At 41.5% G+C, this 72089-nt stretch overlaps 1 protein-coding gene across 1 annotated transcript; it reads right to left on the bottom strand.

The window, feature by feature from the left end:
• Window positions 1–27024: 27024 nt before the first annotated feature.
• LOC126176690 (uncharacterized protein DDB_G0284459) lies at window positions 27025–65518 on the bottom strand. The gene is made up of 6 exons (XM_049923853.1): window positions 65432–65518; window positions 50629–50764; window positions 48536–48673; window positions 41007–41117; window positions 29716–29874; window positions 27025–27483 (listed from the first exon to the last, which is right to left on the bottom strand). Exons 2-6 carry the CDS (start codon window positions 50761–50763, stop codon window positions 27211–27213), a joined length of 816 nt encoding a protein of 271 aa, XP_049779810.1. The 5' UTR covers window position 50764; window positions 65432–65518; the 3' UTR covers window positions 27025–27210.
• Between the last annotated feature and the right edge of the window lie 6571 nt (window positions 65519–72089).

Below are 72089 nucleotides of genomic sequence, written 5' to 3'. Positions count from 1 at the left end.
CAATGTCATTTCAAGGACGAACACATACAAGATAACATAAAAACAATATCTATTCCTTTTTAGTATTGCAAACTCAGAAATTAAGAAGAAACCTGTCCTGGAACTTTGCTGACAAAGGGAGTATTATTACATCACTTTGTAGCTGGGTATTTCTAGCAGCAGTCTTTGTGACACAGGTTCTAGCTGAATGATTGGAGGTGGTGACATTATGAATGCTATTGCTGAAAATACCTAACGGAGAAGTTAAGCACTACCACATGTGTTCTCTTCAGCAATAATTATAGAACGTAGGTTTTACAATGGACAGGCAGTATGTACCCTCTACTGCATGTCAAAAGATGATCAGTGTTCTGTCTATCGTTGAGTTCGGTTCATCATACAGTACGGCAGTATGTGTATGATAATATGATGGGACGAGAGTAGCATACCATTACCGTCCATCAGACACAAGTCAAAGTGTAGCCTGGGTAGGAGATATTGTAAGTATATAGCGTTGTTTACGTTTAGGTGGATAAACCGAGCGTCACATCTACACGCGGAACAAATTCTTCGTCATCTTCTTCTCCTCCTCTTTGTTTTTCTTCTTCCTACATTTATAGCGTGGTTATAAGACTCGCTTCTGTTTTATGATTTGGCAATTACTTATTTTTAATGCTGAGTCTTTAACTCACCAAAGGAATGAACTCTGTTCTGAATATTTCTGCCAGATAAAATGTGTGCCACGGCCCGAGGCTCAAACCCTGCCCTTTGCAGGCACTGTTCTTGTCGACTGAACGAGACTCACCAACCGCACTCAAAGCTTCACTTCTGCCAGTATCTCGCTTCTTCTTTCCAAACTTCACACAAGCTCTCCTCACTACCTACTTGGATTAGAACTCCTGGATGAAAGGATATCGCAGACAAATCGATTAGCTTCATCCTGTGAGTTGGTACGAAGTGTACCGGAGCGTACGCTGTTTTGATACTTCCTGTCAGAAAACACTATTCGCAGGACTAGAATAGTCATTCAATTGCTGTTTATTCTCAATGACAGTTAGCCGTCCTGAACAGTACATTTCTATACAAAACTGCTCGAAAACGTAGGTGACAGTGTTTTACATTGAGAATAGTGCACCCATGTTGCCATGATGCTTTCTGGTCGGCGTTTCAATCTAGTGACCAATTTTAGAAACACGAGACTGTGGACTAGAGACCACGATTAACAGTGTTTGGCATTTCTGCTGGTTTCTGTTGTTGTGGGACATGAGATTGTCTTTTGTGTAGCATTTGTAAATGTATTTATTTTACTGATTTAAGTGTTGTGTAATATGTTAAAGATATTTTGAAGACACAGTTAATTCTTCAGTAACAAAATTTTGTGGTATATGATATTCTACATATTTTTAAAATTAGTTACGTAGTGTGTGGATGGTCAAACCATACTTCGTCGGTCTTCCACCATTTGTCATGAAATGGACGAGGGCTTCTTCAGTGGAACACTTAGTATTTGCAAATGAACTAAGTTTCTTTAATGTCTTAACTATTTTACCAGTTTTCAAGATTGAAATTATGTGTTAGTTTCCTATAGTTTCAATTTCAAGAAGACATTTAACTTGTGATTGGTCTTTGGTAATACATCTACTTAATTTGTTTTCACTTTTTAATTATTGATATTCAGCAAACTAGTAACGTAGTAGGTAGACTGTAGAATACAGTGTTGGTAAGTTTCTATCCATGGCAACACATTTAAATTCCCATAGAATACTAATTTTTGCTGGGTACATCATCACTTATAAGTACGTGAACGGGCGCTGGAACATTGCAAATTGGCTCTGTAGCACCCTATGAAGTGTAGCGTGAATGTCTGCTGTAGTACAAGATATCAGTGAGAAACCTTTAGTGTTTGAAACAAACTATAGAGGCTATGATGCCTGTACATAGCACAGTTATTTTTAGTAAGGTACTCCAGTATTCACAAATCTTTTCTTTTCTTTCAGCCTGTTAAATTAGTTGGGAGTGGTCAGTTAGGTGACGCAACGATCGCCCACCGTAAGCGTGGTATCACTTCCAAATACAACGTACATCATTCGACCCTTCAGTTTATAGTTTTTAACGAAATTCGAACATCATAATTATTTTTGTGTAAAGCTGATATTTTGAATTAACTATAACAACTACACGGTCTGGTGTCACCAAGTTCCGAGGTAAAAGCTACGTTGCGGCACAATAGATAAACTTAACGCCATATCACAGAATTTAGCAGCAAAACATTTATCTTTTCTTGTTGGCTGTACGATAAGTCCCTCCAATTGTCAGAAATTTAACTTTCGAATGTTCAACTGTTAAGCGACGTATTGTCAAATAAAAGCAGGGTACGTCACAGAGTGAATTGCGCGATGTGGCAATTAGACGTTACTACCAGTATGCATAGTAGCTTTGATGATTAATTCGTAATAACAGCATTACGCATAAGAATGGTTTCGAAAGCAGTGATCGCATTTTAGCTCAGCTATGCATCGCTGCACCTGTAGCTACAGAGAATCAGCTCTGCAAATGAGAGGAGTACGAACGTTGCAAACGCCCATTATATCTAACTGGGGCGCAGAGAGTTCGTGACGTGCTAGAGAGGTGAAATGCCACCGCGAAAAAAAGTGGGCGTACAGTGCACTTGTTAGTAGCTAAGAAAAAACATTGCGTTTGGCGTAACGAAGCGGATTTTAGTATGACGTAACATATGTTTCTCAACTCCAATGTATTCCTGTGCCACGTTCCGTTGTGTAATTTATGTGCGTGCTATCTTACGAATGAAGAGGATGCCAGTAGTTAGCCGAAATTATGTAGAAGAAGTTGCACAGTTTCAGAGATTTTGATGATCTCTTGAACAGCGCAGTGCAACACAAGGCGTTAATTCACTTAGTTACAACATAGGATTGCTAAACTGAATAAATCATACGACAGAAAGTCATAAAATTTTAATCATCGCAACAGGAAAATAATTGCGTAATAATTTTCTTATGTTTTTGCAGGTTGTTATCTGCAGTCCTGGTATACATTGATATCTCCTCCCCACAGCACCGTAGCATGGTTCTAGAGCATACAAAACACAATTGCGTAGCTCATTGATAAAGCGGAAATGGGCTACGCCATTTTGTTTTGTATCCTTCTAGTGTCGTGCTATGGTGCTGTGGCGAGGAGATTTCAGTGTGCACCAGGACTGCAGACAACGGCCTTCAAACGGATAAAAAATTATTGCATAAATTCATTTTTTCGATGTTAAAACTAAAATTTTATGACTATCCCTCTTTGACTAGTAAATAACTGTTTCTACGATAATAGTATTTCTAAACTGATCTGAATGCATTTAGTCCAGTGAGATCTTAAGCTTGCTATTTAATTTGAAAAGACTTTGTTCCTATCTGCATATAATACTCTTCAACAGCACAATTGTAAACAGCGTTAAGAATTTAAGCACTGGAAAGAAACAAGTTGGTTATTTTGAGATTTCGTGGAGTAAAGATTACGTAAAATTTAATATTTTAAATACATGCATTAAGCTATTTTTATCCACAAAAGTTATTGTTTTCAAATATGTCAGGAGTAACAACGCTATTTAAATACGTAAAATATTTTTCTTAAAAATTCGTCAGTTAGTACCTAACATAGCAAACTGAGAGTACTGAGCAAGGGAGAGCATGGACCCCCCAGTATTTACACATTATCCGAGTTAACGAAACATTACCGTGAAATTTCTCATAAATACAAATTTACAATATACGAGTTTTTTTCCGTTCATAATACCAAGATTTACATTAGCTGTTCTTGCAATAGCAGAGTATAACAACCTCAACAATTAATCTGTGATTCAGCACAATATTAGTTTTACTGTCGCCTTACTATAAAACGTAAACAGTTTAAAGGATGGCATTTAACATTTCTACCATCACATTGTCAAGTAAATTCTTGTGAACAATGGTGAGGACAAACTTGCTGTTACTTACTTGTGTAAATAATTATTCGCATTTACTCGATTAGAAACAGCTTTCGAAGCCCATTTTTGTTCAAGAATATAGTCAGTAGCTTTATATGACTCGTATATCATTTTCAGATCTCAATAAACCGTCACTGAAAAGCATTTTACAGACGCAAACATCGCTCAAAATACATCTACTGATACATGTTTTCGGCACTTGTCACTGTTTACATGCACACTTACTAACAAAATTGCCATCGGTAAGAACCTGAAATTAGAGACAGAGCCGCTGTTTCTCGGTTTATCATCGAGCTGTCAACTAATAAAGGATTTTGCGGACCATAAGACTCTGCGGTCTGTAAGTCCCACCTCAATTTTGAGCAGTTTTTTAAAAATAACGTTTTTCCACTTTTATTATTTAATTGCAAAGTCAGACTTAAAAAAAATTAGTTCATAAAACCTAACTGAACCTATGAGATCCACGAAAATCGTCGTCTGAACTTCCTTCTTCTTCTTTTTCGTCTTCGTCGACATCATCGTGTTCTTCATATATATGGTACTTTCAATTTATAGCCCGCATCATATGAATACCTAGTTTTTCATAACAAAATTAGATACTAAGAAAAATACTTTATTGTTACCGATAGCACAAATCACTTTCAATTCAAGTTCACTGGCACCGTCGACTGCAGTGACGCATCATAAGCTAGACATTGTGTGGATTTGTGATGGTGGGGCTGGATGGAGACAGTGTTACCAAGCTTGTGAATCCTCGCGACTCACGTTCGTCGCATCAGTGCACTGCTGGTGTCAGTTGAATCCAATGTTGCCAAATATACGTATGTTGCCCGCGACGTTGAACATGTGGTCATTTTTAAGACTGGCGGGAATTTTCAACCAAACACAGGAAATTTTTATATTAATTTCGAGTATAAGACACACCTGAACTATGGAGGCAAATTTTTCGAAAAAAAAGTCCGCCTTATAGTCCGTTAAATGTGGTGAACAAAGCAAAAGTATCGTATTTTACATGCAATAACTCTGTTTCTCATCAACTGTCCCTTATCACTGGGTATGGCCGAGGTGCTTCCCCTAACTATACTTTCTACTCTCCAAGTTGTTTTTTGAAGCTGGCATATAAAGACATCACGGTGGCCAATTTAGGGAATAAAACGAGTGACGAGTGACTCGAAATTCGGCTCGTGCACTTTTCCATGGCAGAGATGACGACCGTCCCGTTGCTAATCCTGCTTTCGTCGTTCTCACCACACACTTCGTGGCTAACATCGAAGTCAGACTCGTTTTCAAATTTGATGAGAGATGGTGAAATAACACTTGGTGGCAGTAAAGCACAGTCCTTTTAACATGGTCTCTAACTATCAGCAAAGCACCCGGTGATGTAATCTTAATTATTTGTTGCTTCGTGTACAACTCGTCCCAAATAGTGTAGGAAGCGTGACTACGTTAATAGCAAAGATTCATCACAGTGGAGTTCATTATTTATAATCTGAGTCTAATTTACTCCCTTAGATGCGAAAAACAGAACGTAATGGATGATGGTACAAGAGCACAAGTATTACACCTCCACAGACCGATAGTGCTGTTGGAGGGCCTGGCGGTTAAACTTACAGCTGCTTGTCGCAGGTTCTCGGCTAATACTCATGTTCCTCTCTAGTGGAACACAAATATCTTCACAATTTTTTCTCCGTTTTTGCTTGCATTACGTTGTCAAACCAAAGCTTCTGCCGTTATTGGAAGTAGCGGAAATTTATCACATTTTTCAACAAGACGCGGTCAACAACCCCAAGAATTATATGGAAACTCATCGTGGTAGCGGAGGTCTGCACACAATACCACAATACCACAATCCCGAAATGATTGTATTCCAAATGCAAATACTGTGTTCTCATTGTTCTCGTCAGAATATCGTAATACATTAAGTTTTAATTTACTTCAATATTTCTCAAAATGCCGTGCTTTATTCCACGTCAAACTGTGGGTTTTAAGCTCTCGGTATCTGCTAAAGCTACTCGACGTAATGTACTCTCAACAACGCGCATCGTGCAGCGGAGAGGGAAAGTAGACGAAAGGGGTTCCTACGTGCAGTGCGTTTCGTCCAACCTTAAATGTTACGCGTCTCCGTCAAACATATGGTTCGCAGGCAAAAGGTCAGTGGCCACCAAATGAATCTCGACGACTGCTTTCTCTGTCAGCGTGTGCTACGACGGCGAAACTCCTGGCAAAGTTACGCGCGGGAGTCGAGGCGAATACGGCAGCGTGGCAATAAAGTGCGGATGTAACAGTGCATAGTTAGCATGTTCGGTTAAATGTGGTATATGAGAGAATACAAGACGCTTATTTGCATTTGTAAACTCCAAATGTCCAACACTTTCATATAATTGTTAGATTTCCAGAAGGCTTTCGACACCGTTCTTCACAAGCGTCTTCTCCAGAGTAAGATTTTCACTCTGCAGCGGAGTGTGCTCTGATATGAAACTTCCTGGCAGATTAAAACTGTGTGCCGGACCGAGACTCGAACTCGGGACTTTTGCCTTCCGCGGGCAAGTGGTATATCATCTGAGCTATCCAAGCACGACTCACGACCCGTTTCATAGGCGTCTTCTAACCAAACTGCGTGCCTATGGAGTATCTCCTCAGTTGTACGACTGGATTCGTGATTTCCTGTCAGATAGGTCACAGTTCGTAGTAATAGACGGAAAGTCATCGAGTAAAACAGAAGTAATATCCGGCGTTCCCCAAGGAAGTGTTATACGGCCTCTATTGTTCGTGATCTATATCAACGACATAGGAGACAATCTCAGTAACCGTCTTAGATTGATTGCAGATGATGCTGTCATTTTTCTTCTTGTAAAGTCATCAGACGATCAAAAACGACTTGCAAAATTATTTAGATAAGATATCTGTATGGTTAGAAAAGTGCAATTGACCCTGAATAACGAAAAGTGTGAAGTTATTCACATGAGTACTAAAAGAAATCAGCTAAATTTCTATTACTGGGTAAGTCACACAAATCTGAAGACTGTAAATTCAACTAAATACTTAGGGATTACAATTACAAATAACCTGAATTGTAACGGCCAAATATATAATATTGTGGGTAGAGCAAACCAAAGACTGCGATTCATTGGCAGAACACTTAGAAGGTGCAACAGGTCTACTAAAGAGACTGCCTACATCACGCTTGTCCGCCCTATTCTGGAGTATTGCTGAGCGGTGGGACTGACGGATGACATCGAAAAAGTACAAAGAATGGCAGCTCGTTTTGTATTATCGCGAAATATGGGAGATAGTGGCACAGCTGTGATACGTGAATTGGAGTGGCAATCATTAGAACAAGGCGTTTTTCGTTGCGACGGAATCTTCCCATGAAATTTCAATCACCAGTTTTCTCCTCCGATTGCGAAAACATTCTGTTCGCACCCACCTACATAGGGAGAAATGATCATCACGATAAAATAAGATAAATCAGGGCTCGCACAGAATAAATTAAGTGCTTGTTTTTCCCGCATGCCGTTCGAGAGTGGAACGGTAAAGACAGCTTGAAGGCGGTCATTGAACCCTCTACCAGGCACTTTATTGTGAATAGCAGAGGAATCACCTAGATGTAGATGTGGACAGATAATATTTAAGTAATTTTTTTTGCTCAGAGACATTACACGATTAGGCAAGCATCTTCAATGAAAGGTGTCCTGCAGAATCTCTCCTAACGAACTCGGCCACACAAATCATGTGGTGTATGCTGAAGCAGTGAAAAGGCTTCAAGTCACATCTCGTTGACAGATTTCCTTATACTTCTCTGTTTTCAAAACTACAGAAAGAAATGATAACATGACTGAAACATCGACTGTAAAAAATTATTTATTTACTAGGATTAAAATTGTCTTCCAGTGCAGTTTCGTCGTGATAGTCTTCTTCGATATCCGATGTGAATATGATTCCTGTACATGGCCTCCTCGCTCTTAAATTTTCACATAAAGGACTCCATACGCTATGGGAATAAACTCGACGGAGCAGCGGGCCATTTATGTGTGAAAACGCGTCTCCCAGGCGGGAATTAAAAGTCACTCAAAATATTATAGTACATTTGAACTCTTCTTTTTTTAGTCCGTGTCTGCGAAAACAAAACAATTTGGGATTGTGGGTTTCCCTGGTGCAAAACACTTTTTGTCTTTTTTTTTAAATTGCACCGTCTTCAGCGAGTTTCTTTATTCTAAAGCATGAAAAACAAACAGTAAAACATACAATAACGCTTTTCTAAATGTTGTGTAACGATGCAAATTTTCATACTTTAGAATAAAGAAACCCACTGAAGATAGTAATAATTCACAAAAGCTAGTTTGGGAATTTAAAAAACAGAGTTCGCATCAAGGTGGAAGCTAACTGTCATACTGAACGTGACAAAGTTTTCATATCGACGACGGCCTTTCAGCCCAGAAGTGTGAACTGAAGTGAAGCCTATAACATGAATCCACAACACACGAAAGTATTCAGCAGTGGCAGTGGGAAACATGGTATCTCTGAAGTTTTCTCAGGATACTTGGAATGTACGAGAACCTAGGCGTACTGTCGCCTCTAAGACAGTCCTTTAATGTGGTAGGACTGCAACGTTCGTCTTACGATCACAATATAAAAAGTGTTTCAGTTACAGTGAAATGCGATGTATCCGTAAGTGAGCCAAGACGCTGCCAGAAACAACTCGACCAGGAGACTTTCCATACGCCACCGCATCATCTCTCTCACTTACGTCCTAGCGTGGTGCCGCTCAGCCCACTCAGCAATCATCGCCGAAGACGACAGCATCGTATCTCTACCGAGCCAGCACTACTAAAATTACATTAGAGCTATGCATAAAAGTTTACCGTCAGTTGTACTCTCTAGTAGGAGACTAGTATATTATTCAGTACCAAGTGATACGCTAATGTTCAGGAACATGAATAAATACTTACTACATACCTATGGAGATACATTGTTACAAAGTTAAGTATTTATCCAAGTTGTAACGACTCGATTTGATGTTTTATATGTCGGAGTGTCAGCTCAAGACCTCCAGGAGTAAATCTAAGAACCCACCATTTTACTGACGAGTGTTATTTCGTTCGGTACAAAGGTAAGTAATTTCAGACTTCTTCAGGGTTACAGCTGTTTAAAATATCCAGTAGAGTGAGTACATGGATCTCCCCAAAGGGAACAACATGCACTCCGGTCACTTTATTAACCCATCTTGGATCCATTGTTCGTGCCATCAGTTCACATTTTTACAGACCGGAAAAGCATCTGGCAGGACTTGAAACTTTCTGGCAGATCAAGACTGTGCGCTGGGTTGGGTTTGAAACCGGGGTCGTTTGGGTTTCACGGACAAGTGTTCTGTCGACTGAGTTATCCAAGAACGTCTGATGACTGAAATGGCTCTGAGCACTATGGGACTTAACATCTGAGGTCATCAATCCCCTAGAACTTAGAACTCCTTAAACCTAACTAACCTAAGGACATCACACATAACCATGCCCGAGGCAGGATTCGAACCTGCGACCGTAGCAGTCACACGGTTCCGGACTGAAGCGCCTAGAACCGCTCGGCCACCGCGGCCGGCTCTGACGACTCGCTCTAACAGCTTCACTTCCGCCAGTTTCCCACTTTCCTTCAGCGTATACTGTGCCACAGAATGAAAATTCGTTCTGGAATCAATGCCCTAGTCTATGGCTCATTCATTTCACCACAGTATTCTTTATTCCAGGAGTCCTAGTCCCGCAAGGTATGCAGAAGAACTTCTGTGAAGTTCTGGAGGGAGGAGATGAGATGATGGGGGAAGTGAAGCTGTGAGTTCTGGTTCTGAGGCGCGTCGGTACAGTACTTTCCCGTGAAAATCGACGGCACCAAACTCGAATCGCGACCACATCCTCAGTTGTAATCTTCCAGGTGGATTGAACTCACCGCACACTCCGATGCAGAATGATAATTCAATATGTGACTTGGATGGGATGTTGTTGGCGTCATGTGTTAATTCGTTAGGTCAAAGTAACAGCAATGAACGAGATGTCTCTTTTTACGGAAGTGTCTGTAGAAAAAAAGTTGGATCTCTTAGCCAAAAGCTACTGGACAACACAATTAAAGCATCACTTTTTCGAAACCATCTATATCCCATTAGGAAGCCCAAGTTTGAAATTAGGCTCAAAGGTGCCTCGTGCCTCCCTCTATAATGGTACAAAAGCGTGGAAGACATATGGAATCGGAGCACGTCTAGCAGTTGTCTGTGGTCTGTGAGCAGGCGCCTATAACTACTTCGCAGACTGTCTCTGTAAAGGCATATTTTTAAAGTTCTTAATAAAGGTGGACGGTTGCAACCGAGGGTGTTGGCGACGAACGGGGGGTTCTTCTAGGGATCCTCTGACGTTTTATACAAGCATATGTCACTAAAATAATATCTTACAAACCTCCTTCCTCGTAAAAGCCTCACAGGAGGGCCGAAAATGCCTAAGCATCCTTTGCTGCTTCGGATCACGTTCACAGTTCGTCGAATGGTTTTGAATGGTCCCTAATGGATATATCCCGTACACGATAGCGAAAATTACATTCGCGCTGCACCCCAAAGAGGTACGATCACATTCAGTGGGACGCAACCCCTCAATCTTGTTAGAGAAGGGTTGAAACGTCTCCGGGTGTCAGAAGTTTCACACATTGTCAAGAATGTCTTCTTGTTGCTCATAGCACTGCCAACTGTCGTTTGCGATCGCGAAATGTGTGGGAATCAAAGAGGCAAGGAAAAGGAAGAATTTCATTGATGCCCTTTACGCCATCCTCTGAGGTCTTTTCGAGTTGATCCTGAGCAGGGGTGTGTCTGAAATGTTTTCCTCGGCCACACATACGAAAATAGCATTGTTTCAATGTAGAGCGTCGTGGTGTTGATATCCACATCAAAGGCTTCAATAAAAGGAGTGAAACATGGGTAAGAGAGAATATTACGACATTCCCATCGTTTGGTACGTCCAGCGTGCCACTGAGCGGAATTTTAGTGAAATTTGGTACCAATGTGCTATGATTGTCCCACCTTACACGTCAGATGAACTTCTGAGTTGTGGCCTTTTCTTTTCGAACTTGTCTACACCTTGCTGTTTCAAGCGCTGTCTTGTCTGTGGGTGACGTAGCAGGGCGCCACGCTTTTGCAACTTTACAATGGGAGCTTACAGTAACCTTTAATCACATTTCAAACTTACATGTCGCAAAGGAAAACAGCTACGGTGTTTCGAAAACGTGATAGTTTAATTTGTTGCTCAGTGTATTTCCCACCTGTTATCGTAAAGTTGTTCTGTTGTAACACATCGAAGTGGTATTTTCTGTATTGTGACGCTTATTGTGAGGTGACAGGTGGCACAGAAACCGGTTCCAAACTGTCGCCAGCCTTCGCAGAGCATTCTGAAGAACAAGCTCTGTACTCCACGACGTTTCATCCATCTTGTTTCCTGCATTTACGATAACTGCTTCAAATGGCTTCAGACTATTTCTGCAGGGTGCTTACAATTAAACTTTCGCCGTTTGAGAGGACCCCCACGAAAAACGAGCGATCGTAGGACAATGAAACTTCGTCGAAACATTTGTAAGGAGGTGCGGAAGAGAAATAACGAATAAACCATTCAAAGAATGAAATTTTAATTTCTACATGAGAGCAACATTTGTTCGTTGTGTAATGTGATTAAGTTCCAGGTTACAACAATTGGTCAATGTGACGACCATCTCCATCCACGACAGCCTGTAATGGCACTACGGGTTGTTCTTCTTTTGCCGAAAATATCTCAGTTGGAGTTTTGGGTACCTTCCTCTTTAAGCATACCTTCAACCACCAACGTGAGCTAGTCTCCGGTTGATAAATTCTACCCTTCTGGTAACGCCACCTACAGAAACCACTCAATCACTCAGGCTCAAATCTGGTGACATTGGTGGCCACGCAGTTTTGAATGATCGGCCAATGAATCGGTTTTCTCCATATGTGCTACAGAGTAACCGAGTGACCTCACAAGCGATGCGTCGATACTCGCGCAGAGCAGCATCGCTGTTGCTATTGTTTTGATAAAACAGCTTCATGAGTAAAGCCATGCCCATCTTTCCCCTACTCATGTTGACTGTCTGCAGTGTAATGGTCACTGAATCTTGTGTCTTATCCCCACGTCGCCAAACAAATAGCAGGGCCCAACGGCAAGTCATGGCACTAGCACTACTAACAACGCAAATCCTGCAGCACACAAAACTACACAACAGACGGAAAATAAGCAAATGGCAGTCGTAAGATCGACAGTGAAATTAAACTTTTCTCTACGTCCAGAGGCACTTTTCAGAGTGGGAAGACAGATAGCGAGTTTTCATGTAATCACTGCTCGAATTACATTCCTGTTCTTTTACTCACGTTGCTTTCAGTGTTTCCTTCCTTGTATACAGTAGCCATCGGGCCTACCTGCACCAGACCCGTCACTGATTACGAATTTTAGATTGAGGCAGATGAATAACAACGGGTATTAAGAAGTCCTCCCAAACACACGAATACCCCTGTTCCATGAAAAAGAGTCGCAATGATCCGGAATCCTTAAATTTCTATCAAAGATACAGAAAGATTTATAGGCAGGTGATTATTGCTGCAACTTGACCGCCCCTGGTAGCTGAATGGTCAGCGCAACAGACTGTCAATCCAAAGGGCACGGGTTCGATTCCCAGCTGGGTCGGAGATTTTCTCCGCTCAGGGATTGGGTGTTGTGTTGTCCTAATCATCATCATTTCATCCCCATCGACACGCAAGTCACCGAAGTGGCGTCAAATCGAAAGACTTGCACCAGTCGTGCGGTCTACCCAACGGGAGGCCCTCGTCACACGACATTTCATTGCTGCAAAAAATTAATTTAATCACAAAATAATATATAATGCAGAGAATAAAAGCAAAGCAGTCTGTAATGTTATAACAGAAGGAAACGGGGAGAGGCAAACGAACGCAGAATAACATATTGCTAAGCGAGGGGGATAAGATAATAAATGATCCACAACATTTAATAAACTATGTAAACGAGCATTTTTCAGGTATTGCAGAGAAGTTCCAGCAAAAATTCTCCAACTCAAATGTAAGACCTATAAATAATGCTGGAATAAATACAGTGATGATACTTCCAACCACAGAGAATGAAGTCAAAAAAACTGTTCAAAAAATAAAAAGTTAGCAGGCTTAGATGAAGTACCAATGTGTGTACTGAAACAATGCATAGAAATTATACAAAGTCCCTTTAACAAGTATAATAAACGAATCCTTCACATCAGGGACATTTCCAGAGCAGTTAAACAGACAAGAGTTGTGCCTTTGCTTAAGAAAGGTAATGCAGAAAACATTGAAAATTACCAGCCCATTTGCCTGCTGTCACCAGTCTCAAAAATAACAGAAGCAATTATGAACGACAGATTAATGAATTACCTGAATAAATACAATCTTTTAAGCGAATAACTGTTTGGTTTCCAAAGTGGCAAGAATACAGAGTCCGCTATAGTAGACTTCACAAAAGTTGTACTTGATGCTCTTGGCAAAGATGAGTGTGTCACAGGCATATTTTTCTACGTTTCTAAGGCCTTTAATACAGACGATCACAAGATTCCATTAAATAAATTAAAAGCATTAGGAATGAGAGGGGTAGCCAATGACTGGTTTCGATCATAACTGGGAGAAAGGGTACAAAGAGTAGAGATAATGCTTCAAATAGATATGAACATTTAGTAAGAGATTTATCAGAACCAAAATACATTAATCTAGGGGTTCATCACGGTAGCATATTAGGACCAATACCGTTACTGATATACATCAATGACTTTCCCAGTAGTGTTACTCATGGTGAAAAAATTCTCTGCGCCGATGATAGCAATATTATAGCCACTGAGAAAACAAGAGCATTCCTTGCAGAGAAAGCAAATGAAACTCTCAAAGGACATTACGACTGGTCAATAAGCAATAAAGTGACATTGAACATAAAGAAAGCTAATGCCACGAATTTCAGTCTGAAGAGGGAAAATGACAATGTAAAATTAAATGTAGATCGCACCTGTATAGACTGTGTAACAAATTTCTTGGAATGAATATTTCTTCTCAATTGAAGAGGTGTGAACACACAAAGGTACTTGCAAACGCAATGTCATCAGCATGTTATGCCTCTAGAATCCTATCATCAGTGTTAAACATGCAGTATCTGTTAGTTACATACTATTCATATGTACACTCAATTCTGCTATGGCATTCTTTTTTGGGTAACAAATGCCCAAAATATGAATACAATTTTCTAACTCCTGAAAAGAACCATGAAAATAATAACCAAAAATAGTAGACGAGCTTATTGTAAAGATCTGTTCAAAACACTGGGGATTTTAACTGCTCCGTGTGAATACATTTACCGGTCAGTTGTACACATCAAAAATAACATTGGTAATTACTACACAAGCAGCTCTACCTATAACAATAAGTTAAGAGATAGACTCAACTTACATTTACCAAGAAAAAATAAACACAAAACTGGAAACGGCCTTTTCTACAAAGGAATAAAACTGTACAATACATTACCAAAAGAGATTAAAGAAATTGCAAAAATACACTTATTTAAATAGGCAACTAGCAGTACCTGTTATGGAATACATTTTACGCATTGAAGAATTACTTAGATAAAGCAGTATAGGGGTTTGGTGAAAAACTGTTACACTAATAAATAATAATAATGATTATAAGACATCTAACGTTCCACATAACGCCTTCACACCATGTTTTTTCCTTATTTTTTCCTTTTTAGAAAGAGTTATTCGCGAGCTATGCGTAGCACAATACTAACACCTCTTCCTCTTTCTGAGCCCAATGTCTCACTCATTATAGGGGATGCTGACTCATTTTTTCAGGATAGCAAATAGGAAGTTGTGGTACAGAAAATGGCCCACAGATCACCAGTGTGTGTGTGTGTGTGTGCGTGTGTGTGTGTGTGTGTGTGTGTGTATGCGAGTGATGTGTTATGAAACAATGTGTGTATAGTGTGTGCAGTGACTGATAGTGAGATATGAGTGAACAGTGTGTGATTACATTATTTAATAAGTTATTTGTAAAAGAAGTATTGTATACCAGGAGTAAATCTAATGATTGTCTCGAACTAGAAGCCTGTAAATGTGTGTGTATACGAATTAGCTTATTTTAAATTGATCTCAACCTGTAAATACTTTGACAAGTCCTATATCCTTGCAAAAGGAGATCTACTACTACTACTACTACTACTACCACTATTACTATTAGTCGAGGTGCATGGACACCGACGTACGAGGGCGTGCTCAAGCGTGTTCAATAGTAATGCCTCCGAATTTTTATGTGTAAATTCTAAAATCCTTTTAAATACCACAAACGTTACTAAAATTCTACCTCATTTTTCTCCATGTATACGTATTTGCAGCCCTCTGCCTGTAGAGGACTCGGAATTGTAGGGTCTAACATGTGCGCTCTCTAACGTAACTACGTCGGTGCCTAGGAAACAGAATGCTGTAATCTTGTTCCGAATTCAGAGAGTTCGTCCGCACATGGAACACCCACGCCTACGGCATGACGATGCCAGTTCACAAACGAGCGCTGCGACATCTGCAACAATCCCACGCTTTGGGTTCACTGTTATCGATCATCCTCCATACAGTCCCGACTTGACCACAACTACCTTTCATCTGTTTCCAGAGCTTTAAGAAAACGTTCGAGGACTACACTTTGATAGTGATGAAGCGGTGCAAGCAGAGGCGAGGTTGTGGCTTCATCAGCAAAGTCAAAAGTTCTACAATGAAGTTAATAACATGCTGATCTCTTGTTATGAGAAATGTGTTCGTCACCAGGGCAACTATGTTGAGAAATAAAAATGTAGACATGAAGAATGAAGATGTAGAATTTTAATAACATTTCATTTATTTGAAAAGCTTTAAGCATTTTCGCATAAGAAATTGGGAGGCTCTACTTTTCAGCACGCCCTCGAAAAAGACTATCATATAGCGCAGTCCACTTGAGAAACTGAATTATATTTTTGTGTATTTCATTATCAGCTATTTAAGACGTGAATACACTCACCATTTGTGTGTTTCAAATGTTTAAGCTACAGTCCTACGAACTTCTATGTGCGTGAGATTGACACCTAGAAAGGTAATAGTGGTAAAATGCTAAGGACGTTTATTAAGTAATGCAACACATTTTTCTCGGGCAAGGCGCGTGGAGTAATCTTGTCACGGTTCCCGCGGCTTCTCCCTTCGGAGGTTCTAGGACTCCCTAGGGCATGTGTGTGCATGTCGTCCATAGCGCAAGTTAGTTTAAGTTAGATTAAGTAGTGTGTAAGCTTAGGGACCGATGACCTCAGCAGTTGGTACCATAAGATCTTACCACAAATTTCCAATTTCTCGGCCAATTTCGCTTGAAAACATGCGCTATAAGTAACCTTCAAAACAACGTCTGTAACGGAGACGTGTTCCAAGCAGAAAGCTGTCGTTGAGTTCTTATGGCAGAAAACAAGGCATCTCAGACATTCACAGGTGCTTGCAGAATGTCTACGGAGGCCTGGCAGTGAACCAAAGCACGGTGAGTCATTGAACAAAGTGTGTGTCTGCATCGCAACAAGCTTGTGCAAACCTGTCCGATCTCCCACATGCCGGCGGACCACAAACAACTGTGCTACTCGCACGAAATTAAAGAAAGAACTTCATCGTGGTCGTCATCACAAAAATGGAAACGAACTTCTCCTTCTCCGTGACAAAGTAAGGCCTCACACAAGGCTGCGCACGAGAAAATAAAAAAAATGGCTCTGAGCACTATGGGACTTAACTTATGAGGTCATCATCAGTCGCCTAGAACTTAGAACTAATTAAACCTAACTAACCTAAGGACATCACATACACCCATGCTCGAGGCAGGATTCGAACCTGCGACCGTAGCGGTCGCTCGGCTCCAGACGGTAGCGCCTAGAACCGCACGGCCACACCGGCCGGCTACGCGAGAATAGCTGACAAAACTTCATTGCAGTGTTCTTCCACATCCACCCTACAGATCAGACTTCCATCTGTTTGGCCAATGAAGGGTGCACTACGAGAGAGCAGTACTTGGGTGAAAAACGTTGGCTTCGAGGTCGATAAATAAAGTGGTTCCATGCGGGAATAAAGGTCCTCCCAGTAAGGTTGGGTAAGGCCATCGTACTGAACGGAGTTTATGTTGAAAAGTAGATTTTTGTAACCAAAAAAAGTTGAGAGTAAATGGTACATTGGAATCCTGAATATAAGCAACCTGCTTTGAAAAAAAAAACTCAAAAGAAGGCGTGTTGGAATAGGTTCGCAGTATTTCATGGCATCTCTGACGCATGGTGCAGGGAATGGCAATTGAATCTCAATGTAGACAAGTGTAATGTGCTGCGAATACACAGAAAGATAGATCCTTTATCATTTAGCTACAAAATAGCAGGTCAGCAACTGGAAGCAGTTAATACCATAAATTATCTGGGAGTACGCATTAGGAGTGATTTAAAATGGAATGATCATATAATGTTGATCGTCGGTAAAGCAGATGCCAGACTGAGATTCATTGGAATAATCCTAAGGAAATGCAATCCGAAAACTAAGGAAGTAGGGTACAGTAAGCTTGTTCGCCCACTGCTTGAATACTGCTCAGCAGTGTGGGATCCGTACCAGATAGGGTTGATACTAGACATAGAGAAGATCCAACGGAGAGCAGCGCGCTTCGTTACAGGATCATTTAGTAATCGCGAAAGCGTTACGGAGATGATAGATAAACTCCAGTGGAAGACTCTGCAGGAGAGACGCTCAGTAGCTCGGTACGGGCTTTTGTCAAAGTTTCGAGAACATACCTTCACCGAAGAGTCAAGCAGTATATTGCTCCCTCCTACGTATATCTCGCGAAGAGACCATGAGGATAAAATCAGAGAGATTAGAGCCCACACAGAGGCATACCGACAATCCTTCTTTCCACGAACAATACGAGACTGGAATAGCAGGGAGAACCGGTAGAGGTACTGAAGGTACCCTCCGCCACACACCGTCAGGTGGCTTGCGGAGTATGGATGTAGATGTAGATGAATATTATTACAGAAAATTAAAATTTTTTCATCATTATTTGCAATAATACAATAAACTGGGCTTGATGTAACGTTTTTTATCATATCATTGCCAAATGCAACTTTAACTGACGTAACTTAATTCCATATTTATTATATTCATTTTTATTTATGCTGACGCTACACAGTGGAAAGATTATCTTCTCCAGCCCTTAACTCACATTATAGGTGCTCAATAGTGTTTGTGACACCCCAAATGTCAGTACGTACATGCTATTAACTGACGTCGCTGACGTCGCTGACACAAATTGCCAGGGAATGCGCGGCGCCAGCCCGCTTCGGAGATATGTTTATTTAGTTGCCTGCCTGCAGGTGCAAACTAATTCGATGACAGAAAATGGGAGGGGAGAGCTGTCTACCCGTACAGGCATCCTCTGGAAACACGTCGTAGTGAGCAGCGCAGTTCTAAACTTGGAGAGATGCTCTATTCAGTGGTATGTGTGATTTCTCTTTGCTGCCGGTAGTTTCCGCACAGTATTCTTCTGCAACAGAAGAGAGAATTCCAAAGAAAATGATGAAAGGTATGATCCATTCAGTTAGGCGAAAAGGGAGACCTAGAAGAAGATGGATCGACGAGGTAATAATGGATATCACCAATATGGGAGTCCGGGGGTGGAAAAGAGCAGCAAATAACCGAGCAGGGTGAAGGAAGATTGTTGAAGAAGCCAAGGCTCACCAAGGACTGTAGCACTACTGAAGAAGAAGAAGAAGATTCTTCTGCAACATAGGCGGACAATGAAAGACACTTAGTCTTTCATCGTCAATATGTGTGCTACTCAACGTATCTGTACCATACAACGCCAGTTGAATACACTGTCCAGTCACCTTAATGTGACTCTCTGTCAAAAGCATGAATAACCACCTTTTGTATCTCAGACCGTCGCGAGATGTATAGGAAAAGAGTCAATGAGATTGTGGAAGTTACCGACAGAGATGTGGAGTCATGCTGACTCCAGAGCCTAGGCCAGCAGTGCTTGGGTTCTCGGTTCAGAATCCCTTGCGCGAGTAGCGCAATTGAGATGCTCCCAATTGAGTTTGAATCCGGGGAGTTTGATGGCCAGGGAAGTACGATAAATTCATCCTGGTGTTCTTCAAACCCCGCACGTATATTGCGAACTTCGTAACATGTTACACTGTCTTGCTGGTATATGTCCTTGCGCCGAGGAAAGACAAATAGCATGTAACGGTAGACATAGTCCCCAAGCATAAATGGAATTGGAAATGAGCGTTTGGCGTCATTGGCCGGAAGGCCCTTTGGGGGGCAGGTCCGGCCGCCGTGGTGCAGTCTTACTACATTCGACGCCACATTGGGTGACCTGCGCGCCGAATGGGGATGAAATGATGATGAAGACAACACAACACCCTGTCCCTGAGCGGAGAAAATTCCCTAGTCCAGCCGTGAATCGAACCCGGGCCCGTAGGACGGCAATCCGTCACGCTGACCGCGCAGCTATCGGAGCGGACCCCAAGGATAGATGAATACTTGTGTGGTCCACTATGCCCTCCAGAATTACGAAATCACCCAGAGAATGCCACGAAAACATTCCTCAGAGCACAAAACTGAGTCCTCCAGCCTGGACCCATCCTATTGGTTACGGGGTGTTTGATTTCAGACGTTTCACGTCTTATATACCAACGTCCATTTGTCATCTAAAAGGCCACATGTCACCAATTAGTAGACGTCCAGTTGTGGTTTTGACGTTCAAATCCTAGCCATCGTAGTCGATCAACAGCAGTCAGGTCGCGTGCGTGAAACAAGCGCCTACTGCGGTGTACCATAAGCGGCAACTTTCTCTGGAAGGCCATTGAGGCCCTTGTTTCATCTGGGCGGTCAGTTGCTTAACATTCGCACTTCTATTCACCCGTAAACATATCCGCAACCATCGTTCATCTCTGTCTCCTATAGCCCATGGTGCGCTACTGTTACCTCAGCACCGATTTTGGTTAGCGCTGTTTTGCCATGCACAGAACACTTTAACCTTGACGACACACAAGCAGCTTACAAATTTAGCCGTTCGCAAATTTCCCACCCTGGGTCGGAAACCCAATTATCATGCTTTTTTGGACGTCAGATAAATCACTACATTTCCGCAATACGACAACGACAGCACTATTATCCGCGTCCCCCGACACGCCTTATATAACTTCCACTGCTAGTGCTACCACCTCCCGTCTGTGAGTGGTGATTTCACGTTGACGCCGAACTTAGGTGGTCGTCACATTAATGTGACTGGACCGGGTAGTATTGCATTATATTCCTTGAGTCTGGTTAAGCTCGAGAGAATGTTTGAGGTCATTATCTGTTTAATGCTCAGTTTTACGCATTAATTATTCTGTGTTACCTTCGGTTGAAAGTTTCTGTGGTTGTTAAATTAGGGACCCAGGTATTTTAAGTTTTCGTCTTTGGTTACACTCAGATCTCCAACTTGAAATTGAACACTGTGAATGGGAAAGGCCGGCCGCGGTGGTCTAGCGGTTCTAGGCGCTCAGTCCGGAACCGCGCGACTGCTACGGTCGCAGGTTCGAATCCTGCCTCGGGCATGGATGTGTGTGATGTCCCCAGGTTAGTTAGGTTTAAGTAGTTCTAAGTTCTAGGAGACTGATGACCACAGATGTAAAGTCCCATAGTGCTCAGAGCCATTTGAACCATTTCTGAATGGGAAACCTCGAGTAAGGTTTTCCATCCAGTATATTTCGAGGCCTGAAGGAGCAGCAACTACTACGGACTGTATGAAATGATGTAGCAGCAAATCACTGTGATGAAAATGAAAGCTAGAAAACTTCAGTGAGCAGTGCATGTGGCTCGCATACTCAATCACTGTAGAGCCAAATTAGTGCTGGTGCGACGCTCTGAAGGAAAACGTCTACTTACCAGCCACTGGAGGCACATTGCGAGGTCAGCACATGATATTAAGGGGAGCCGGAGGTGGTCAAATCCAAAAAATTACGATTTTTTTTTTCTACCGAAAATTAATTGGAACCTTCCTCTTCAATGTAAACTTTGAATTATTGTTCCACTCGCCCTGGAAGTGGAGTTATTACCATTTTCCCCCACGTCTGCAGAGGAAATGGGCGGGCGCTGAATGCATCTAACACCCTCTCGTGACTTCCTGGCGAACTGCTTGGGATTTTCTCGGCCTGTTGCGCATACAGCGCCTTATGTTACGCATACAGCGAGTGTGCAAGGGTTGGCTACATTGTTTTCTGTGACAAATGAAGCGCTAAGAGCGCGGAACATCGTCTCTTTGCTGTTTACCGTTTCGAATTAGTTCAGTGTTGCGCCTGTTGTTGATAGTATTATACACTCCTGGAAATGGAAAAAAGAACACATTGACACCGGTGTGTCAGACCCACCATACTTGCTCCGGACACTGCGAGAGGGCTGTACAAGCAATGATCACACGCACGGCACAGCGGACACACCAGGAACCGCGGTGTTGGCCGTCGAATGGCGCTAGCTGCGCAGCATTTGTGCACCGCCGCCGTCAGTGTCAGCCAGTTTGCCGTGGCATACGGAGCTCCATCGCAGTCTTTAACACTGGTAGCATGCCGCGACAGCGTGGACGTGAACCGTATGTGCAGTTGACGGACTTTGAGCGAGGGCGTATAGTGGGCATGCGGGAGGCCGGGTGGACGTACCGCCGAATTGCTCAACACGTGGGGCGTGAGGTCTCCACAGTACATCGATGTTGTCGCCAGTGGTCGGCGGAAGGTGCACGTGCCTGTCGACCTGGGACCGGACCGCAGCGACGCACGGATGCACGCCAAGACCATAGGATCCTACGCAGTGCCGTAGGGGACCACACCGCCACTTCCCAGCAAATTAGGGACACTGTTGCTCCTGGGGTATCGGCGAGGACCATTCGCAACCGTCTCCATGAAGCTGGGCTACGGTCCCGCACACCGTTAGGCCGTCTTCCGCTCACGCCCCAACATCGTGCAGCCCGCCTCCAGTGGTGTCGCGACAGGCGTGAATGGAGGGACGAATGGAGACGTGTCGTCTTCAGCGATGAGAGTCGCTTCTGCCTTGGTGCCAATGATGGTCGTATGCGTGTTTGGCGCCGTGCAGGTGAGCGCCACAATCAGGACTGCATACGACCGAGGCACACAGGGCTAACACCCGGCATCATGGTGTGGGGAGCGATCTCCTACACTGGCCGTACCCCACTGGTGATCGTCGAGGGGACACTGAATAGTGCACGGTACATCCAAACCGTCATCGAACCCATCGTTCTACCATTCCTAGACCGGCAAGGGAACTTGCTGTTCCAACAGGACAATGCACGTCCGCATGTATCCCGTGGCACCCAACGTGTTCTAGAAGGTGTAAGTCAACTACCCTGACCAGCAAGATCTCCGGATCTGTCCCCCATTGAGCATGTTTGGGACTGGATGAAGCGTCGTCTCACGCGGTCTGCACGTCCAGCATGAACGCTGGTCCAACTGAGGCGCCAGGTGGAAATGGCATGGCAAGCCGTTCCACAGGACTACATCCAGCATCTCTACGATCGTCTCCATGGGAGAATAGCAGCCGGCATTGCTGCGAAAGGTGGATATACACTGTACTAGTGCCGACATTGAGCATGCTCTGTTGCCTGTGTCTATGTGCCTGTGGTTCTGTCAGTGTGATCATGTGATTTATCTGACCCCAGGAATGTGTCAATAAAGTTTCCCCTTCCTGGGACAATGAATTCACGGTGTTCTTATTTCAATTTCCAGGAGTGTACTTCTTGTGTAAAGCGTTGTTATGGTTACGATGCCACGTTTGAGTAACCGTGTATATATAAGAAGAGGAAGAACATAGGGAAATGAAAATTAACACTAATACCAAGTTGCGATACTACAATTACTGAAACAGTGCGTTCTTCTGCTAAGCAACACATGGCCGGCCATAGCCCTGTGACATCTTCTAGCAAGAAGCTGACTGGTGGAAGTGACAGATTTCGTGAATATGTTAGTGACAGTGATGATATTTTTAAAGCCTTAGCACAACCAGAATTGTTACACAAATATCTACATGAAAAGACGCAGAATCCTAATGAGAGCGTAAACAATTTGATTTGTAAAGTGATTCTTAAAGGGTGTTTGTAAGCATAAAAACACTGCACTTTGGCATTTATGATGCAATAGCAACCTACAACCAAGGGAACAGTGTGAAGTGTGAAGTTCTGAAGGCATTAGGATTTATAGCTGGGGTGAACACTGTACGAGCACTAAGAAATATTGACAGAGAAAGGATAAGAGAAGCAGAAAGAAGAGAAAGGCATATGAAGTATGATGGAACAACAGGCCAGAAAAGAAGACAGAAGAGGAAGCTTTTGGAGGATGAAGAAGAAGACCCTGATAATCCATCCTATAGTGCAGGAGTGTATTGAGAAACTTTGATAGCCATTTCCCGTAAATTAGAATTTTTCGAATATAAGGAACATTTTCTCGAAATCCACTCAAGCTAGAGAGATGAAATTTTTATACAGCACTGCTAGTGGTCAAACTTACATTGTAACACAGCCATTTGGCAATATGTTCAGTAGTTTCATTTCAGTTTAATTATAAATCAATTATTTGTAAAAAAAATTGGGTCATTAATAAATAAAATAATTGGAAGAAAACTAGAAAAGATACTCCAAAATCCCTCTGTCATAACTGCAATACTAAAGCACTCTATATGTACAAAAAAATTCAAATTTTTCTATTTGGTAGTTTATTCATAAATGTTCCTCAAACTTAGTGATTTTGACATGGGCAGTATAGGCACCTCTGGCTCCCCTTAAAGGTCGAGGAGCGCCGGATAAATATCTAAGTACAGACCATGTACAAATTAAAAAGTGACTGTGTTCGGTAACGAGCTCATAAAAGTTCCTTGTAACAATAAACGTTATGAAAGATACCAGAAGATCCGCATTTTACGCCGTGCAACATTTTCAAGTCAAACATCGTCTCATTAAAGCCAAATAATTGTCGTCCTTATTCATAGTATCTGCAACGGCAGTCAAGAAAAGAATTTCACAGTTTATTGACAGCGTGTTGTACAATACTCTACCACTGTTACGCTGAAGTTCTAACACTTTGTAGAAAAGTTGTTACAACTTTACAGTGCTTGTTAGTGTGTCAGCTTTGTCAACAAGGAAAAATAGTTGCACACTTCTTAACTAGAACGAAATTCAGAGTCGTAAATGAATGGATTACTTATCATTCTATCCTACTCGGCTATGCAGAAACAATGCAGAAAAATGACCATACACATAGTATGCTTCACCATATGCTTGCTGCTCTTATTTCCGTCTTTAACTTACAGGGCTCACAAAAATTCACGAAAATTATTACGACAGCTACGCTGGGTTAATGCATTGCTCGATCCACCGCATATTTTCCAGAACAGCTAGCTGCACGAACTACACATGGTCTCCAATAGGTGTCACTGGTTAACAGGAGTACAATAGTGGTTTCTTGCAACGCTTGAATCAAAGTTGTGCGTGAGAAATTTACAAACAACAGGCCATGAAAGATGAAATGTGTCTGTAATTTAATGACCACTGTGACGTCTATTCATGTTGAGAAAGTCAGAGATTTGTGAGAGAGTGAGACTAAAACAACGTATCATCACCTACAACAGGGACTTTTCTTGCCCAAAATTTGTTAGTTAGCTAGTTACGTGTTCCACTGATCAATCTCACGGTAACCGTTAGGTTGTGGAACGTGTCAAGTGTATAAGAAATACACACATGAATGAAGGTTTTTTTCTTTTTTTTTAGCTTAAAATTTTTATTACCTTCCCATTCCCTAAAATGGCACAAAATTCATATTTTATACCTATAGATTTATTTATTGCTATTCTAGAATTCATCTATGGTATAGAAAGAGTTTTCAAGGAGATATAATACAACTTATTTTCAAAACTGTTACTGCTGTCTTTAAGACATTTTATTTCATCTGGGAATTTCACAAAAAGTTTCACAGCAGCATATTTTACTTCTTTCTGTGCCAGAGATAGGTTAAGTAGATGATAGTGTACGTCTTTCTTTCTTCTGGTATTATAATCATGAATATCACTGTCGTTTTTAAATTGGTCCATGTTGTTGAGGAAAAACACCGAAAAATTACATCTGGTCGGCGAGATACCAGATCCTCACGAAGTCCAAAACAACTGCAGAGCTTTGCTCGATTGCTTGTATATGTTAATTTAATTTATCTTTTATATCTTGCGACAATGAGGGGTTCATGGATGGCATGTGTCAGTTATTTATTTTATTACGTTTTATGGTTATTATTTAACGTTGAACGTTTATAGCTTTAACAGTGATTTTGTGGAAGAATGTTGGCTGTTGATATATGCGTTATTATATTTCGAGTATACATTCTGTGGGTTAAGCTTTGAATAGGATATTTCGGTGCAGACTATTGTGTTAAATTAACTGCTAATTTCGTCTTCTGTTTTGCAAATTAACAAATGGGTACCATACACAGATTTACTGTTGACTTAAATTTAACTTATGTCCTAGTCCTCATATTTTGTCCACTTCTAGATTGCCACACTGCAAGTATCAGTCAGTCCTGAATTACTGTCTAAAGAAAAGTTAACTAAATGTCATGTTATGGAAAGGTGTAAACTGAAATCGTATTTCCTTCAAAAAATTAAGAAACTAAGAATAAAAATTTATTAATTTAAGACGAGAAGTGTTTGTACATGAAAACAATGTCCACGAGTAAAGAGATGTATGGAGGAAGATTGCAGTGTTTTTGCATTCGTTTTCTAGTCGGTGTTTCACAATTTCAATAGAAGTCTGCAATTATTGACGATCATTTGTGGACACTTATAGAAGGATCCAAATAGGGCTTTCCTGTCAGTAAAAGTGGAAATCACAAGGGTAAAATAACTGTAATAAAAAAGTTAGTTCAAAAGACTGGTATTAGTCTATCATTATATATATTAAAGTAATTTGGAAAAATCACAGAAAATCTGAATGTGTGGCAGTTTTGGGATCTGAAACAGGCCCTACGTGAACTCAAATACACTGTTTCATAGTTACAACACTCACTTGGTTGACGTAATGTGAATGCACAGTGAACTGTCATGGATCTTTCAGACTGTTCACTGGAATGTTGACAATTCTGGATAACAAAAGAGCTTTATTTATAAATTATGTAACACTTACTGATGTACAATCCCGTATGCATATCCGCTTTATCATCGCGCTCAACAGAAATTCGCAAGATACATGGACATTAAGTATTGATGACACAAACTAAATTCCTTTTTATGGTATGAACGAACATTTCTGTAACACAAGGATGATATGCCTTTTATTGATGCATTCACTTTACAACTTAAAACTAAATGTGGTAAAAAATAATGGACTGTATTTTACTTAACAATAACTTTTTTTTCCAAAATTTGTAATTCATTAGAGACTATGACATATACATACATAAATATATCATTTATCGAAATATCTTACCGTTCACTTAGCATTATCTGTCACCATTCTCAGACTAAAGTAAAATACTTGCTCTGATAGTTCTGAAAATCGAATCTGATTCTTAGTCGAATGGCAGGTTAGTATCACAAAAGATTCATCACATATCTTCCAGCCGATCACGACATGCATGACTTTTCGAAATGGCAGTCAAAAGTTTCTCACCAACCACCTCTAACAGTGATATTAACTGGGACATTTCATATTCATCATTTCCAGATTTTTGTGTAGGAACTTCCATTTAGCACCCATTATGTTGTGATAAGAAACTGAAAAAGTTACTATTCTGATAGATTTGTGTGAAAATTAACAAAAAGTGAGTAAAATGGTTCGATGTATTATAGGTGAATGAACTGTTAAGTTTTCTGAAGAGGTAGCATGACGTATGGTGTATCCATATATATATATATATATATATATATATATATATATATATATATATATATATATATATATGGGAAAAAACTTGCATATATTTCAGTATGACTTGCACCCTGAAATTAATAAACAGTCAATTTTCTATGACTGTTAACTAAAACGCAAAGAAAAGATTGCAGATTTCAGAACACTGATGCATATTTAAGGAGAGCAGGAAAAATAGGAACGGAAAGCCCGATGATGAGAAGAAGGTCTATCCAGATCGCTCTATTCTGTTTGCGGATTCGTCTTCCGTGGAAGAAGAAGATGATGAGGAGGAGGATGAGGACGAGGAGGAGGTTGAGGAGGAAGAGGAGTTGTTTGCGCTCCCGTTTGATGACTCTCCGCCGAGAGGTGGACCAACACGTGGCACCAGTTGCTCGATGGGTTCCGTCGTGCTCACTGGAGCGTTGATGTCCAGCCGCAGTTTGGCAGCAACGAATGGCTTGGCGGCTTCCACAAGCTGCTGCTTCCTCTCTGCTGCGTTCTGTAGGCGTACGAGAAACAACAATACTATGTTTAGCCGATGACACAGCAGATCAGTCTCAGGCGACAGACAAGTTCAATTGTCAGTTGAAGAGATGCTGTAAGATAAATGTCAACAGAAGTAAAACAATGGTTGTGGAGCACAGAAGAATAATTCTTAATTATTAAATCATTTAATGCTGACGCAACCAGATTAACATATGAGACACTAGTAAATAAGTGGTGCTATTTGGGTAGAAATGGAATTGACTATGGCAGAAATAAAGAAGGTATAAAATGCAGGCTTGGCATTTCAAGAAATTTATTTTTCTCAAAATTAGAAATATCTTAATAATGAATATAAATTTAAGTGTGACGAATTCTTTTCTGAAGGTATTAATAATTCTAATGGAACGTCTTTCGCTACATATAGAACCTCTTAATGCAGTTAAGAAATGGATTACCCAATACACTTTATAAATCTTTTGTAAAATACAAAAAAATTCAGAATTATTATGACTTCACCTTTCATATAGTTTTAATAACATGAATAACATGATATTCGTTATTTTCAAATAACTTCATATTTCTCATCGTTTGGATTTATTTCGAATTTTTTTTAATATTTCGATTTGAAGTCATCAATTGTTAATTATAAACTTTCAGAACAACATCAAGCCGGATTATAAATGAGTAAGTCATTTTCTATGTAAAATAGTTTGTTTTATGGACACACAACCTTAGTTAGTATGTACGATGGAGGCAGGAACAAGACGTAATTGTTGGTGTATGCTACCGTATAGAAGACTTCTAATTTCATGACTTTCTTCGTGAAATTTAATTCAGATAATTCTTTCTGATGAAATGTGAGAGTGTAATTACATATTGGTGTCTTGCTTTATTGTAACACCAACCATAACTTAATTAAAACATTCATCTGTGTACAGAGCCCCACGTACAAAGCTAAGAAACAGTTAGTACGTTTTTAAAACCCCTACAGGATTTAAGCACCTCAGTTATTTTATTTGATGTTCATATATTCGATGCCTTCTTCTACGTGTTCTGGTGTTTGCTTATGAGCGAACAGGATGGAATCCGCCATTGTTCTGCATTATTATTAGACGGAGAATTTAAGGGATTGTAGTTGTTATATTAAAAGGCCAGGTGCAGTGTTGTACCAATATACTATCTAATGCAGTCACAGAAAAGTAATGTGAGATATAAGGTAAATAATTGTATATATTATGTGTTAATATTTAACTTTCCAAAGAATAAATTCAAAATTCTCTGTATTTCAATGTGTTTAAGGAAAGATGTAGAAATTTTGTGGCTGCCAGACTATATTCTTGGAGGCATAGACTTCAACTAAGAAGTTCTACGATACTAAAAAAACAAGCATCTGTGGACTGTTAATTGCTAATACCTTGAGATAGCCAAGTAGCAGTCTCTAGTGACCTAACCATCTTACTCGTAGCTGATTTAGTCATTCTTAATATTTACGGAGAAAAATAGTTATAACGAAAAAGGTCTCGCACAGTTTTCACATAACTAACAAAAACCTTATGAACTTTAATTCTGTTATCGCATGTCATACCATCTTGTTTAAAAAATTATTCTTCCACTGAGCCACGCTTTCTCTGAGGAGCCAATATAACAAGATGAGTAATGAGATTTTTATTCCGCGATCTTCATTCTCACTCATTTTGGCTGCTGTACTCCAGTTTCGTCATTGCTAAAAAATGCAATTGATTCAAAAAACAATTAACAACATTTTTAAAGTTCAAACACGTAATTCTTTTATGCATTAATGGTCTTACATGGAAGCGAAAGATGAATGATATACAGTATGCACAAAGAGATAAAAAAAGTTTTAGAAACATGACACTACAGAAGAATGCTAAAGACCCGATTTTTATTGAGTCGACGCCCGGAGAAAATAATTGTTAGTATAATTTGGCCTAAACAAGCGGTTTGTCCACTAAGTACCCGTTTATCATCTACATTTATTCTTGGTGTAGCAATTTTAATGGCCAGTAGTGTTAGTAATTGATTAACTAACTGATGTCAGATCAACGATTGTACGACTTGTTACTTCTGTAATACTTCTTTAAGATGATTCTTGAAATTTGAAACCAGTAGACTGTTATAAGACAGCCACCGCAATCAAGACAACTGTGGACAAAAGTTCCCTACCAAAACAGATTGTGCTCCAGTTTAACATTGTCACCTCTCATTAACAAACAGTTTAACTTACCGTGATGAGGCTGCCGGCGATCTTGGAGATGTTGGTGATGAGACTGAAGCTGCCGCCGAACAGCTCGTCTGGTATCATGAGGCTGACGCGCGTGCGGGGGAACTCGGGAACCTCGTCGGGTGTGGTGGAGCGCGGCGGCGCTGCGGTGCCCCTGCCGTCCTGCAACACGCGACACTCACGTCAGCTCAGCCGGTGGTCAGCAACGCGGAGTTTTCAAGTCTCAAATCAGGATAACTGAGAAAGCGACACTGTCTTCGATTACTCTAAATTATGCTTACTTACTTCAGATGTGAAGGAAAAAAGTAAACAGTACAGATACCACAGATAAAGATATGAACATATGAAATACATAAACAGAGGTGTTGAACAGCGTAGAAGGGAGATATACAAGTGGACCGGAGATTTCGCTATAGTTAGGAAAGATGCTCCACTGTAAGAATCATGTTATATCTGTAAGCAACGTGTATCTGAAGAAAATTGGAAATTTACAATCGGAAATGAAGTGCATAACTGTGCCTGTTTTGAAGGAGCTGTACGAGCACACGGCCTACGAAACTGAAAGCTGATTAAATTAGATATAGTTATTGTTCAATATCTAGTCAATCAAAATGTGCCGAGATTGATTCTCTTCCTGGCCTAAAAGCAACCTCAGTGCAGTATCTATGGTGGCAACTCGAACATACAACTGCAAACAACGACCAGTGGTAAGCTGTGTGAGCAGGCAGTGGTAAGTAGTGGACATGCGAATGTACGGTGACAACGTTGTTGTGCCACAAATCGCAGTGAAGGTACATCTCTAAATAAAATGCTCTATACTTTATTTAGAATGATCTGAAGAAGAGAAAAGTTTGTGCTAAGTTTGTCCCGTACACCTTGATTTCCGAAACAAAAGTAATGAGATGTGCATGCCGTCAAGGCTTGACTAAAATGGAAATCGAGGACAATTCACCTCTGGAAAACCGACCACGGGTGGCGAGACTTGCTGTCTTCAGTATTACTCTGCCACAAATAACGAAGTGTAGAAATCCACATAAAGAGTCAATTTTTTGACGACATCGAAGCCAATGTGACGCGTTGGTTGGACTACATCACGAAGAATTGGTTTTGTGACAGTATCACATGGTTGTATGAGCATTCTGAATAACAGAAAACTTTCTGTGCCAAATAAAGTGACTTTATATCTTTATGTATAGTATTGGTACTTTTAGTATGACTCCACTGGACGAAAAACTTCGCTTTAGTTCCCTTATGTAGATATCCTGTGAATATTTCTAATGAGCTACAAATATCAATACCATGTCTTTCTATGAGAATGGGAACTTCCACATATGAACTATGACTTCATACGACTACGTGAAAAACGTTAAATTACACGCATGCTGATATCAAAGGCGTGTTTCTAAAATATAGAAGGAATAAAATGCATAATTCTTTGTCTACCAAAATAAAACTGAGAAGATTATTAATTTATTGTTTACATAACAGTGGACCCGTCGTTGCAGGCCACAAGGGAGATATTGCAGAAATGCGGCACAAACAACATTTCAGATTCCTAGACGTGTGTCACTTCTGTTGTATCAACGTTTATTTCATAGTAGTTTCAATAATTATTACACACCCATTTTCAGTCGTACTTTCGTTTATATAACTGCTTCATCTCTTAGCGAACTTTCAGGCTGGGAAACCAAATGCACCGATTTTCAGTTACGAGGGTTACATGCTATGCTAACAGAGCTACGTTGTTCTATTAACACTTGAATCAAACTTACAGCAGCTGTGAAAAATATCGAGGAATTTCTAATTAAGGAGAAAATGTAAATAGGGTTTGCACTGGCTGGGGATATCAGGTACTCACTACTAAATAAACATATGGCTGCACACTTATGCAATCAAGCTGTTAACGTAGGAGATGGAGATACAGCAATGTGGAGATTTTACAATCAATAAAAACCAGTGAAAGACATCTCTGCACTGCCTATCTGGGTCACCAGTGTGACTGTAAGAGTGGGCAGCTACTTGCCCAGTTAAATTACTGCTCATTCGTATCTGATGGATCTTACATGCTCTGTGTCGTATTAAGAGCTACATAATCGTTATTGCTTAAGACGCAAATCGATACCTTTCATAACTTATACCGTTTCAACATCTTCTGCCCACGTAACGTCGAAGAAAAGACTAATTGCAAATACCACTCAAGATGTTCACATGGTACTCAAAACAAGTAGGAAATAAACATTACTATCGATAGTGAAGATTAAAAAGTTATATCGAGACTTTCAGAAAGAAAGAATGTAACAAAATCACTGTATCTAAAATCAGATTTCCCGTGGTCGACAAACAGTCTAACAAGCGAATTATTTTTTAAATAAGAAAATGAAGAGTTTGCTACTTGTAGCTCGATTAATAAAGCAGACAGTGAGGAGGATGTAATTATAATCAAGATGTTTTCTAATCTAGTTCATTGACTATCTTCGTTGTTTACAGCTTATTCTGATTAGACAAACGTATATTTTAGTGTGGAGGAAGTAAAAATTAGACGTTTCATTATAAAAAGAGTTGTTACTAAAAAGTAAGCAACTGTAAGGTAATAACTGTCTGATTAAATTCACATACAGTTAGTTTCGTAATCTAGTCTGCAGCTGTTTGCTCTTTACCTACTCGGAAGAACCTAAAAGTATTTATCGCTGACAAGTTGTGTTCCTCATTGTTGGTGTAGCCTATATTTTCTGGAAAGTTGTTCATTGTTGCACACGTTCAGTGGTACGACAAGTGTTAAAAGCCTAATTCAAAATACCATTCGTTCTCATCCAGTAATACATTTGTGCTACGGAAATACAATGATGATGGTGGAGCGGAGATTTGTGCTCGTCAGTCTCATGATTTTGCAGCAGACTGTGGCTCACATACGGATTTAATTTTTGGTTTTTTGTTCGGGAGCATGCACTCTGTGCCAGAAAAACTAAATCTAACCTTTTACCTAACTGTATTCGCAGAATTACAAATATATGTATATTTCAAAAAGCAGAATGTGTGCTTTTCCAAACCTTCATGGCATATTAAACCTGTGGTCTGGATCAGCTCTCTAACCAGGAATCGTGCCTTCCATGTCCAATGACCTTACCAACTGCGTTGTCCAAGCAAAACTCCCAATCCGATCTCATAGCTTCATTCTGGGAAACAAAGCTCCCTCTGTAGCGAAATAATTTCCTTGTGGTATCCTTTCTTACGTGACTGCTAATCCACCTAGTTATCCAGGGAAACACCTTCGAAGTTAGGAGAGTATGAGAGAGTTAATGGGAGAACTGAAGTTATGAGCTGGTCAAAAGTGATGACTGCATAGCTCTGTGGATAAAAAGATTGCTCGCTGAAGGAAATCTTTGCTTCGAATTCCGGTCCGACACACAGCTTTAATGTCAGGAAGTTTCAATGACTGCATTGCCTCATAACTTGAAAAATTCATAAAATAGCGACAATTTTTTAATATAAATTTTCACGCTGTCATAGTCAAATTTGTATCACGAAAAGTAAGAAGGTTACCTAAGTCATTTGGTTAGCGGCGCCCTGTTACATCATACGTCGCAGCGTCCAGGAAACAGCCGCCGTTGTGGACGAGCGGTTCTAGACGCTTCAGTTTGGAACCGCGCGACCGCTATGGTCGCAGGTTCGTATCCTGCCTCGGGCATAGATGTGTGTAATGTCCGTAGGTTAGTTAGGTTTACGTAGTTATAAGTTCTAGGGGACTGATGACCTCCAATGTTAAGTCCCATAGTGCTCAGAGCCATCATCCAGGAAATACAGTTCTTTTCTTGTTATTATTTCATGTTAGCCTGCTGCTGGATCAGATCCTTTGTATTCCTTCGGTCTTTTGTAGAAAGTATGGCAAAGGAAATCTCATCAGTTTTTCGTAGTGTTCTTATATGAGACAGAATTACGATGACTGAAGTCGTAGGTGTGACTATTAAGTCCTTACCCCCTTGTCCAATAGATAACGTCGCTTGCACGGCTGAAAATACCTGCTTGTTAAGTGATGTTATTCTGATGTCAAGCTGTATGTGAGTAGATCTGTCTCTTCTCGTTTATTTTGCCACGTATCTATAGCGATAATCCAATTATTTGTACCCGAATACTTATCATCGTTTCACTAAGCTTCGGAGATGACGTGCCATTCAACAGGCGCCTCAGAAGTCATATTTCTCTTCCGACACCACGATACCTCTTGAAGATGACAAGTAGGGTATGAAACCCTTTCAAGTACACCAAAAAATTATTTACAATGGGGCAACTGTGGTTTTTGTTTGAGGTGGACGTATGGGCTGGAGGAGATGGGAAGGTACGGTGAGGTTGGGTACAGTTGAATGAATTTGTGAACCATATCGTAACTATCAAGCAAAAGAGACTTTAACTCTGGATCCAAATAAGAAGTACTCCACTAATCCCAAAAGTTTGGGAACGGGAGTAGTACAATATTTCTCTTTAGAAGGCCGAAAGCTAGCCTTTATAGGGGAACAGAATCATGACATATGCCGGTTTCTCGTTTTTATTTGTGAGCAATTGTAGAGCTTACGGCTGCCTCTGGAAATGAGTAATAAGAATTCGATGTATTATTGGCTCCGTAGATTCTCAGTGAGCATGTTGACATATCAGATAAACAAATATACGTAATGATAAATTTAAAACGACTTGATACTGTAATATTTCTACCACACATTGTAAGAGAGCTCATTCTCAAGCAATTTTTTTACGCCATGCTGTAGAACAGCTGCTTCTAAAAACCAGGTAGACAAAATCATTGCCCTACACTGAAGTAACTGTAGTTATGACATTTTTACCACGTGAAAAACGCAGTGCCTTACGCTTAATACAAACCGCCTAGAGTATGATTGAGAATTACCACTCATTTACCGGAATCAAAAACGTTATAAGGTACAAGAATCTATTAAACATAAAGCTCGCACTGAATCCTTTTTATTATCACGAAGTGTGTAAATTGGTTATTTACTATTACGCTGTTATGAGTGAAATTTCTCTAATTGTTACTGAACTGGCATCCTAAAACACTGGCGTTCAAATCCCTGACCGGATATCCAAATTTAAAATCATTGGTTTCTTTACATCGCTCCAGACAATAGTGATTGGTTTCTCTGAGTAGACTACTAATTGTTTCTTTGCCCATACTTGTCCAGCTATCTAAGTGTGTTTAATAAAATATATAGCAGTTGTTTTAAAAATACGCCCATGAAGGAGCAATTAATGGTTGTGAGTTGACAGTTATATTTCAGCAACATGAAATAAAGCAAGACTTACGTTTCATATGATTTGTAATTTGTTGAAAATAATATGAATCTTACATTAAAGTAAGCACAAGAAACTGTTTCTGAATGTGGGAAATCTTTAAGAGGAAAATACATTTTCCGAATCATGAATGTTGCTGAAATTGTAGCCAATCTTAGAAAGGAATTCTACAGTGTAGCTACAGTAAGCAAACAAATGATGTTAATCCGAATCCTGCCTGTACGTTTTAAACTTGAATGTTGGTGCTGAGTGACCTTCTAGTGGAGGATGGTATACCATTGAGCGTCTTCAGTGTACCTACGAGAGATTTATAAAGACTAGTTGTGTAGTGGTTGTGCTAGTATATATAATTATGTAAATAGAACACAGGAGGAGATACATAACTAGTTGTTCTTTTGAGCCACTCTGTTGTCGATTAAATGTCCCTATGCGGCAGATGCATTAGAATTTACAGTAATTTATGCAGTGGTTCTATCGACAAAATGAAGGTAAATTGTTACATCTTACAAGTTTGCCAAGATGAGTATACAAATGTCAACATAGAGGCCTCGGAAACTCATCAGTTTCAGCAGTAGGTGTAAAAACTAGTAATAATGAAATATACTCCTAATATGTTGCGAGGCCTAATGCTTGAAGTAGATGTGGGTGATGTTGATCATGATGATCATGATTATTAAGCTGTCACTCCGCAAGACACTACGAAAGTAAGGGCTGTTCTTGAGTTTAATGTTTCAGCGATCTAGGCCTGAAACGCGTGGAAACAAAAAATGGACAGGTATGAAAAATACCACAAATACATCTGCATAATCGGTGCGCTAGTGCAAAGATGAAGCGTGAGTTCATTCAGTGAAAGTTACAATATTTTTCAATGAATTTCAACTATCTACAGTGCGGTTATAATTAAATTTTCGCTGCTTCAACCAGTATAGACGGAAATCTATTTACTGTATGCGTAACCAACTTTATAGGAATGATGTTCAGATTGTGCACGGCAGGATTTGCGTTGTTAGCACCGTTACTGTCATGAATTGTTGTTAGACGCTGATACTGGTACAGCGCGTTTGGTTGAAACACAGGCATCAGGATGCATTACAGCTGGAGACAATCATCAGCGGTCTGGACAAGGCGAGCAGATCTTTACCCACTAAGCTGTTTCATCCAAACAATAACAATACTGCTCTGCTCTTCGCGAATGTCGACGTATTAAAGCAATATGAAAAGGTTATATTTCTGCACTTTAAGAACAAGATTCGAAGTTTGCACTAACTGGTGAATTGGAAATTGCTCTGGGAAGAAGCCAAAGGCCAATTGCGCCACAAATTGTTGAAGAAGTTACTCTTGCTATGGCTGGAAATGCTTTAGACAACGTGCAATCTTCATAAAGAAGATGAGCATAGCTAGAGATGTAGCCAACATCCCGTCTGAGACATTTCGGGCTGCAGTAAAACAATCTCTAGTGCTGTTCCAGACTGTCACGTATGCTGATAGTCGTCACACTGAGCGATGTTTGTAACCTGGAACGTAAACACAGTACGCAATTAAAAATGTTAGCCTCTCATGTGGAAATTAAAATGTGTTTCTTTCAACAGTTTATAAGTTATTTGTCTTCTGCATGTCCTTAAAAATTTTTCCACAAAGTTTCACTGTTCTACGATTACTCATTTTTCTTGGGGGCCCTCTCAAACAGAGATATTTTAATTATCACCATCCTGAATGTCATTGTCATTTTTAACGTAAAATTTCATGACATCTGTACGTGCAACTAGCAATAGCTAATTGCACCTGTATACAGTACTGCTCATAAACGGCTGTATGTTGAGCAGGTATCACCTTTTATGACGAAGTCAGATAATAATTTCCTTATGCCTAGGTGCCAACTGAAATGGAACGATCTATGATCTTCACCCTTCGAATCCACATTTTACATTCGTATAAAATTATATTAGGGCCAACAAATATGATGAGAATAAGTTTTGTGGATGCCATCAAAAAGTAACTTGCTTTCAGCATTTCAATAAAACAAAGCTGGTGCGGCTAGCTGTTTTTAAAGGTCGATAAGTCTTTCTATAGTCCTCTTAAAAAAGTAAAAAAAAGCGCGCCATATTGCTTCAGAAACTGACTCAAGCGTATGTGCGTCTTAACAGTTATTAAATAGCTACCCGCAAAGTACTAAAAATACAGGGTTTTCTTCTGTCGGGCCACAAATTTATTGTCATAACTGACCAAGTTCCGCGAGTCAGGAAATCCCTCTTCTTAAATATTACGATGTATTTTGGTACACCAAATTCCGTAACGTTAGTGTGAGCGCGCTTCTATTGCTACTGAGCAGATTTATTCTACTGGCAAGAACCATCCACTACAGACATATGAGTAAGTTTGGAATAGAAAACGGGAGAAGAAAATAAAATTCGTGCAATTTTGTTGAAAACAAAAGTTTCTGAATGCTGTATCCCAAAATGAAATTGTTATAATCGGAGGATAAAAGTCACGCTGCCAATATCACCGTAATAGACGGTATGATGCAACACAAGTGAAACAACGTTCTCAAACGTTTTTCTAACAACGACTGTTTACGTGATAGGAGGTACATACATTGAAATAATGTCGTTAGGTTTACTTTTGTTTACAAAATTAATTAGGCTAGTAAAAGTTCTATTGTGGTAACGAGCTGACATTTCGTGCTCCTGAAACAAACGTAATGGGATGCCACAAGGTGAAATGACACCTGCGTCACTGAAAAGTGGAATACTGCAACTCTAGAAACGCAAATTACAATCATAATTTCGGGAGTCAATATATCACGTAACCGTGATCTGATTCGTTCTCTTCTCTACAGACTAAATTGGTCGATTAACTCTCGAATCTCCTGTTTCGCGTTTCGCATTTTGTGAGGCATTTTGGTTCTTTCACGTTTTTTATCTGTTTGCTAAATAGGATAAAATGAACTTAATTAAATAAAGTTATATTGATAATCATGTTTAGAAAGGAACGACATGGTATGATGATAAATGTAACATATTGTTTCAAGACTTAATTTAAGTTCCAATCTGCAGAAAAGGAAAGGGAGGAAGATTAGGGTTCAAAATTGTTCAAATGGCTTTGAGCAGTATGGGACTCAACATCTGAGGTCATCAGTCCCCTAGAACTTAGAACTACTTAAACCTAAATAACCTAAGGACATCACACACATCCATGCCCCTGGCACGATTGGAACGTCACCAAAGCGGTCGGGCGGTTCCAGGCTGAAGCACCTAGAACGGCTCGGCCACACTGGCCGGCCTGAAGATTAGGATTTAACTTTCCGTCGACAACGACGTCATTAGAAACGGAGCACTAGCTGGGATTGTTTTAAGTTTGGAGAAGGAAATCAGTGAAGGATTTATAAAAACAAAGTGAAAAGATTATCGTGTTTTTAAATACCTAATTGTCGGGGACAGGTATAGGAAGGAGAAAAGAGGGCTACATGAAACTTAATGTTTCCCTTTTGCAACTTTCTCTAAGAAGAAACTGTGCGTGCCAAGATATTATAGGACAGACCTAAGATATTTTAAGTTTCGTGTTTCACGTAAAGACGAATACAAAATACATAGGAGCAGGTTTTATGTTTACATTACTGGAGGACAAATACATTCCTTACGGGTTAGTTGGCACAACATGATAGTGAGTCTGATTTCACAGTTTTATTCTTAAATAAATACGAGCTTCAGTACAGTCTTATTACAACATGGTACAAAATGTCTTAGTCTAAGGCATATATTTTGATCTTTCTTGAATACAAAATAGTTTCTTCACAAAAACGTATTGCTGAGTGATTATGACTGATGGTTTTTGAAGGGAGGATAGTAGTAACTTATTCACTAGGCAAGATTGATAGGAATCAGTGACAGGACATGATAGTCATGGCTTTACAAGACTATGCAAGAAATATGAATAAGAGAAACATATTTAAGAAGAAATCATACGGTCCTTTTACAGTCTTTTTTTTCGTGTGCTGTGGACCTAGAACGTACTTTGTACCACCACTGTCCATGTATATGTGAATTTACTGTTTGCGTAAAAGGGCCAACAAGATCTTATTAGTCGTCTCGAGACTCCTGATATTTACAGGCTTTTTCTGCTCCTCTCGCTTCCTTTGCTAAGGGGCTAATATATGCAGCTCAGTGTCAAACGAAATACGCCTCATCAACTTACTCTTTTGTATAAAAAATGAAGAGACGTACAACAGACCATCTTTCTAATTTCTGAAGTGCTATAATCGTTAACTGATTTGTTCAGGCTACTACTAGCTGTTCATCATCTAGGACTATACCGTGCACCGTTGATTTCAGATTCAACAGAAGTGTGTGTAATAGTAGTTCTAAGCAGCAAAATATAAACCCATTGCAAGTACGATTACTGACGTAAAAATTCAAATCAAGATTTTCTGTTGGTGTGAATTGTTCTAGAAGAAGGTAAACAACCACGAATAATTTTAGAAGGCCTGATTTTATGCCATGATTTAGGAATATCATTTCTATGTTCAAAGGCCTATACAAGGTGTGTCAAGAGAACAGGTACATGCTTTGAGGGGTGATAGTTCAGTGATTCTGAACAAAAAAGTTCATACGTACTATCCCGAATGGTTCCCGAAATAGTACACATTTAATGCACGCTATTATTTATTTTCTGTATTATTCACATACTGCCACTGTTTACAACGTACAACAGTAGTGTAGAGGAAATTAAGACGCAGAATTTGATACCGCACACTTCTGGTCTCTCAGTTTTTCAGTTTGGGCAGCTGCCTCGAAATGTCCTACAGAAACTAAGCTACAGCGATATGCGCGTCGAAAGAGATTTGCAGTATTCCCGTGCACTCTTCGCGCAAACTATTAGTCCTAGAAGAAAATGAATAGGACCTTTTTTGTAGGATATGTTATGTAGTTTAATTCCGTACTGTGGCACGTTCTCGCAGGAGGGCGTGGTTTCGAGTTATTCCAGAAATGGTACCTAAGTGATGTTAAATGTGTGCAGTTTTGGAAACCATTCGTAATAGGCCATATGTCCATATGAAGCTAATACTCCCACCCCTCGAAGCATGTACCTTCTCTCCTACCTCACCGTGTATATATGAGGAATATTATGAAGTGTTTGTTTACCACAATCGTTTGTTTAGAATACATGGACATGCACTGTGCACAGTAACACTTGTTCCGCCATCCTAAAAAGGCATAATGACCAATGTAAGACCAGAGGCCGTCGACTCTTAACTATGTAAGTGTATTACTCTCTCAATATCCTATCCTATGCTAGCACTTTAGCATGTTTTTGCTATCTTTATGAATATAAATCAGCTTTAAACCCGCAAATGTTCTTATGTAGGATAGGAGCTTGTGACATGGATTTGACGAATACCTCACTGAAAGTGTAAGAGCCACCTTAAGATGGTCCTGGAAACCAATGATGGCATAAATGATCTTTCAAAAGTAATTATGGATGGTAGCGTTTTCTGCCAAAAATCCTTAACGACGTAGAATTCAACAAGATAATGGGTAAAATAACATTGTTTTTTTAAATATTCGTTTCTGTTATGACACGTTGCTGTGTGCCTGGTATGTTACATTGGCTCCTGAACATAGAAAGTGGCGGTGTGAACATCATTAGGCTTAATCAGGTCCGTCACCAAATGTGACCGTGGCTGTCGTGCTGAAAACTGCTGTCACGGTTCCTGAAATGTATTCTAGCTATTGCTACTGCTAGGCAAAGTGCACTACAAAACCAACAAGAGCACGTATCAGGATTCGCCATGTTGATAAGAAGAGCAGAGTGGTAGATGTAACAGGATACAGCTGAATGTGCTGACAACGGACAGTGAGTCGCGAGACGGATTTTAGAGGAATCGCGGACAGTGAGGAGAAGAGTGGGAGAGAAAGGTCGAGTTATCCGAAGAGGCCGGCGCCGAAGGAGGCGGAGAGGCCGGCTCCCGCCCCCGCGCCGCCGCCGCTGCCGGAGGAGCCTACCGAGCAGGGGCCGCAGGGCACGCCGATGCCGAAGGCGCGGTTCTTGGCCACGTTCAGGCGGTCCAGCTGCGCCACCTTGCGTGTCCCAAGGTCCAGCGCCTGGTTTAACTTCTGCAAGTAAAACACAGTGCATGTCTCCGTCAGTCACGTCCTCTATCAGCGGATTGATTTGTAGCACCAATCCTTTACATAACAGACGTTGTAACAATAACACTTTTGCGCCAAGCAGCTAAATATTGATTTGTTATTGTTATGATTGTTTATTTGCAAATGTATGTATTTCTCTCACTGAATGTAATTAATAGCTATACAGTGATGTGACAAAAGTCACCGGATAGCGATAGGCACATATTCAGATTGTAGTACCGCATTCACAAGTGTTAAATGGCAGTGCATTCTCGGAGCTGTCGTTTGTACCCAGATAACACAAGCCAAGGAAAAATTTCTTTTTGGAAAACTTTCTTTACTTTGATAGCTGATCTTTATAGGTGTTTATTAGCTGAATCCAAATCTAGCCTTATTTTTTTTTTTTGTATCACCCATAGTTTTCGAGCAATATGCTTTTTACTATATAGTACAAATATCCTGTGCCATACGGTAAACGGTGAAATTAATGAAACGCTTTGTTACAACATGACAATGGTTTTATATTTACAATAAGCTACTTAAAACAATTATATGTGTTAACAGAGGTTTCACTTGTCAGCTGGAATTGGTTTGCATTTTCTTTCTCTTTTTTCTTTGAAGCTTCTTGTGTAGCTCTTTTTTATGATGAGTCGCTTGCTGAACTTCTCGGTGAAGTGACCAACATCAGTCCCTCATCATGATAGTGTTCCAGCAGCCTTGGTAGCGTCTTTCCATCACTAGTTTTGGATAAATCAATAAACAGCCTCCAGTCTTCCTTTTTGTATTCCATACCAAAATCATCCATCAGACTAGGACTGTCTGGGCATTACAGTAAATCACCTTCTTGTTGAAAAAACTTGGAAAATTGCTGCTCTCTATTTCTATACATGTATATGCTGCTTCCGACTGCAAATAAGTTCTTTTCTTTTAATCTACAGCCAAGCAGTTCAGCTTTTTCTTTCGTTACACCAAGATCCCTAACCAAATCGTTACGCTCGGTCAGAGTAAACAATTTGGGCTATAGACTTTCTTTATTACAGTGGAATTCATCATCATCTGGTTTATCTAAATCAGTTTGTACATCTTAAAATACTTCTGTTGGAATAAAATTTAAATAATCTGTTGGTTTCAGGAACCGGCAATTCTACACCACGCCCTACTGGTCGGATAGTGGACGGAAAGTTAGGGTAGCTTATTACTTTCTTGTATTTCGAATTATGACCAGTAATATCAACACTGCAAAAGTAGCAGTCATCGGAATGATTTTTTGGCTCCCCCAATATCGCAGGAACAGCAAATATAAAGCCTTTTTTCTCCTTTCTGGACCATTGTCCCATATCTTAAAAAACACACATAACATACCTTATGATCCGTTCAAGTTTATCTTGATCACCAAGTTTAGATCCATAGTATGATAGATAAAGCTTTTTCACAAAGTCTGCAATGTTTCTTTGGTGTTTTTTAATCACAAATTCACCAGAGATATAACAAAAACTGTCAGCAGAGTTTTTACAACCACGATTATACATTGTACTGAGCACTTGCACAGGAAACGGGAAAGTGAGGTTAGGTTGGCAGTAAACAAAACACCATCTGTTAATACAAAAATAGAGTCGACCTTTTTTGGCAAGCAAATGTTTTTCAGCAGTGCTAACAACGTCATCTACATTCATTACACCTCCTTCATAAACTATTTTAGCAATATAAAAGCTGTTAAATTCTTGATCTAATGAATTTAAATGTAAAATGTGAAGAAATTGTGGGTGATACAGTTTTTAAATATCATATTTGGATTTCCCACCCTAAAAATTATAAGAAAAAGGTATTTTCAGCAAAAGAGTTTATCCAACGTTAGCCTGTGCAATTAATGTGAAAATGTTTCCGACATGATTATGGTCGTAAGAAGGGAATTAACAGACTTTTGATGCTGAGTGGCAGATGGAGCTAGACGCGTGGGACATTCAGTTTGAAAAATCTACAGGGAATTCTATACTCCGATATCCACAGTGTCAAGAGTGTGGCGAGAAAACAAACTTTCAGGCATTACCTCTCACCACGGATAATGCAGTTGCTGACAGTCTTCACTTAATCATTAAGATCGGCGGCGATTGCGTAGAGTAGTCTGTGCTAACAGACGTCCAACACAGCATTTAACAACAGCTTAAATAAAGAACAAATAACGTATCTGCTAGAACAGTGCAGCGAAATTTGACGGTACGGGGTATGGCAGAAGTTAAAAGTCCGATTAGTTTATCCCTTTACACACTCAATCAGGGTCACTAATTTGCATTTCGTAAGAGAGATGTTATAAGCTGGCCACTACAGCTACTAGATAAGACGCCGTTGTCTGTCTGAGCGATTTGAACTAATACAATGATCCCGAATTTCCAGCCGAGTGAGCTCGTCTAAATGCCATGACGTTTCAACGAGTGTCATTCTAGCAGCTCCTGGTTAATTATAGAGGCGTCCTGGTTATTTATATAAAGACGCTGCGGTGCAGCGCTCCCCCTCCCTCGCCTTAGGTTTAATGGTAGTCTCATAAACAGAGGTGGTACCTTACAAGGACTGCTTGGGACCCGTTTCTGGTCACTATACAAAAGTATCCTTACGGCACGTGAGATTGAGTTTTGCAACTTACTTTGTCTAGTAACGGGTCCCAAGCAGAAACTAATCAGTAGTACCATTCTGTTAATGAGGCCATCATTTGTCCTAAGTGGAGCGTGCGAGGCGCCGCACTCCACCGACTGTTAAGGATAACCAAGACACTTACTTCGACACATCGCCAGAAGATGATGGGCGTGACACTCGTCAAACGTAGCACCCTTCCGACGTACTCTCTCGGCTGGAAACCCAAGAGCTTTATATCAGCACATACACTGTTTTCGTTCGAACTGCCTTCTATCAGCACGCGTGCATATTTACGGGTGTATGCGTATATGTGTTTTGGTTTAATACGTGTATGAAGGGCAAACTGGAAAGAGGTTTCTGGTAAACTGAAATGACAGTCAGAGTGGCAAGTAAAACCGTTGTTTTAACCACTTCTCAATAACCTTGTTTAAAAAGTGAGACATAGTGAATGTTTATCTGCTTCTTTTTATGCTCTTCTGGAGTGCATTAAACACCTTGACACGTTGGGAAGACATTTGTGAGGTCAGGAAATGACAAGAAATGAGAATTACGTTATTGTACGATCAAAAACTCTGAAACTTCAAATGTATTCAACAACGCAATTAACTGGACTCTTCCTTTCCATTTATCAGTTTTGGATCGATTAGGTAGAGTACGAGATCCACTTAGTTTCGTTTTTCATGCTAATCTTGGAATTTGTTCTATTTTATATCAAGTAACGTTGGGCTCACGATGTAATTTTCTTGTTGTGCATTCCTTTCTAGATCCTATAGCACCTGCCTTAATGTTGAAGCAAAAGGTCCTAAACCATTTACCAGAATTTTTGACACCACATCATGGTTTCCTCTAGACTTAATTCTCGGTATTTTTGAGACTTGTTCATATAATGTTTCATCCATCCACTTAATTGATTATTGTTGTTGTTGTGCTCTCCGAACTAGTCTATTCCGAACAAGCCTCTTCATCTCCACGTGATCACTGCGTTTTACATCCGCATGAACCTAATTTATATAGTCAAGCCTAGGTTTCCCTCCACAATTTTTGCACCTCACATTTTCCTCCATTACCGAATAGACAGTTCTTGGATTTCCTAGACGTGTCCTTCTAATCGATCATTCCTTTCAATCAAATTGTGCCATAAGATTATTTCCTCCAAACTAATTCTATAGCTCTTCGTTAGTTATCCGAATTACCTAGCTACTTTTTAATATTCTTCTGCAGCACAATACTTTAAAAAGCTTATATTCTTTTCTTGTCTGCGCTGTTTATCACCCAAATCTCACCACCACACAAGAGCATTACCTTCATCGAAGACTAATACCTTCAGAACAGACTCCCTAACTCTTATATTAGTATTAAATGTTAACAAATTTCTCTCTTACAGAAAAAAATTGTTGCTGCTGTCAGTCCGTCCTTTGTGTTTACTTCGGGCAACATCCTTCAGTTTGCTGAAGTAGTAACAAAACTCATCTATTGCTCCTACTGTCTCGCTTCCTAATTTAATTATCCCAGCACCACCTCATTTATTTTGACTAAATTCCTTTACCTTTCCACTTTTGTTGATATCCATCTCATTATCTCTTTTCAAGACACAGTGTGCTTCGTTCAGATAATTGTCTATGTACCTATCTGTCTTTGACAGTATTACAAAATCATCGCCAACCCTCAAAGATTTTATTTATTCTCCATTTCCAAATTCCTCCTTGATTTCCCTTTACTTCTTGCTTAATGTACATAAATATCATGGGGGTAGGGTTCTCAAATTTCTTTTCCTTAGACTCTTGTAACTGATGTCCTGCATTTTATCCCTGCTTTCTTGTAATGGCTGAATATCCATTTCATAATATATATCATACGTGTACCAGCAGATACTGAACAGTGAAATAGATACTTTTTCAGATAGGTTTAATATAATTTCTACACTTAATGTAACTAGTGGGTAGGGAATAACCAAGTACAAGGGATAGCCAAAGTTTCAGTTATCAGCTTCAACAGATAACGTTGCGAAGTTATTTTTATTTCGTTTATTTGAAGGTGGGTGTCTGCAGTCTGGATACACAGGTAGTTAGGAAATAATTAAGTGTGAGGGGTAAACAAAATTTAAATTACTACCCTCAAAAAATAGCGTTGCGCAGCTATTTTCGTTTATTCGAAGGTGGGTGACTGCAGTTTGGGTACACACTGAAATCCCTCCGCCACAATACCGTAGCACGCTACCACAAGAGACAAAACACAATGGCGTAACCACTCTCCAATTTATCAGTTAAGTAACCTTTTTCACTATATTATTATTATTATTATTATTATTATTATTAATGACATGCCCCACTAGATGTACTGTTACTCTAGGTGTCAGTTTATGTAACTGATGTTTGGTGTAAGTAAATTCCTCTTGTGAGCTGAATGCCTGTTTGGCCAGCTGGTCTGCAAGTTGATTTCCGTGTATTCTTGTGTGACGTTTGATCCATGTGACGACTATAGTCAATTTCTTGTCTTTCAACATTCTAATATATTTTGATATTCTTTAATTGAACACCTCTGATGATTTAGTCTCCATAAAGAGCATAATATTGCTCTACTCTCAGTCTGCATTACTGCCGTTCTTCGTAAGACATATAACGTTTCTTAGCCCTTAGAGAGCCCGTAAAATGGCAAAGGACTGTACTCTATTGTTTGAGCATTCATTTCTCAGTTTATACACTGCCTGAGAAAAAAAAAATGAAGCACTCAAGAGGCAGAAGGAAACGAAATGAAATGTCACTGGTTAAGAGTATGTGCTGTTATTTTAGTGATTGAAATATAGAGCTAATTTACTAAGAACGTGGAAGTGTGAGCCTTGTTATCAGAAGAACGTTGGACCCATTCTATCCTGGATGCACACACTGAATCGATTCGGAAGTGTCTCAGAGAAGTCGTTTCCTTGCCTGAGGCTGGCTGGCCACGACCGTGACAACTTGTAGTTGATATCCTCGATACTGGCGATGAGACGCGGTTAACGTCCGAGTTGGTCTCCCACACGTCTTATGAGGGACAGATGTGGGGATTCTGCTGCCCACGAAAGTGTCTCACCATCACGTAGAAAATTTATACGGACTCGACTCGTGCGTGGACGAGCATCATCCTTCAGAAAAACGGCACTGCAATATACCGCGTGAGAGGTAGTACATGAGGGCGCACGATGTCCTTGATGTACTGTTGTGTCAAAAGATTTCCATCAACCACTACCAGCCGTGAGCTGAAATAATACCCAATGGTTCCCCACACCATGAGGCCAGGACTAACACTGCTACGCCTCTCCTGAACACTGGAAGAATGGGCCCATTCCCCAGGTCACCGCTACACTAGACGTCGATGGTCACCTGGGGTGAACAGCGATTCACCGCTGAACACATTCGTGGCACTATTCCAAATACATAGTTTGTTTTGTGATGTTAAAGGCAGCTTTCATACGCTGCGATAGTCCCATGACCCAACTGCTGCTAATCTCAGACTCAAAATGTAGCAGATAACCCCATTACTTTGAGACACGTGCAGAGTTACAGCGACATACGACCATGTCTTCTGGGTACTTCAGTTGTTTATCAGACAATGTGTTATATGAGGTAGATTGACTCTACTCCTTGTACAGAAACTTTATGACTACCTGCCGTACACTACATGTTTTGGCGTATATTTCAGTACATAACATGTTGTTGTTGTTGTGGTCTTCAGTCCTGAGACTGGTTTGACGCAGCTCTCCATGCTACTCTATCCTGTGCAAGCTTCTTCATCTCCCAGTGCTTACTGATACTTACATCCTTCTGAATGTGCTTAGTGTATTCATCTCTTGGTCTCCTTCTACGATTTTTACACTCCACGCTGCCCTCCAATACTAATTTGGTGATCCCTTGATGCGTCAGAACATGTCCTACCAACCGATCCCTTCTCCTAGTTAAGTTGTGCCACAAACTCCTCTTCTCCCCAATCCTATTCAATACCTCCTCATTAGTTATCTGATCTACCCATCTAATCTTCAGCATTCTTATGTAGCACCACATTTCGAAAGCTTTTATTCTCTTCTTATCTAAACTATTTATCGTCCATGTTTCTCTTCCATACATGGCTACACTCTACACAAATACTTTCAGAAACGACTTCCTGACACTTAAATCTATACTCGATGTTAACAAATTTCTCTTCTTCAGAAAAGCTTTCCTTGCCATTGCGAGTCTACATTTTATATCCTCTCTACTTCGACCATCATCAGTTATTTTGCTCCCCAAATAGCACAACTCCTTTACTACTTTAAGTGCCTCATTTCCTAATCTAATTACCGCAGCATCACCCGATTTAATTCGACTACATTCCATTATCCTCGTTTTGCTTTTGTTGATGTTCATCTTATATCCTCCTTTCAAGACACTGTCCATTCCGTTCAACTGCTCTTTCAAGTACTTTGCTGTCTCTGACAGAATTACAATATCATCGGCGAACATTAAAGTTTTTATTCTTCTCCATGGATTTTAATACCTACTCCGAATTTTTCTTTTGTCTCCTTTACTGCTTGCTCAATATAAAGATTGAACAACATCGCGGAGAGGCTAAAACCTGTCTCACTCCCTTCCCAACCACTGCTTCCCTTTATGTCCCTCGACTCTTATAACTGCCATTTGGTTTCTGTACATAACATAGCTGACAGATATTGAATGATGATGTAGACCACTTTTGCTGGTGCTGTGAATACCACGCCAATAAGACGTTGTTGGGGAGCAGCGAGCTCGTGTGGGACGACTTACCCCAAAGATGAGGTCGATCAGGAAGTGCTTGACGCCGAAGCCGGCGCCCAGCTTCAGCTCGAGGATCTTGCGCTTCTCGCGGTCCAGCGGGGTGTCGTCGCTCTCCGCAGCTGCGGCCGCCTCAGGAGACAGCTCGGGCTGCAACACAGGCCAGCACCGCGGCGTTACACTCGCTCAGCACGGGGCTGCTTTTACAAGCGCCGCAGGGCCCTCTGCTTGGACAAGTACCTATCACCGACAGCTTGCTAGCATTCAACATTTATGTTTCAATGTGGACCTATTTTATGCAAGGTGTCACTACAGATTAGCTGTAATCACTCTGTCTTGGGCCATGCGGGCCAATTTTGAGTGGGCTGAAGGAAGTTTGATCATTACCTTGCGGCAGGTACGGAACATTTTCAAATGGATCCACGTATAATGAATGGAACTGACCATGTATATGATCAAAAGTATCCGGACACTTAGTAGTGGACATAAATATGAGGTGCCCCCACACTTCTCCTTTATGACGGCTCGAACTCTGTTGGGATACCCTTAATAACACGTCTGGTGGAATGACAGCCCATTCTTCTTCAAGAGCCGAAACTTACTGATGTTGGACGCTGGAGTTCGGGAGCGGAATCGACGTTATAACTCATGCCAAAGGCGCTCAGTTGGGTTCGGGTAGGGTTTAATGGGCAGGCCAATTCATTATAGGAACGTTGTCCAAAAACCATTTCCTCACAGATGCTGCTCTACAGCGTGTCTCTCCTAAGAGTTGTCAGGCGCATTCTCTGGTGTTTCAGCAGATATTTGCAATTTCGTTTTCGCATTGCGTAGCTGGAGTCATCCCAAACAAATAGTGCTCATCAAGTCTTTCACGAGACGCCTAGTGGTGACGGAAAGCGTCAGATTGTTTCCTGTTACAAACAAAATGAATTTTAAAGTGTAATTCTACGTGTCTATTCGATATAGCGATGCCATATTAGTCTTGTGCGATGTTTGGCTATCTGTTAATAGTGACTGCTCGAAGAATAACCAGTGTCCCACCAGTGGCAGCACTACTCTGGCCCGCGCCAACTGCTACCGACAAGCATGCACCGCTGCTGAGTCGCTGCTGGATTCCTGCTTATTCTTCATACTTTGCTGCCCCTGTTAACACATACTGATAAAACGAATATTGAACTAGAGTAATTTTGGAATGCTCTACCGAATGGGCAAGTAAAATTCCAATTCACAAATAATATTGTTTGCAATAGGAAACAAATCAAAGCTTTCTGTCGGGGCAAGGGGTCACATGAGAGACGTGACGGCGACTCTTAGGAGATATATCTGGTGTGACAGAATTCATTGCCATGCTAATACAATTATCGTCTCCGAACTGTTCCTCCATTGTACACAGTACATAGTACTGTAAAATGTGTTCACATCCTTCCGCAGTTAGCGCTTTCTTAAGCGCTCTAAGGGTTCCAGAGCCCAACCATGAAAAACGCCCACATTATTTTTATTACGACATTTTACCTACGCTCAACGATACCTTGACAATGTGAAAACAGTGGCTGGACGTACGTTTCGTAAGAGTGTCTACCGACACTTGGCCTTCTTTGTCTCTTGTCTATCTTTTCACTGAAGTAAATTCTCTGATCCACGGAGGTGCCTCCCCGCCTCATAAGGAATCGGAGGTTAAAGCGTTTCTAGCGGCAACATTAAAAATAACAGATAAGACTGTTAACTTTCAATGCAGATTTACATTATCAGACTGAAGCACACCATCTCGCAAAATACTTTCTTATCCACAACTGACTTTGCGACACTTGGTTGACATGTGACAGTAGACTTATTTCGACTCTTTTGAGTCATCAGAAGAAACTGTACCTTGTTTTGAAAGCAATACACAGTTGTTGACACTTAAAACATCTCATTGCGATTATTTGATTTTAAGAGACCATGATGAGCGGTAGATGGCTATTTGGCGTGGTACTTTCGTAAAATGATAATTACACATAATAATCGAAATCTGTGAAGTGTCAAGTCAGCGTCATCGAGACAGCTGTGAAGAAACAATTACAGAGCAAGCGACGAAGAACTAGAGTGGAGAAGCGCCTGAGACTGACCTGCACCTGCAGCGCTGCGTCTTCTTGCAGCTGCAGCTGCAGCAGCTGCCGGGATGATCCAGGGGCAGCCGTCGCAGCTGCCAGACACGCAGACACCGCCAGCGCCACCAGCGCCCACCTCGCTGATCCCGTCATGCTGCAACACAGACACACACACCACCGCCTCATACACTGTGCTGCTTGCTGCCACACGACGTCTCGAACTGCCTACGTAACACGTCAGTACTGTCAATGGGATGGTCTTCTAGACAGTTTTTGATTATCATTAATCGTCTTACAGTGCTCATGCGTCATGTCTTTCAACGTACTTAGAGTCAAAATCACTTCCTATCCCCCATATTAATTCTTTACATTGTTTATATACTACTAGTTGAGTACCCGGCGTTGTCTCGATACATATTTCTTCCAATATTCTTTTAGTCCAACTCCTCCTCCTCCCCTGTGTTGTGTCCATCTACTCCTCCCCCCCCCCCACCCACTGTCTCGAAAATTCATTTCCTGTTCCCACACTAAGTTCGTCTTCTCTATCCCTCGAAGTCAGTCTTCTCGCCCTCCCTCCCGCTATCATTCTCCCCATGACTCTGTCCACCGCTGCCTCCCCTTCTCTCTGTCAGTGTTCTCATCACCCTTCGTTGTCTATCTCGTTCTCTCCCTCTCTGTGTCCATCTCCTCCTCCTCCTCCCTTTCTCTGTCCATCTCAACCTATTCCCCTTTCTCTCAATTTCCTCTTCCCCCTTTCTTTGTCCATCTCCTCATCCACCGTTCTTTGTCCACCTCCTCTTCTCCCTATCTGTGTACCTCTCCTCGTTCCCCTTTTCTATCTGCTCCACTTCAACTTCCCTCACCGAGAAAAAAGTTTCGGAAAGGTTTTAAATTATGTGTAAAGGTCGTTGCAAGTCACGAACTGTTCTCATTCTCAAATAATGCGTGAATGAAGTCTCGTAATTTGTTTGTAGTCCGATAGATTTATTTTCCACCCCCACCCCTTACCTCTTTGATAGGTATAGTATATGGTTCTTACCCCCGCAGCGATTCTCTCCAGACAGTACGTGATACATGTAGCAAGTTTGCTTGAAATTGGTTCAATGGTTCAGGAGGAGATGTGTAACATACATTCATAGATGTAGATGTACGTCTACTTTTGTAATATATGTGGATACTGGTCGATGCTCCTTGTTTGACAACAGAGTCGCCTTAATTTTTAGCTCGGGTTTAATAAAGGCTCTTACGGACGTTTGCGTAGGGACCAATTCTGATTCCAACTACCAAAAACTACTAAAGCTTATCACAAATCAGAGAGTTTATCGAGTATTCGGCTATCTCTCATGGTGAATGAACGGTAAAAATTAAAATAATCGTATGGCATTGTTGGCTGAGAGACACTGTCTGGGGTTGTTCGACTGCTTGGTACAATTCCTTCTATTTGACGCCGCTTTGGGGACTTGTGAGTCTTTGTCATGAAGATGAGATGAGAAGATCCGGACAACAAGAGTACCCACTGCCCGAGTGAAGAATATCTCCGACTCGGCTTGGAATCAAAATTGGGACTATGCGATCTAGTGGCGTCGGCGCTAACCACTAGAACACGCTCTGCGGACTGTATATACGGCCACGACGGGTAAGAGTTTTACGGTGCAAATGTACATGTTAAAGTGTGTAAGCGCCATGAGAGTACGTTAACTTTCAGAACGAAATCCAGTCGCCCGTTGTAAATATATTTTTATTTTGTTCCACCAGTTTCAACAAATTAATTTCTCATCTTCAGAAGCCCATACAATTAGAAGTGTATTTACAGTAGCTTACATAGTGTTGGTTTAGCTTCCCAGTATAAGAAGTGTATTACATAAACGTAATTACTACAGGTTTAGCTTTCCATAAGCGTACAACCAGAGCCTGAAGATTTGTAATATCCCTAACTTTGTAGGCTTCTGAAATTGACAAATTAATTTGTCTAAACAGGTAAAGCGAAATAAAAATATAATTGCAACTGACAAACGAATTTTACTCTGAAACATATCTTTCAGTTGCTGAAAATTATAATCATGGATAATGTAACTAGTTACCTTTGGTTTTGTAAACGTTAAATACACTCTCAGCCTTTAGTTATCACCACCTCTGTTCTTTTTTTTTTTCTCATAAGGAGAAGCTTTATGACATTGGTGGGGAGTTGGAGGTGTAACAAGTCTACCACTTAGTCCTTGTAATCAGAACAACACAGCGACAAATGGTTCAAATGGCTCTGAGCACTATGGGACTTAACTTCTGAGGTCATGAGTCCCCTAGAACGTAGAACTACTTAAACCTAAGTAACCTAAGGACATCACATACACCTATGCCCGAGGCAGCGGTCGCGCGGTTCCAGACTGTAGCGCCTAGAACCGCTCGGCCATCCCGGCCGGCGATACTGCGACAGAAACCGGATTTATTCACGTAACATTTTGGACAGTATTCTGAAGTAAAATCAACAGATATCATAAAAAGGATAGGCTGAGTCGAAATTGGTTCCCCAGCTTCTTGCAAATATAGGTCCACTCGTCGACCGTATAATTGTACTGTTTATTGCCCATGTTCTACCTCGCTCAATGCTTTTTCCGTGTCTTTTAACTTCTTACGCATTTCAAATAGGTATTTCAGTTGCGTCAAAATGGTGCATATGGCTCTGAGCTCTATGGGACTTAACATCTGAGGTCATCAGTCCCCTAGAACATATAACTATTTAAACCTAACTAAACTAATGACATCATACACATCCATGGCAGAGGCAGGATTCGAACCTGCGACGGTAGCGGTCGCGCGGTTGCAGACTGAAGCGCCTAGAACCGCTCGACCACAGCGGCCGGCTTTAGCAAGAGACACAGAGCACTTTCCGTATCATTTCACCATTATTAAGTTACCATTGAGTACCATCCAGGTAAATCTTATTATTTATAGTGTTTAATGTGAAGAATAGTACTATGAAAAGCGGAAAAAATGGGTGAGTTCGGTGCTAAGTGGGCGAAGGCCGGGGGCGGTGTTAGCAGCGTCGTCCTGCAACAGGTGGGCGGGGTAGCGGTTGCGCAACTCGCCGTGGTGCAATACGCGCAGCTCATACGGACTCTTACGACAGCGCCATCTACGGCTTTCCCTTTCTTGCCAACTGCACGTCAGCTCTTCCTCAGGACAAGCAACTTTCACACAAGCAAGCATATCGTACTCTTCAGTCTTTTACTCTTCTCGTTGGTGTTAACCAGTAGTATTTAGGATCCCATTTCTTTGAAACTACAGACCTGGTCATTAAATAAGTCCTCGACAATTTAGAAGCCTCTGGGCCACTGAGTCTGCACCGGTTTGTTTACGATGATGGGAGATTCTCTCTGTTCCTTACGGAGGCCACCATTAAAAAAAAATTCACCATGATCCATGCGATGTCGAGCGGCTGCAGTGTTGTCTTCAGCCATGTGGCGTCAGGCGTTTGCGGTATGGAGGGCCACGGTGTCATCACACCACTATCCCGGTCGTTGTTGGCTTTCCACGCACAAGAGCCGCTCGTTCTTATACAAGTGTCCCATCAGTTGATATTAGGAGGCGATGTACACATCGTTCCACTCTTCCTGCTATGGAAAAATCACTGGCAGCGCCGGTAACTGTATTCCAGCCAGTGGCGGTGACCATTCGCCTACGAAGACGAAAAGACTACTGATCACTATGATGACTCGGACAAAAGCTCTCCGTCTCTCTCTGTCCCTCGAAAATTTATATATAAAAAAGTCTCTTAACCGGAAGTTGACGAAGAGTGATTTTAGAATATTTTTGCACGAAATGTCGTTATGCACCAACAGTGTGACTATCTCTGTCTACATCTGAAAAGCTTTCAATTTTTCTCAAATTCCTAGTAATCTGCTTCCTGATCTATCTTGTATCTGTCTGTATAAAGTCCTAAGGCATCAGAAAACAAATCTTTAGTATCGTTAGATGCTAATACTTTAGCACACTTCTGAAAGAATCACAAAGCGTTTGCATGTGTTTATCTCCAGTCATTGCTGCTGTGACCGTTGTATTTATTCCTGAATATGGGTTGGAGGGACAATTGAAAGTGAATTTCAATGATCTTCAGAGCGTGGTGATGATCTCCCTTTGTTCTTCCTCCAAATCAATTAAACTTAAAAAAAAGCACTCCGTCTTCAGGCCACGAGTGGCCTACCGGGACCATCCGACCGCCGTGTCATCCTCAAGTGATGGATGCGAATAGGAGGGGCGTGGGGTCAGCACACCGCTCTCCCGGTCGTTATGATGGTATTCCTGACCGAAGCCGCTACTATTCGGTCGAGTAGCTCCTCAATTGGCATCACGAGGCTGAGTGCACCCCGAAAAATGGCAACAGCGCATGGTGGCCTGTATGGTCACCCATCCAAGTGCCGACCACGCCCGACAGCGCTTAAGTTCGGTGATCTCGCGGGAACCGGTGTATCCACTGTGGCAAGGCCGTTGCCCAATTAAACTCAGGAGAAACGTAATTTCTGGGTTCCTTTTGTCACTGTATGAAATACGACGTGCTGAACAGTAATGCCTCGGAATTTTTTATGAGAAAGTTCTTAAATCATTTTAATTAACACAAACGTCAGTAACTTTCAACATCTTTGTTCTTTATGTCTACCTATTAGGCTCCCTCTGCCACTGGACTGCTCCGAATTGCAGAGTGTAGCATGGTAGTGAGTAACGTGCATGAGAAGCAGCGTACCATAAGCGAATTTCCAATTCGGAAAATTTGTCCACACACGAAACACCATGTCCTTCAGCATGACAATGCCACACCACACACGTACGCTGCGACATCTGCAACAGAGCGTCGCCCTGGGTCCACTGTCATCGATCATCCGCCCTACAGCCCCCAATTGGTCCCATCCGATTTTCATCTACTTCCAAAACTTAAAGAGAACTTTCGAGGATTTCATTTTGATAGTGATGAAGCTGTGCAAGCAGAGGTGACGTTGTGCCTCCGTCAACAAATTCTAACAATCTGCAGTACGGTATCAACAAACTGGTCACTCGTTGGAAGAAATTGTTCGTTGCTAGGGCGCCTATATTGAGAAATAAATGTGTAGACTTGAAGAATTAAGGCACACAATGTTAGTAACGTTGTTTTATTTAAAAACCATTAAGAATTTTCGCATAAAATTCGGAGGCACTACTTTTCAGCAAGCCGTCGTAGATAATAGCGTGATCGACAACGAGGCCATTCTAGACTGTTCGCTAAATAAATTAGATGATGATGACTTATCGAGAGACATTGAAGGTCTGAGCGTGACATTTGCCCGAAGTGGTTTACAGGACTCACTCAGCGCCCACATCAAAACAGTCTGACACGGATCTGAACCTAGCTTCTCCATAGCGCCAACCTATTGTATTAACTATAGAACAACCTAGCACTGTCCTTTAAGCAAAATGCAGCCTCTGTGAACTGAGACACTCTGTATCACAAAGACCTCTCCCTAGGCTGAGAAGGCGGTGGTTGCATTAACTGCGTATCTGTGCCAGGAAGTTCATTGTTCGCCTCTTTCACGTTATCTTCTCAGGGAATGTCTTCTCTACGAGTCTGCTTTTTTGTTCCTGGGCGGAGTGACGACAGCAGAGGAACTACGAGATAAATTTGTTCTAAACTGCTCTTGGGAAAGCGGCGGGAAATGATGAATGAGTAGTGCCACATTACGAACTGCTGTCAGCGCATATGAATCCTTCCGCTCATATAATAAGCACCAGAAAAAGGGTCTCTCTCCCTTGTAACATACCAAGCGGAAGTAGCCCACGAGGCGACAGAAAGTCACTGCTAGTCTTCCTTCTCGTGCTGTTACCTGGTCATCATCATATATAAATCCGTTTGTTCTCAACGATTTTCTATTCCTATCTGTTTACGAAAATTTAATAGTCATGGGTGACTGGAATTCGAGTGTAGGAAAAGGGAGAGAAGGAAACGTAGTAGGTGAATATGGATTGGGGCTAAGGAATGAAAGAGGAAGCCGCCTGGTAGAATTTTGCACAGAGCACACTTAATCATAGCTAACACTTGGTTTAAGAATCATGATAGAAGGTTTTATACATGGAAGAACCCTGGAGATACTAAAAGGTATCAGATAGATTATATAATGGTAATACAGAGATTTAGGAACCAGGTTTTAAATTGTAAGTCATTTCCAGGGGCAGATGTGGACTCTGGCCACAATCTATTGGTTATGACCTGTAGATTAAAACTGAAGAAACTGCAAAAAGTTGGGAATTTATGGAGATGGGATCTGGATAAACTGAAAGAACCAGAGGTTGTACAGAGTTTCAGGGAGAGCATAAGGGAACAATTGACAGGAATGGGGGAAAGAAATACAGTAGAGGAAGAATGGGTAGCTTTGAGGGATGAAGTAGTGAAGGCAGCAAAGGATCAAGTAGGTAAAAAGACGAGGGCTAGTAGAAATCCTTGGGTAACAAAAGAAATATTGGATTTAATTGATGAAAGGAGAAAATATAAAAATGCAGTAAATGAAGCAGGCAAAAAGGAATACAAACGTCTCAAAAATGAGATCGACAGGAAGCGCAAAATGGCTAAGCAGGGATGGCTAGAGGACAAATGTAAGGATGTAGAGGCTTATCTCACTAGGGGTAAGATAGGTACTGCCTACAGGAAAATTAAAGAGACCTTTGGAGATAAGAGAACCACTTGTATGAACATCAAGAGCTCAGATGGAAACACAGTTCTAACCAAAGAAGGGAAAGCAGAAAGGTGGAAGGAGTATATAGAGGGTCTATACAAGGGCGATGTACTTGAGGACAGTATTATGGAAATGGAAGAGGATGTAGATGAAGATGAAATGGGAGATACGATACTGCGTGAAGAGTTTGACAGAGCACTGAAAGACCTTAGTCGATACAAGGAACCGGGAGTAGACAACATTCCATTAGAACTACTGACAGCCTTGGAAGAGCCAGTCTTGACAAAACTCTACAATCTGGTGAGCAAGATGTATGAGACAGGCGAAATACCCTCAGACTTTAAGAAGAATATAATAATTCCAATCCCAAAGAAAGCAGGTGTCGACAGATGTGAAAATTACCGAACAATCAGTTTAATAAGCCACAGCTGGAAAATACTAATACGAATTCTTTACAGACGAATGGAAAAACTAGTAGAAGCCGACCTAGGGGAAGATCAGTTTGGATTCCGTAGAAATACTGGAACACGTGAGGCAATACTGACCTTACGACTTATCTCAGAAGAAAGATTAAGGAAAGACAAACCCACGTTTCTAGCATTTGTAGACTTAGAGAAAGCTTTTGACAATGTTGACTGGAATACTCTCTTTCAAATTCTAAGGGTGGCAGGGGTGAAATACAGGGAGCGAAAGGCTATTTCTACGGAATCCAAACTGATCTTCCCCGAGGTCGGCTTCTACTAGTTTTTCCATTCGTCTGTAAAGAATTCGTGTTAGTATTTTGCAGCTGTGGCTTATTAAACTGATTGTTCGGTAATTCTCACATCTGTCAACACCTGCGTTCTTTGGGATTGGAATTATTATATTTGTACAGAAACCAGATGGCAGTTATAAGAGTCGACGGACATGAAAGGGAAGCAGTGGTTGGGAAGGGAGTAAGACAGGGTTGTAGCCTCTCCCCGATGTTATTCAATCTGTATATTGAGCAAGCAGTAAAGGAAACAAAAGAAAAATACAGAGTAGGAATTGAAATCCATGGAGAAGAAATAAAAACTTTGAGGTTTGCCGATGACATTTTAATTCTGTCAGAGACAGCAAAGGACTTGGAAGAGCAGTTGAACGGAATGGATGGTGTCTTGAAGGGAGGATATAAGATCAACAAAAGCAAAACGAGGATAATGGAATGTAGTCGAATTAAGTCGGGTGATGTTGAGCTTATTAGATTAGGAAATGGGACACTTAAAGTAGTAAAAGAGTTTTGCTATTTGGGGAGCAAAATAACTGATGATGGTCGAAGTAGAGAGGATATAAAATGTAGACTGGCAATGCAAGGAAAGCGTTTCTGAAGAAGAGAAATTTGTTAACATCGAGTATAGATTTAAGTGTCAGGAAGTCATTTCTGAAAGTATTTGTATGGAGTGTAGCCATGTATGGAAGTGAAACCTGGACGGTAAATAGTTTGGACAAGAAGAGAATAGAAGCTTTCGAAATGTGGTGCTACAGAAGAATGCTGAAGATTAGATGGGTAGATCACATAACTAATGAGGAAGTACTGAATAGGTTTGGGGAGAAGAGAAGTTTGTGGCACAACTTGACCAGAAGAAGGGATTGGTTGGTAGGACATGTTCTGAGGCGTCAAGGGATCACCAATTCAGTATTGGAGGGCAGCGTGGAGGGTAAAAATCGTATTGGGAGACCAAGAGATGAATACACTAAGCAGATTCAGAAGGATGTAGGTTGCAGTAGATACTGGGAGATGAAGAAGCTTGCACAGGATAGAGTAGCATGGAGAGCTGCATCAAACCAGTCTCAGGACTGAAGACCACAACAACAACATCTGTTTACTTTACTTATGATCACGATATTCTTTCCTTTAGACCTCTCAGTTTTCCATCTTCTTTCTTCTGCTCGTGCTTTTCTCCTCCCCTTTTCTGTCTTCAATGAAAGATTGTTTTTGCAAACTAATTTTTTTTCCTTCAACGCATCCAACACGTTTCGTCAACTGTTAGCCTAAAAAACCCAGAAAAGTCATTTGGGCGAGCGCTGTTAAAAACCACATCCTGTCGCTCCCCGACGTAGGTTTTTTGATGTCCCCGTAAAAGGGTTAATGCTTATGTCGAGGCGTTTCGTTCGGAAAGAACCTGGTTTCATTGTCCCCATTTTCGCAAACCGATTTTTCGCTCTGAGTCTGCTGATGTCGATGTTGATACGACATTAAAACCTAACTTTTACTTTTCAAAATAAAATAAAATGAAATGAGATAAAGAGAACAGGTCTGGCCGACAGTTATTCAGCCATGATGGCACTCGCGACTCGCCAGAGGAAGACCCATAGCTGCTCAGCAAGTGGCAGTGTCGAGAACAGTCTTCAGACAGCCTAGAACGGATTGTCGTTAGCAAAGCCCTGATTTATAGCTCAGGCTTCACGAGACTGTGAAGTTATGGAAAGTCCTGCATCATACAGCCGGTCCAGAGTCAGGTTATTTGATGAACTCACTAGCTTCCCAAAAACTCTAGCCAAATTTTTAACACTTGACGTAGTCAATCGCGGATACGTGCAATCCGTAATAATTCAATATCAATTTATTTGTCTTCATCGTTGTATAAAGAACAGGTTGGAGTCGTTGAACGACCACTTTCAGATCTAGGAAAAAAAATGGTTCAAATGGCTCTGAGCACTATGGGACTTAACAGCTATGGTCATCAGTCCCCTAGAACTTAGAACTACTTAAACCTAACTAACCTAAGAACAGCACACAACACCCAGTCATCACGAGGCAGAGAAAATCCCTGACCCCGCCGGGAATCGAACCCGGGAACCCGGGCGTGGGAAGCGAGAACGCTACCGCACGCCCACAAGATCTAGGAAAAGTAAAACGATAATTTCCCATTTGTCATTTTATAATAATCGTCCATCTCTTCGTTTCCCATATGAGACTAATTTCACGTCGATAAAATAAAGTCTTACAGTTAATTTTTGTATATTTGCAGTTACATGTCTGCAGCCGTGTAATACATTGAAGTTGAGGCACCAACGCCGGAAAACGACTCAACACGAAATAGGATAGCCAATTAATAACTAAAGTTTACTGTGGTAATTTTTTTCGACTCTTGCGGAAATGCTGCATTTGTGTCAGGCCAATACAGAAGGCATCTGGATAGCCACTGCAACTGACGCAAATTACAGCACGATAATCAACTTTATCAGTAGGCTGCGCCATTTTCTTTTGTCTTGTCTAGCGATGCGCTACGGTACTGCAGAACGGGAATTTCAGTGTTTACTAGGACTGAAGACCTGTGCCTGCAAATAAACAGAAAATTAATGATGTAATTTTATTGTTACTTTATTGTTTTAGGTGATAGTGAAACCTTTATGAGTTTCTCGAATTTGTTGGATTTGGAAGCACTTGCAGATAGTGTAAAGGGTCGCTAGCGTTGAGTCTCCTGGTAGCTGCGTTTCATGCTGACATTGGTTTCGTGCACGTTTTGAGCAATTGTCACTTTCCTGTCCGCAATGCATCCTTACTGCCCCTCACAGTGTACACTGCACTGAGTTCACAAACGTCATGGCACAGCAACGTGCAGGTTACAGACGACTGTAGTACCACGTGCATGAGGCATAAAAGGGCAGGGCATTAGCGGAGCTGTATTTTGTACTCAAGGTATTTGTATGAAAAGATTTCCGACGTGATTGTGGCCGCACGACAGGAACTGACATACTCTGAACGTGAAATGCTAGTTGGAGCTAGACGATGGGACACTGCATTTCGGAAATCGTAAGGGAATTCAACATTCCGAGATCCATTGTGTCGAGAGTGTGCTAAGAATATCAAATTTCGGGCATTACTTCTCGCCACGCTCTTCTCTTAACAACCGAGAGCAGCACCGTTTACGTAGTGTTGACAGTGCTAATAGATAAGCACTGCACAGAACAACCGCAGAAATCAAAGTGCGAAGAACGACTAACGTAGCTGTTAGGACAGTGCAGCGACCGAGAGAGGTGGCGCAGTCGCTAGCACACTGGACTCGCATTCAGGAGGGCGACGGTTCAATCCCGCGTCCGGCCATCCTGATTTAGGTTTTCCGCGATATCCCTAAATCTCTCCAGGCAAATGCCGGGATGACTCCTTTGAAAGGGCACGGCCGACTTCGTTCCCCGTCCTTCCCTAATCTGATGAGACCGATGACCTCGCTGTCTGGTCCCCTCTAGCAAACAACCCAACCCAACACTGCGGCGAAACTTGGCGTTAACAGGCTATGACAACAGACGACCGACACGAGTGCCTTTGCTAACAACACAACATTGACTGCACCGTCGCTCCTGGTCTCGTGATGGCATCGGGTGGACTCTAGACGACTGGAAGACCATGGCCCGGTCAAGTGAGTCCCGACTTCAGTTGGTAATAGGTCACGGCAGGGTTCGAGTACGGCGTTCGAGTATGGTGCTGATCCTGCGAAGCCATGGAGTCAAGCTGTCACTGTGCAAGCTGATGGTGGCTGCATAAAGGTGTAAGCTATATTTACAAGGGAAGGACTGTGGCCTCTGGTCCAACTGAACCGATCCTTGACTGGACATGGTTAGTTCGGATACTTGGACACCATTTTCAGCCATTAATGTACTTCATGTTCCCTAACAACGATGGAATTTTTACGGATAATGCACCACGCCACCGGGCCGCAATTGATCGCGATTGGTTGGAAAAACGTTCAGGGCATTTCGAGCTAATGGTTTGGCAACCCAGTTCGCCCGACATGAATCCAATCAAAAGTTTACGCGACATAATCGAGAGGTTAGTTCGTGCACAAAATACTGCACCGCAATTATGGTCGGCTATTGAGGCAGCATGGCTCATTGTTTCTGCTGTGGCTTCCAACGACCCGCTGAGTCGATGTCACGTCGAATTGCTGCAGTATGCCGGGAAGAAGGAAGTCGCAAACGATATTAAGAAGTATCGCACGACTTTTGTCACCTCAGTGAACAACACTGGTGTGGTACGTTATCCTGTGTCATATTTAATCAACAAAATTGTTTAATCTTTTTACATCTTGAGCTTTCAGCTATGTGATTTTATCTTATTGGTAATTCTTCCCTTGACTTTTCTTATGTCTTATTTAGTTGCTCAACAAATGAAACTGGTTATCTGACTGATTTATTATACTGCGATCATGACCAAAAAAATAAAAAATAAAAAATAGTGAGAGCTAGCTGTAGTTTATCACACCACAGAGAACAACCAGTGTGACTGCGAGAAGTTTTTGCAGGACTAAGAGACTACCACCTCGCTGATGGAATCAGGTGGCGCGTTTAGTGTCACTGGTCGACGCACTGGCCCTTATGCGCCCCTTACGCTGGTAGTTACCTGGAACGACGCAGTCTTACTTCTGCAACACACTTTTCCGGAAGCACCTCCCGGCCGCGGTGCGGGACTGAGGAGGTCCTTGGCCGCGCGGAGGAAGCGTTTCCCCCCGTGGACTGCTGCTCGCCTCGGCAGCGCCTGCTCGCGTGCGGTTCGCACTCGCGGCTCGGCCGCTGCTTTCGCCGGCGCTGCGCAGCGCCGTGGTCCAGCCGGTTCGTCTGGACAAACCACTTTCATCGGTCGCCCGCGACCACCTCCGCCGTTCTCCGTTGCACAACTTTGCCACTTAATAACCTCGTTGCGGGTTTCTCGGGACTAGTTCGAAAGCAACCGGCCGAGTTCTGCCAGTGGAGGCTTTCGCCCTCGGGAAATACCAACGACCTAGCGTTTCTTCGCAGTATCATTTCGATTCCTTGATTACTTCCGCTGTTAAAAGCCTCTGAGCGATAACCGTGGAACACACTCGTTAGGTGCTCAAGCACGCTACTTCTTTTTCGTAGCGAGTTGTTGCAGTGGCTAGGAGAGAGGACACGTAACGTGGAGGAATGGGCGTTTCATATCCCCGCCCGGCAGTCCTGATTCAGGTTTCTCGTAGTTTTCCAAAATTATTTTAGCTTCTTTCAAGGACGTACCGGCCATTTACGACAATGAGATCTTCATCTGGAGGACTAATGTTCGAATCCTTCTCCAGCAGCATTTATTAAAATTTACGTTCCTTGTGGTCTGCCTTAGCCACTTCACGTTCGTCCAGGGATGTCGCAACCGATTAGTACGACTCTTTATATGTGAAGGAAGGGGGTTTTAACACTTTTTCGGCAAATTTACATTTATATATGGTATTTCTGTAGTTTATTTAAATGATTTTTGTTGATTGCTGGGACGACTCTTCGACAAAGCCATTATCGATATGCCTTACGAAACTTATCGAACTAAGCCAGGCTTGCACCTTTAGTGATTTCGAGAGGTCATTTCATTCTAACCTTCTTTCTTCTGCCGAAATACACAATCACACGTATTACTACCTACAAGATACTATGATAGCACCTAAGATTTTAAAGTGTAACTACTTTACATGATAATTTGGAGCTATCAGTATCGACTTTTCATGTTAAATATGTTCCACGGCAAAATAGAGTGTAATCGTGTGCGTTCAGCTTCATGAGGTTACTCGAACGGTTTCTTTTGAAAAGAATTCGGGATATTAATTCCAAGGGGAACAGAAACGTAAGACATGGATCTTTTATAGGCCACAGGCCTTTCACTTCTCATATAGTCTAAGATCCAGTGAGTTATTGAAATCTTTTTAATAACTGGTTTGGTAGGATAAAAGAAACAAGTTTGCTTTTTTAATGCAAAAAAAATGTCTAGGATATATAGCGTCTGGCTTTTGGATTACATGGTGCCTGCAACAACAAATCACTTAAATGTATTGCTGAGTCACTTAAACGTATTGCTGAGCTGCAGATTGCAGTGAAATATTGCGCGTGGTAAACAGAATGCCATAGGCATCACAGAATCACTGGAAGTCGGATGACAGAGCCAATCATTGACGATTCTGACAATTAGTGGAAAAGTACGTAAGTTTCTGCGAGCAAGAAATTGCTCAAGATACCCGACTGCTTAATTGCTGATTAAAATTTCTGTTTTCTGACTAACGAATTCTTGTCAACGTATTTCGGCATTAATATTGACTGTAAGAGAATGGAAAATATCCACACCATTTCAATATCCTATTTTAATCCTTCAGAAATGAAGCTTTTTATGGAAAGCTTTCAGTATTGCGTTTGAAGTAAGTATTGTATTGAAGTAGGTATTGTATTTGAAGTAAATAAGTTATGGAAATGAGCTAAGCATGTGAAACACTGACAACATAATTACATTCATTACAGCAATCCTTGCTACAACATAAAACATAATTCCTGTCGGATTACAATATAGCATCTGACCAATGGGGAGTAGGCGAGGCATTTGGGGGATGGCACATGCAATGGGAACATTCATTTTTACCATAAATGGCACATACTCGTTTACCTTAAAATGTTTCTATTTTCGAATACAAAGAATCTTATTAGGTGCTCACATCTTTAAATTTTTGTAAGAAAGTTGGGCACGTTTTGTTATTATATTCCATTCGGGAGGGCTACATGCATTGTACATAACAACTGCAATACTGAAGTAAACTTATGAAAAAATTACAGAATTGATAGTATCTCCTCCTGTGGTACCTTTCCAGATAAAAATTTCTATCGGTCAATTGCGTTTTGGTATTTGTCGAAGAAATACTTGGCCAAAATTATGTGGGCCATATAGTGACTTAGACATTTAATGAGAATGAAGGGAAAAAGAAAGTGAAGGAAAAATAGCTCTCACTGAAACCTGACCTCCAGTCCGAATACTGTGAAATGTGTTAATCCCTGATGTTAAAGGTAGAATAAAATAATGACATAAATCCATTCTTTTGTGTCGTTTCAAGGGATTTCGATGTGTCTAAGGCTTAATTCACAGTAATAATAGAAAGTTATTATTAATATTGCCTGTTAGGTCACTAACATACAACATGAACAGCACAAGTGCTAACACACTTCTTATTGTTACATAGAAAAAAAAACTATACCTTACAGTTGTCGTGAAGTTACACGCTTAAGAGTCGCGTCGATCGTATTACCGAAGTAGCCTGTAAGGTTTCGCGGTGGTCAGTGAGTGGTTGGGGGGCCAGTAAACAGAGTACCTGCCGCCGCAGCTCCAGCCCCCGAGCGGCCCGCCCGCTACTTACTTGCTGGAGTGGCGTCGCTCGGCTGGAAGAGGCTGCTTGCTGAGACGGTGCGCTCCTGCGTGAGACTGGCGCCGCCTTATTTCAAGCTGCGCGCCGCATCTGGGCCGCGGCTGGACGGCAGGTTTTTCTGCCGCCGTTCCCGGCGCTGCGGACGAATCGCGTAGCTGTGGGTCAAGGAGACGGGCCGCGGGGAGGGGGCGGGCATTAGCCGCCGGGTGGGGGTGGCTCCGGCCGCGGAGCTAGCCGGCACGTCTTCCCCAGGAGTCAGCAGCTGTGCCCATCCCAAAGCGCGGCCAGGCTAGAGCCCGTCTCCTCAACCTTGTCTATAAATACACTTCTTACCTTTTCCCGTTTATCCACGGAGTCGTCGTTATAATATGAGCTGAAGCAATGTTAGTGATAAGATGGTGGTTCCATGCTCTTGCTGATGCCATGCTTCCCTCGGTACAAAAATCTGTATATTCGATCGGCCTGCATCTAGAATAAACCTATTACTGTTTTTGTTCTGTTTATGTCTTCTTCCTTTTCTGCTTCCTTTCTTTCTTTCTTTCCACAACTGTTTCATTCCTATCCTATGTTTTACTCATCTTTCTTCTGTGCTTACTGAACGTAGCTTTTCCTTTGTTTTCTCCTCGAAATCTTGGAAACTTTTTACACTACTGGCCATTAAAATTGCTACACCAAGAATAAATGCACATGATAAACGGGTATTCATTGGACAAATATATCATACTAAAACTGACATGTGATTACATTTTCACGCAATTTGGATGCATAGATCCTGAGAAATCAGTACCCAGAATAACCACCTCTGGCCGTAATAACGACCTTGATACGCCTAGGCATTGAGTCAAACAGAGCTTGGATGGCGTGTACAGTACAGCTGCCCATGCAGCTTCAACACGATACCACAGTTCATCAAGAGTAGTGACTGGCGTATTGTGACGAGCCAGTTGCTCGGCCACCATTGACCAGACGTTTTCAATTGGTGAGGGATCTGGAGAATGTGCTGGCCAGGGCAGCAGTCGAACATTTTCTGTATCCAGAAAGACCCGTACAGGACCTGCAACATGCGGTCGTGCATTACCCTGCTGAAATGTAGGGTTTTGCAGCGATCGAATGAAGGGTAGAGACATGGGTCGTAATACATCTCAAATGTAACGTCCACTGTTCAAAGTGCCGTCAATGCGAACAAGAGGTGACCGAGCCGTGTAACCAATGGCACCACATACCATCACGCCGGGTGATACGACAGTATGGCAATGACGAAAACACGCTTCCAATGTGCGTTCACCGCGATGTCGCCAAACACGGATGCGACCATCATGATGCTGTAAACAGAACCTGGATTCATCCGAAAAAATGACGTTTTGCCATTCGAGCACCCAGGTTCGTCGCTGAGGACAACATTGCAGGTGTTCCTGTCTGCGATGCAGCATCAAGGGTAACCGCATCCATGGTCTGCGAGCTGATAGTCCATGCTGTTGCAACGTCTTCGAACTGTTCGTGCAGATGGCTGTTGTCTTGCAAACGTCCCCATCGGTTGACTCAGCGATCGAGACGTAACTGCACGATCCGTTACAGCCATCCGGATAAGATGCCTGTCATCTCGACTGCTAGTGATACAAGGCCGTTGGGATCCAGCACGGCATTTCGTATTACCCTCCTGAACCCACCGATCCCATATTCTGCTAACAGTCATTAGATCTCGACCAATCCGAGCAGCAATGTCGCGATATGATAAACCGCAATCGCGATAGGCTACAATCCGACCTTTATCAAAGTCGGAAACGTGATGGTACGCATCTCTCCTGCTTACACGAGGCATCACAACAACGTTTCACCAGGCAACGTCGGTCAACTGCTATTTGTGTATGAGAAATCGCTTGGAAACTTTCCTCATGTCAGCATGTTGTAGGTGTCGCCACCGGTGCCAACCTTGTGTGAATGCTCTGAAAAGCTAATCACTTACATATCACAGCATCTTCTTCCTGTCGGTTAAATTTCGCGTATGTAGCACGTCATCTTATTTGTGTAGCAATTTTAATGGCCAGTAGTGTTCTTTTGTTCTGAAGTTTTTTCCATTTCTCACATTGGTTCTTCCATTATTTCCACCCCTCTCACATCTCCATTAACTTCATTTGTCCATGTCATTGATGTTTTTTGATTTCATGTCACTGATGTTTCTCGATTTCTGTCTAAAAGCTCCACCGTAGCCGGTACTAATACCGGTTGAGAAAGGAAGAGGGAGAGGAGTAGCATCTCTATAGAAAACCTAGGTTCATCTGTCCCAGGTGTTAGTACCTCGTGAGGGGGGCCCTCACCAGGGCAAATGGTGAAAATCTGTACGTCAGGGAAGACGGAGATGAATATCTTCGGCACAGAGGAATAGGCAACACTGTTTCTAGGGATAGCACAAGAGCCACATATTAGAATACAAATCTGTCTTGTCCCGTATTAGGCGGCGTTTGATCAGCGTCTGTACCCCATGTGAGGGGCGGCTGAAATAACACTCTTCGACTTACAAAATCGATTTTAAATATGAACTGGCGCGCACCAATTCCCCAACAAGAATACCATACAGCTTATGCATGATGTAAATCAATTATTATCGCTGTTATTACCATTATTATTATAATCACGCGGCCTACTCAAAAAGTAACTTGCGTTTTGGTGTAGCACTCGTATAAATAGAAAAAGAGGCGCCGCTCGTACGGTGGAATGCACCTTCAACCAGTATGCTCTGAGCAGTCGATAGTCAAGGTCTCTGCTTCTCTACGTGCCAATTGCTTTCAAAATGTGTGCTGCAATCACAAACCCTGTCATTTGTGAGCTATGTTCTGTAATAGCGTTTCCTGTAGCAAAATCTCTAGAGCTAGTGATACTCATCGCGAAATTAGTGAAGTTTATAGGCCAGTGAAAGTGATGAAAGACAATGGTGCCGTATACGGGCTGTCCAATGTCCACGATAAAAAGGAATGCCGTCGACCGAGTATTGTGAGCGCACATCTGATTCGTTTGGTCGAAGAAAGGGCTACAGAAAGTCACACATTCACCATCTCGGTGCTTTGATTATTCGTACTTTTGTGTACTAAGTGATTACCGAACATTTGGGCTACCGAGATGGGTAACTAAACTTGGATAGTATTGTAAAACAAACGGTGTAACATCATTCCTTCTTTATTTCGGAACGGGCACAGGGCACAATAATTCGGCGATCAGACATGTTGCCGTCGTCAACGTGCGCTGACGAACTGAGCTGCAGAGGGCGCACAGTTCGTCAGCGCACCTGGCAACGGCGACTTGTCTGGCAGGCGAAAAACTGTAATACTCCCGTTAGACAGTATGGCCTTCCAGAACACCCGTGGATTGTTCGATCAACAAGTACGCCGGGAGACACTGGACAATCGCAATAGCCGTCTTCTTATCATTATTATTTTATTTTTTTATCGTAGGACAATTATCATCACTTTAGAAATACAAATTAAATGTGTACATAGTTTACAAGTTTCCAGACATATTATTATTTGTGTATTTAATCACATCCACTGTAGAATCCCAGAGGTCACAGAGATTTCCATGTTACGAATTTTCAGAATAGTCTTCAACAGAGAGCCTGGCAGCTTGTCTTAAAAATCCACAAGTGCACTTAGCAGTTGTAGTCTTCCCCACATCTGTATAACAAGTCACCACAACTCTCACGGTTTTCCGCATCCTGTTGACTGTACTCCATGGCCTCATGTGCATATCAAGTTCCCCTGGTTTTCTGTTGGCTTGGAGAAATCTGTGGACCTCTGTTTAAGTGTTATTATACCATTCTTGCGTCCAGGCTTCATGGAGCATGAAATTATGGTCCACCAAGTTGCTCGCTGTTCTGAGCGGCCGAAACTTGCATAAGAATCTGTTGATTCGGATAGCACATATCTGCAGGTATTCCTATATTTCCTCAGGAAAATATTCTTTCTTCTCAGTTTAGAACGTGGGATGCGGGTTAAGGCAGGTAGCCATTAGTAGAGAGCACTTGATTGTGCCGGTATTAATCCACATCGTTTGATAATGTTTGAGTATCAGCCAGTTTTGTGTAACTGCTGTTTATCCAGACAGGGCCGCTATATCTGCCCCTGTGCAGACAAGGCCAAGGGCAGATGATCTTAAGGTCGTAGCCGCAAAATCCAGTGTTGTGCCACATCTGTTTTGAACAATGTAATCTGTTGACCTCAACTTAGCGGCACTCCTTGTTAAATGCTGTTTAAACCGATGTTCAAATGTGAGAACGTTTTATAAATGTTTACGTTACACGTATATCAGGCGGAACGTGGGTACCAGCCCAGCATTTATCTTGTCGGATGCAAGAAACCGCCTAATAACGGCATCCACGTTGCCTGCCCCACCAGTCTGAGTCGCTAGTCCATGAGGCGATCTCGCCAGGAGCAGGCCCGTCGCCCCGAATCCGGAAGCGGCGAGTAACGCTCTCGACTACTCGGTCGTATCTTATGTACACTGTTGGGCATTAAAATGCAACGACAGGGAAGATAGCAGCTACCGAAAATTTCCTTGTTGTCCCTACACAGTATAGCGAGAAGAATGCGTGATTCAATTGCAAGATAATTCTGGACTGTACAGGGTGCAAAATTTCGTATACAAAGTTGATATTTTCGTCAGCAACAGTGGCTCTAACCCTAATGGGCTTGGAGTCGAGCTAAGATTACTGATAAGGATATGTCGTTCGTTGCAGCTTGACGACAGTGAATTCATCAATCATAGTTTGGTTCAAGGGGCTGCTATTGAAGAGAACTAGAGTTATCAAACGCAAACAGCCACTTTAGTAAAAAATTATTAGGTTCAGGGATAGGAAAATCAAGATTTCACTTCACGGCACCAACAGCCAAGAGCATGGTTCAGAATGACGGCCTGCCTCAGGGTACTTCTTTTCAGTCTGTACATGGCTCAAACACAGACACCAGTTCACGTAAATATGCATCCGCAGACGACTTAGCCATCACATAAATGGCAAAAGTATTTATGAGCTAGACAAAATATTGAAGGTAGATCTGGAAGTATTGAACACCTACAATCCTATCAAACTGACCAGCACGGTAATGCACCTTAAAAATATAAATGTTGTTGTCGTTTTTGTGGTATTCAGTCAGAAGACTGGTTTGAATCAGACCTCCACGGAAGTCTATCCTGGGCAAGCCTCTTCATCTCCGAATAGTACGAGGGACACTCAGTAAGTAATGTAACTCTCTTTTTTTCTAGGCTAATTTCGGTTGAAAAAATGCGGAATTTACTGTGGGAGATCATGGAATATTTTACCTTCAGACTCTATATTCTCATGAAGTTCCAATACGTAGCGGTGCTACACGTAGCCTTCAAAATGGTATCAATAATGGGGGCGCGTTCCGAGCAGAGAGCTGTCATTGAATTTCTTCTCGCGTAAAACCAGGGCATCCCAGATTTTCATAGACACTTACAGAGTGTCTACGGATACCCGGTAGTTCACAAAAGCGTGGTGACTCCGTGGGCGTGGTATTTGTCATCATCATAACAAGGTCGCGCAAACCTATCCGACCTCCCACAAACCGGCGGACCGCACACAGCTGTGACTCCTGCACGTGTTGGAACGAACGAACAGTCTCATTCGAGGTGATCGACGGATTACAATCAAACACCTCGCTGCTCAACTGCATGTCTCTCCTAGTTGTTGTGACAGTAGTTCTGGAACTCAACAGTGTGTGCCTGCTGGGTTTCTCGCCAACTAACAGAACGCCATAAAGATCAACAAAGGACTATCTGTATGGAATTGTTTGACCGTTACGAGGCTGTTCGTGACACTTTTTGAGGGACATTGCTCATAAAATTTCATGAGACTGTTCCTCCTCATACACCCTACAGGCTGGATGTCACACCTTCCGACTTCCATCTATGTGCCCCAATGAAGGATGCCCGTCACTGGAAGCAGTACGTGCATGATGGGGAGGTCATTGATGCAACAAGACTTTGGCTCTGACATCAACCAGTCGAGTGGTACCATGCGGGTATATCGGCCCCCCAATAAGGTGCCGTCAGCCGTCACACTGAATGGAGATTATGGTGAAAATCAGGGTTTTGTAGTAAAAAAAGTGGGGAATAAAACCAAACTGCTTTCAGAAAAACATCGGTTGCCTTGCATACTGAACGCCCCTCGTAGTACAGATACAAACAGAAAATTCATTAGGCATGACGATAAGCCTAAATACTTTTGGAGTGAAACTACATTTCACTGTAACGTATTGCTCACATCTGTGAGATGACCCTAACAGAAGTCTCGCAATGTTACCATGTCAAAAGTGGCTGGAGTTACGTTGGGTTGTGGGGCAAGCACAGTGACGACTTCAGCAATGGTCCCAATTTACAGGGAGGCTGAATATTATTCATCAGTCTAGATAAAATGTGCACACATAGATAAAATGGACGTCCGATTGAAGGATACAATGCGGATAATCTCTAGAACACTCGGGGCCACCCCATGTGTCTGTTACCCCACCTAGCAAATATAGAGCGCTTTGAAATTAGGCGACCACAGTTAGCCACAAAACGTATGGAATATACTATAAGACACAGAACTCCCTTACACCAAAATCTTCGACCTACAGTCTTAAAATCTAGGTCACTTTTA

Source organism: Schistocerca cancellata, chromosome 3 (genome assembly GCF_023864275.1).
Source record: "Schistocerca cancellata isolate TAMUIC-IGC-003103 chromosome 3, iqSchCanc2.1, whole genome shotgun sequence".
Lineage (NCBI taxonomy): Eukaryota > Metazoa > Arthropoda > Insecta > Orthoptera > Acrididae > Schistocerca > Schistocerca cancellata.
Note: the sequence above shows the minus strand (reverse complement) of the source record. Positions and strands in the feature narration are given on the sequence as shown.

What these genes read in the sequence shown, in the direction of transcription:
- LOC126176690 (XM_049923853.1), bottom strand. Translation starts at nt 50,763, where the DNA reads ATGACGGGATCAGCGAGGTGGGCGCTGGTGGCGCTGGCGGTGTCTGCG. An exon ending in TGCCCTGCGGCCCCTGCTCG is followed by an intron (nt 29,875 to 41,006) that starts GTAGGCTCCTCC and finishes CGCGTGTTGCAG; the next exon opens with GACGGCAGGGGCACCGCAGC. An exon ending in TCGCCGGCAGCCTCATCACG is followed by an intron (nt 27,484 to 29,715) that starts GTAAGTTAAACT and finishes GTACGCCTACAG; the next exon opens with AACGCAGCAGAGAGGAAGCA.